Source organism: Ambystoma mexicanum, chromosome 1q, assembly GCF_040938575.1.
Source record: "Ambystoma mexicanum isolate Mex_15411 chromosome 1q, UKY_AmexF1_1, whole genome shotgun sequence".
Lineage (NCBI taxonomy): Eukaryota > Metazoa > Chordata > Amphibia > Caudata > Ambystomatidae > Ambystoma > Ambystoma mexicanum.
The window spans coordinates 1,437,340,316-1,437,412,404 of NC_090922.1; positions in this window are offsets into that span (position 1 = coordinate 1,437,340,316).

The window sequence follows — 72,089 nt, forward strand, 5'->3', positions numbered from 1 at the left end:
TCAGTCAGACATCCTGGAACTGCTCCACAGCAGCCTAAAATCAGACCGGGTCGCATCCCAGGTCACCACACACCAAGCAAAGCTGGCGCAAGCAACGCTTCAGCAGAGGTGAGCCCAATGAGGGAAGCAGTTGGGAAGTGAAGCGGGCTGTGGCTCTCCGCAATACAGTGTGCAGCTAGAGGGGTCAGCAAGCAGCTTACATGACAGTAGTCGCTGGTGGAGGAAAGGCTGAAGCCTATGTCATTTGAAGGGCTATTTATTGCTATATGTGGGTGAATCTGGAAAGCAGATTGCAGGAGGGGGCACACAGCAGGAGTAAACCAGAAGAGTGAGGGGCGGAAAGACTTCTATCCTGCGTAACGCCCATTGTGGGAGGTGCCACCATATCTTCCACTTTCAACTCCCCTGGTGGTGGATAAAATAATACACTCATCTCAGGAGTCATCATATATGAAACTCACAGCTCCCCCTGTGGAGGATAAGAAAAATACATTTATTTTTCTCTTTTTTTCCTCTTTATTTTTCTCTTGGTTTCAGTTTGATTCCTGGGCAGTCTATATAAGCTATCAGGCAGGATAGTGATGTCTGGGTGGAATTAATTGGTGAAATCAAGGAGATGATCATCATCATTTACTTATTTACTTCATGGATGGCAATACAATCAGAATCTAAGGTTAAGTAGGAGTTGGAATTTCGTTTCTATCACAAAAACTGAGGGAGTTATGGAGGTTTTAGTCAAGGATGTTTTTGTAAAATGGGCGCAAGAATGAAAAACAGAAATTCACTTTTAAAAATGACAAATGAGTTTGCTTACACTAGGGGATGACTATGAAGAAGCGAATACCACACATGAATATTACAGTCACTGGATCAGGGTGACCCACCTGATAAGGAAACCCGACTTCTTCAGATGAGAAAAGGGGCAGCGCAAAGATAGTTATCTCAATACAGGTTCTGAAGGAAAGATAGGATGGGTTTGTTTGTTTGTTTGTTTGTTTGTTTATTTAATATAGCGCAAAACCAAACCCGCAGGTAGCCGGGCGCAAACATTACAAGAATACTTGAGAACTTGGTTACAGTGACAAACACAGAAGTAAGCGGTAGGAGCAGATTCAGAAACATTATAGATTGCATGTGTTGGACAGTTAATGCCAGATGTTGGAAACGGAAAGAGAGTGGAAGGTGGTACAGTTCAGTGAGGTGTGCAGTAAGAGAGAACTAGTGCGGTTGATTGTCAAGTGTCGGAAGCAAGAAGGAGCTGAGTGGTGGTCAGCCGCAGTATGTAGCTGGGTACTGACAGTGGGGGTAGGGGTACCTAGGGACAAGTTAGCAGAGCATAGTCAAGAGGGTGTCTCTCAGGCGAATGGAAATGTTGCGGAGGGGGATCACCTTAGATGTCGTTAGGTCGTAGCCATAAGAGTGCCTTGCGTCTGAGACTTGGGTAAGGTTGGTCCTTTCTGAGTTCTAGGGGGAGTTTGTTCCAAGTTTGGGCCGCTGTGACTGGAAAGCTGGCGCCGCCAGCTGTGCTTTTTTTATATCTGGGCACCAGCAGGGTGAAGGCGTTAGATATTCTTGTGGGGCGATTAGAGGTTCTTTTGTTGATTCTGTTAACTAGGTAGGGGGGAGCTATATTGTTGAGGCATTTGGATGTGAGTGAGATAGTTTTGAGGGTGATCCTGTCATTAATTTTGAGCCAGTGGATGTTCCTTCTGGCGGTGGAGACATGGGCTCTGTTGGGTAAGTTTAATGCTACTCTAAGAGCGTTATTTTGGAGAGTTTGGAGTTTGTTGAGGATATACTTGTTAGATCCAGCATATAGGGCATTGCAATAGTCCAATCTAGATATGATAAGTGCATTAGCTAGGGTAATACAGCTGGCCTCCGTTAGGAATGGTCTACATGCTCGGATCAGTTTACAAGTATAGGCAGTGGAGGAGGCTAGGGAATTAGTTTGTTGCTTGAAGGTGAGTGCTGAGTCCAGATAGACCCCAAGGGTTTTGACTGCGGGCATCACTTTGATGACATTGTTGTCAATGTTAAATGAGGCGTAGTTGGGGTCTAGTTTTTTAATTGCTGTCTCTGTGCCGAGGATCAGAATCTCTGTTTTGTCGTCATTCAGACAGAGGCCGTGGGATGCCAACCATGCCTGAATGAGGAGGTATATCTTATTTACCAAAGCTGAGTCTTCCAAGAAGTTGCCCGAAAGGGGGATGAGGATCATCTGAGTGTCATCTGCATAGTTAGTGTAGATGACACCCAATCTATCCAACTTGTCAAACAAGGGTTTGGTAAAGATGTTATACATAGTAGGAGACACACATGATCCCTGGGGGACACCGCAGGAGACTTGTATGGGATCAGCAGCTGCAAGGGGGGAGAAGACTCTCATAGTCCGGTTAGCAAGGAAGGATTGAACCCAGGTTATGGCATCGCTTGAGAAATGGGCAGCAGAGCCGAGGTGATTGCATAAAACTGCATGATCTACCAGGTCGAAGGCTGCCGATAGGTCAAGGAGGAGTAGCATAGCTGATTTTCCATTATCCTTCAACTCGTCAATTTGAGTCTTGAGGTCAATCAGGGCTGTTTCAGTGCCGTGGAGGGGTCGGAAGCCAGATTGTCGTGAGCCAAGTAAGTTATTGGATTCAAGGTAGTCCTGGATTTGCAGGTAGGCTGCCCTGTCGATGATTTTAAGTAGAAATGGGACGGTGGTGATGGGTCTATAGTTTGTCGGGATGGAAGGGTCGAGAGTTTGTTTTTTTAGCAGGGGTAGGACCCAGGACTGTTTAAGGTTATTGGGCACTAGGTTAGTCTTGAAGGAGGCGTTGATCAGTTTTGAGATGAAGGGAGCTAGGTCTCTTGCTGCATCTTTTATAATTTGAGGAGGGCAGCTATCGCCTTTACAATTGGATGGTTTTAGGGAGAGTATGATTTTTTCTGTCTCTAGTATGGTTATTTGTTTGAAGCTGAAGGGGTGTGGAGTGTTAGCGGCCTGGTTAGGGGCGGGCTGTGCCTTGGGGGTGGGCTCAGGTGGCACTAGCAAGGCAGCTTTTTTAATTGCAATTTTAGTTTGGAGAGAGCTGATTTTTCCTGCTAGGGCGTTTTGTATGTTAGTGCACCAGAGTTTATTTTTGGGGATATTGTCTGTTTGAGGTATGGGCGATTCCATTTCCCGCAGGATGGAGAATAATTCCTTAGTATTCGATTTGGCTTTGGTTATCCTGTCGTTGTAAGTGGTTTTTTTTGTACTAATGATTTCCTTTTTATATTGTTTGGCAAGGGTGGCTAATTTGATTTTGTTCTCCTCAGAGGGCGAATGTCGCCATATAGATTGCAGTTTTCTTTTTTGAGTTCTGAGGTCTTTCAGTTGGGGTGTGAACCAGTTATTCAGGTGGGAGAGTTGTTTGCCTTTACGGATTTTGGTGGGGGCAATCAGATCTAATGCCATGGTCATGGTATTATTATAGGTTTCCACAAGTAAGGTCGGGTCTGTAATGTTGTCTATGTTATTGAGGGTGGGGAGGAGATGTGGAAGGAGTTGTTCTGCTGAAATTTCTTTTTTACTTCTAGTGGGGTGTGGCGGGGCCATTACTATAGGTTTAGGGTGGTTAAGGTCAAGTGCGGCGGAGAATGAAATTAGATGGTGGTCTGTCCATATTTGCGGGGTTATATTAGTGATGCTAGTGTTGCAGTTCAGGTCCGCAACCCAGTCAAGAGTTCTGCCTTTGGAGTGGGTGGGGGTGGTGACTTTTTGCGTTAGTCCGTAGTCATGCAGTAGTGCAGCGACAGATGTGGCATGTTTGTCGTTGCAGTCGTTAAAACCAAGGTTGAAATCTCCTAATAGTAGGATTTGCGTATGGTCTTTTGTATTATTCGTTAGGATGCTGGTTAGTTCGTCCTCGAAGGTGCCTAATGGTCCAGGTGGTCTGTAGATCACATGGATGGTAAGAGTGCGGTTGCATGAAAGTTGGAGTTTGGCAGTGAGGAGTTCACAAGACTGGAGTGGCGTGGTAGTGGCTAGACGGATAGGCAGGTTGGCTTTGTGGATAATGGCAAGGCCACCTCCTTTAGTGTTGGGTCTGTCAGCTCTTAGCAGTTGGTAGACGTCTGGTATTGCTAGCATAATGGCGGGGCCAGCAGCCTCATGGAGCCAGGTTTCAGTAATGCATAGTACATCTAGGTTCTCGTTTGTTAGAGTGTCTGAGATCTCGCTAGCGTGGGCAACCATTGATCTGGCATTAATGAGGGTGGCAGTTAGTGGCAGGGTGCTAGTTGGTAAGGTGGTAGCGGGTTGTATTTTTTTGGTTGAGGTTGTGGCTTGTGACAGTGGCTGCTTGGTGGGTAAGGCGCCTGGTGTCAGTGGAGCAGGCTTGGGGTGTTGAGATCGTTTGTTGGTTAGGTTGGTTTGGTTGGTATAGCCCCTAAAAGTGTGATAGGATGAAGGTTCATGTAGCTGGGATAGTCTAGCCCTTAGTCTCATGTTTCTGTCTTTGGGTGGGCACGTGGCAGAGGGTGCAGGAGTCATGATAGTAAGGAGGCTCAGTACTAATGTGGTAGTGGCAGGCTTTGAAGACGCTAGAAGCATGATTTTAAACTGCGGTACGCTACTGGCACAGTCGGGTTAGGTGGGGTGGTCCAGGAGGGCAGGAACGGTTAGGTTCTGGGAAAGCTAGGGAGCAACCTAGGGTACCAGGGAATGTCAATGTGGCTGGCGAGCAGCGGGAGGCAAGAGCTCAGATGAGCGACCAGGAGGTGCAACACATTACAGTGAGGTCTAGGAGCGACCTTAGGGCACAACACAATCAGTGGTTATTAGGACCCTGAGAGCATATGCGGACAGGGCATACCTCGATTCGAAGTTCAAAAATATGGTTAGAATACAGGCGAATGCTAATATCACAGATGGGGAGTTGGAGGGACCAGGATAGAACAGCGTAGTCTGCGACTAGGTCAGCTATGCAACAACACACTAAGCAAATTACCTAGGGTCAAAGCACAGTTAGGTATCTGCGTGTTAGCGCACTGAGAGCAGTTAACGTTGGACCGTAGTTGGTGGAGGCTGAACCAATGGAAGAAGCATACAGTTACTAGGTATGCATGCAGGTTAAAATACCAGTATATGCGGAACAGTGGATAATAACACAGTTAGCGGGAATATGGTATGCGTTAAGAGCTGTTACAGGTGAAGCACATGGCGCGGCTGGGGTGTAAGTCTGGTAAGCGGGTGCACCTTAGAGTACCTTTAATTATCCTTTGTGCTGCCTCGGCGATCAGGGGTCCAGACAAGTGGCAAGTGAGCAGATGCCGGTTTGCGTCTGCCGGACGATGTTTGGCTGAAGTGTGGTGGGTGGCTGATTTTCGTGGAGCCTCCGGTGTGGATAGATCCGACTCCGATGGGGGCGAGGTGTGTTGCGAGAAGTTGGATAGCGGAGCAGAGTCACGCGCCGTGCTGCCGGCACGGACAGGTGCAGACAGGAAGTGTGCCTTGGGCTCGGAGTGCCTTAGGCGAGGTGGGCCGGCTTCTGCCTCTGGCTCACGTAGCTGCCTATGAGCAGGGAGCACGGAAGGTTGCTAGGCAACCAAAATAAACAAAAGAAGGCTCCGTACTGCGGCGGCCATCTTAGGGTTCTGGGACCACGGCGACGGCTCCTGGTGTCGAATGCTGGGGTGGATGGGTCGTGGGTTAGAGCTATGGATAAGACAAGGCAAAGATACCCCTAACAATCCTGGTTCCGAATGAAAGATAGGATGGGTCTGATAGGGATAAGACTATGCAAAGGACATATGCTATGAGACACAGTTCTTCCTATTTGTACTCACTGGATATGTTTTTAAATGGGACCGTAGCTCTGGTCAAGATTGGGTCTTGTCTAAGAAAAACAGCACATCAGGCACGGGACTGGATCCTCTAGTCTGGTCGCCCGATTGGCACAGGATCTGCTCTCCTAGTCTGTGGGTATTTGGATCAACTGGATGGCGAGTTCCTCAGGCAAGCCTATTGATGGCAAGCCAGAGAATTCCTAGATACTGGTTCAAAAGGCCTTCTCACACAACACAGCGCTTTACTGAGTGCAGAGAATACATTTGAGGATTGGGGTCTTGCTGGAAATCAATAGTCTCTATTGCTGGCAAGAGATTTGTCATCTGGATCTGGAAGAATATGTAAAGCTGGATGTAGGATGCTGGATCAGAGTGCTTCACCGGAATCAGGAAAGTGGCAGGATCTGTCAGTCTCTATGTGCTCTCAGCTGTCTCTATTTATGCCTTAAAAATGACATCACAAAGGGGTGTATGGGCCGGTTTAGCTAAGCTTTCCCCTGTGAAAGGTGATTGGGTCAGAGTCTACTCTCTGCCTTGATAGGAGGAGAGAAACAGGGTGTCATCTTTATGGTATAATTTTATGATGCAGAGAATCCACCCCTAGCCACTGGAACACAAAGTCTAATTTTGGCTAAATACATATTTACACATGTGCAACCGCTATAAAAAAAATCACATACACAGATTGCATATTTTACATAGCAGCTATTCCTCAAAACCCTGTAGCTGTGGGATCATGTCTCCCTTTTCTACGGAATTTTGCCCTTTTCGCTATGAACACACTTTTCAATTTTATGCAAGTTTCCACAAATGTGTGTGTTTAACATGGGAATGAGTGTATAAAGTTTCTCAATTCTAGCGGAAATACAGACCCTATAAACCCACATTTATTGCCATTCCTGTTCAGAATAAGCTACACGGTTGTACTAAGTTTTCAAAGGTAGTGCTAAAAATTAGGTTACTTAATCAGCCATTTTCAGATTTTGCACCCCTTTTGATAATAAATTATACACCTTCTAAAAATGTCCATTACATATCCTGTTAACACCAAATGGTCAGTCTGTGTCACTCCTTGAAGCATGTGGTGGCCCCCTCCTTTGGAATTTGCTTCTGTCAGCCAGGAGTTTCCGGTGCTGCAGCAGTTTTACGGCCTTTCACACCTCCGCTTCCTGGGCTGCAGCTTGGTCATTGTTCCTTTGCTCTCTGTAGACCAGATTCTGTACAAACCCCGCAATTAACACCTCCCCATGAGTTTCTGCTGAGAGGCAGGCCCTCCTTCTGGTAGAAAAACTTGCTTTTCAAGTTCTTGTAGCTCAGCCAAGCTAATCAACTTTTTTTTAAAAATCCAGCAAAACCCACATTTGTTGCATTACATTCAAATACATTTCTTTCTTGGCCTTAAAATCTGTGGAATCAAACACAACTAAGATATGTATTCCTTTTTGGCAACAATCCCTTTTCTGCTTGCTAATCCAGCAGACTTTATTTAGTTGTAGATTATTTTAAAGCTTTCTCAGTCTCCTCTGACAGCTGTCATTCAGGCAGCCCCGGGTCCAGCATCCAGATTTTGGCATAGAGGCTGTCAGTTTTCAAATGTTGTATGTTCACAATGTTTCATTAAATCCATGACTTTTAGCACCAGACAAGATTTTAATGATGAAAAGTGTTGTGTTATAGGCATTTTGGAGTTTTTGGGCAACAAAGCAAATGACAATTGTAGGCACATTTTGAGTTTCATTTGCCAAGTGCTGCTTTTCTCTGTGCACTCTGTTTGCAGGTCATGGAACCCACTGGCACCTTTCTGCAGGGTGTTCTCTATTCCCCCACACATGCACCATGGGTGGCAGGTTGTGCATCCCTCTTTTTGTGTGCTGAAGCACACAATTTCTGTAGGTTTTTGTAGGTTTTGGCGCGCACAAGGGTTTTACCGCCATTGTGGCTGTTTCTTTCCCCATAACTGGCAGGGTGATGCCACATAGCAGAGCGGAGTGGGTCAATACATCCCACAAAAATATAACGTGCAATCCAACAACGTTGTGCTGGAAAAAGAGGTTCAGACACAGGATCTGCTGCAAACAGGCTGGACATGTGGAGGGTGAGTCCCTGGAGAAAACAGTGACTTCAAGACAAAGCTGAGGGGCTACAAACATAGTGAATGCACAGAGGAAGCAGGGAGGCACAGGTGGAAACATTGAGTTCACACTACAGTAGGTCACTGGAGGAAACATGGCACTCAATAATAAGTATCAAGGTCACTGCAGATAAGCAAGTCAATTCATATGAGAATTCTAGAAAAGGGAAAGCAGATGAATATTCTGACAGAAGCAAGGAAAGCCTGTATGTCAGAGAACTACGCAGTAATCAAGCAATCGGATGCAAGGACAACATGGTAAGCAAGGAGCTACAGAGTCATCATGGTGAACAAGTACAGGATGTGACCAGAAAGCGGCAAGGGAAGCACAAGAAATAAGCAAGGGGCCATATAGTTTGCTGAGTAAGCAAGCAAGGGGCTGGCACAGCAACATGGTATACAAGCAAGACCCCACAGAGGCAGAACAGTAAAACACAAAAAGGCGGCAGTATTTGTATGGCAACCAGCAAGGACCTCTAGGGTCAGCAGAAGTGACAGGCAAGGGGCTGCTAGAACAGCATGGTAACAACAATACACTGCAGAGATAGCATACTAAACACAGAGGGGTTGCAGTATTTGCATGGTTGATAGCCTGTAGTGAATGAGTCGGACGCAAGCTGTGAGAGAAACGCCAGATAATTTGAAAACACTTCCATAGAAAATTGAAAAGAGGAAGAGAAAATAGATCCACTAAAGGAAAATTCAAATGTGAAGATTAATTAACAGACAAGGCTAAATAAGCAGGGCGCACTCAGTAATCTCTGTGAATAGGAATAAGAGATAAGGAATGAATGCGGGAAGAATAAGAAAGTGTCATTTTTATTCAAATAACGAAGTTCCAATCTGACCATTCTTGAGATGACAACCTAAGAGTCTATGTGATTTCCTATAGCAAAGCGTTTAGATAGAAGTGCACACCTATGGTAAGTTTAGTAAAGAAATTCAAGGATTATTTTAAATAACTTTTTAGGTGTGGGGGAGGAACTGGGGTCATGGCACAAGACCCCGACAATAAACAGTAAAAAGAGAGAGGATTCAATTTGGGAACCCTCCCGTCCCCTGCACGTTCCAATTGAGTAATAGGCATTGTACATATTTTTGTTTCTAACAAATATGGTCAGACACAGAAGTGTGAGATAAACAAATATATATTTATAGCCAAGCTATATTATTTTCAGCAAGAATTTTTTTTACAATGAATAGAAACAAAATGGAATCAATAGATAAAGCTCAAATTGAGGAAAAATTGAGTCCTAATTAAATAGCGACGCGTTTCGAGGAAGTTCTCCTCTTCTTCATAAGGCCAAACTTGGACTCTTAATGTAAAAGGAAAAACACAAATTCAGTAAAGAAAATATTGTAGGCACAATTCATAGATTGTTCATAACATATTCAATTTTACAATTTAGAAAATTTGGTGACGTTAGTTGTAACATGTCATAATATGCGTTGTAATACATGCAACATTATAAGGTGAATTATGTGGTCCATGTTTGAGAGAGAAACTGAAGGTCAATTAATACACCCCTTCCTGTAAAATAGACAGTGAAACGTACATCATATTATAGTTCAGTGGAATGATCCCTCTAATGGGACCTATCAAGTGGATGGTGAAACATAAGCTAAAGTGAATATATAGGGAAAAAAACTAGTAGTTCCTAAGCTCTATCGATCTAGTGGGGAAGAAATGCGAAAGTCGTTACCTTTGTGTGTAGAAAGTGTCGGAAACAAAGAATCCGATGAAGCAGGAAAAATAAGTAAACAGACTGTCTTCGTGTATCAGTTAGTTCCTAGAGACATGGCCAATTCCCAAAAAGATACTAGAAATCTGTAAATAACAGAGCCTGATCAATGTCAAGCTCATTGTTTAAAAGTAACGGACATTAGTATGAAATATATAAAAATCGAATAACATACCTAGCCACAATGTGGATGGCGGTAACTAATCAATAGAAAAGCCCACGTGAAGTGTCGACCTCAAATATCCCGCTGTCGCTGCAGGAGTGCCTCAGAATGTAGGAGTTCTGTCACGCCAATAAACAAGCTGAACAGGAATGGAGTCCTGATTAGTATAAAAAACTCAGCAATTTAAAACGGAGTAGTGAAAACGTAACGTGATGTTTAATAAAGGCAAACTGAAATGTTAAAAATTACCATGATTAGGATGTGCACAAGGCACAATTCTTGAAGCTGATGTGAAACTGATGTCAAGATTGTGCGGCCGGTCTACAGCTGAAGAAACCGGCAGTTATGGATTAGGTAGAGTATCAACTAAAGAAAGTGTAAGGAAAAAAGAATAATGAGACTAAGGAACTTTATCCCTGGTCCCTAGATAGACAAATGCTAATGCATTCGCGCTTACCTGGAGCGTAGGGGGACAATCCTGAACAGGGTCTGTTCAGCCGAGCAGCTTGTTGTTCACAAACCATGGAAACAGCATGTGACCATGGAGATAAATAGAGGACTAGAGTTATAGATAAAGAAGAAGGACTAAGGAGTAATCAGGCCAAAAGATCGGCCATCTTGAAACAAGGTTATATGTTGTGATAGAGTATGGACCTCTAGATATTCATTAAACTATAAGTCATTTGAATCAAGAAGCGCAAAAGTGCGAAATAAGATCGATTGATATGAAAAATTCATGCGGTGAAGATATCTAGTGTAAAATGTAAATCGGTCATAACAAATACTAGTCCGCACATAGTAGAACGGGGAGAGGAAAGCTAAGAAAAATAGTTTACCGTGTGAAATAGAATTGAAATAAGCAATGAGAAAAATGTCGTAAATTGGACAGAACGCTCTGATCTAAGTGGGGGAAAAATAAATATAATTATCAAATCATTAGGGCAAAGTCACTGAATGACTGTGTGTAACCTCTCAGTCTATAATAGGTGGAGAAACTAACCCTAGATCTCTCTTTTTCACATGGAAGACATAGTACAATTTGACAGTCTCAGTTGGGAAATCACATTTAATTTTACAAATTCAAAACACAAAAAACAGTTCAATGTTGACAATTTGAATTTGTCAATAAGGAATGCTTGATCTTCAACAACATAAACATGAAAGTTACATTACTATTCCAGTGTCTTACTGTGATCTACGGCACTACTTTGTTAAGACTTATAGATGGTTGCCATAAAAATCATTGCCTGTAAATTCAATGTAGAAATTGTTCTTATTGTTTACTCTTATTTATGTCATTTTTGTTAAACTTATTACATTTAATTTTGATCTTCTGTAAATTAAATGCCTTTTACCCAACTGAGACTGTCACATTGTACTATGTCTTCCATGTGAAAAAGAGAGATCTAGGGTTAGTTCCTCCACCTACTTACTCTCTATGTGATTTCCTCTCTACTACAAAAGAAATACCATTTGTCCTGAAGATGGCCAAAATATCAAACAAAGATGCTAGGGTTAGCATTCCATGTATTTTCTGAAAAGGCCGAAACATAGGACAATAAGACAACCACCATAAACCAAGACCCTAATAAGGTTTTGTTTGAAAAAAAGAAAGAAAAGGAAAAATAACGTGACCAACAAAGACAAGAAAGTTCTTGTCCAAAAAAGTGTTGTGTAATAAATTACGTATAGATAACAGACCTGTCACATACTAATCTCACTGACTGCACAATGTGTTTATACGAAGACAATAGTACCCATTCAAAATGAAAGTGTGCAGATGTAAAGGCACACAAGTGTTCTTAATTGTTTTTATGTTTTTTTAATGAATAAAATGTATTATATGTGAAATAATTGGTGAACCTATGCATTCTATTTCAAGCTGCTGATAATAGAGAAAGTGCCATACCTGTCTGCCTCAAATTGAGCGGATTGAGAAAGGGGTAGTTGTTTTGATCTGTTCTTTGTGCACAGGTATTTGCATGGTTACAAGCAAGGAACTCTAGGGTCAGCAGAGGTAACAGGGCAGGGACTGCAATGGCAGCATGGTACCAAACAATACCCTGCAGAGAAAGCACACTAAACAAAGGGGATGCAATATCTGCATGGAAACACGCAAGGAACTCCAGGGTCAGTAGAGTTATCAGACAAGGGGCTGCAAGGGCAGCACGGTAACAAACAATACACTGCAGAGAAAGCACACTAAACACAAAGGGGGTGCAATATGTGCATCGAAACACGCAAGGAACTCCAGGGTCAGTAGAGTTATCAGACAAGGGGCTGCAAGGGCAGCACGGTAACAAACAATACACTGCAGAGAAAGCACACTAAACACAAAGGGGATGCAATATGTGCATGGAAACACGCAAGGAACTCTAGGCTCAGTAGAGTTATCAGGCCAAGAGGCTGCTAGGGCAGCATGGTAACAAGCATTACCCTGCAGAGATAGCACACTAATCACAGAGGGGCTGCAATTTTTGCATGGTAAAATGAAAGGAACTCTGGGTCAGCAGAGTTATCAGGCTAATGGGCTGCCAGGGCAGCATGGTAGCAGACAACGTGCTGTAAATCAGCTCAGTAAACTAGCAAGAACAAAAAGAGCAAGGCATGGCAAGAACATCACAGAAAACATGCAAGGAGCTGCCAACTCTGCAGGATTTCAAAATGACTCAATCAACAGGGAACTGGAGACTGGAGCACAAGGCCAACACTGCCAGTAATAGTCATTAGCCAACATCCTCAGCAGGTGGAGGTAAAGTTATCTGGGCTCTTCGGGCACCAACACAAACACAGTGAGCTGAAACCGAAAACCACTAAGAACACTTCAAATACTGCTTGCATACCTTAGACACATACATTCAAAATGGGGAACTTCACTTGAAATCCTGGTAGGGAAGCTTTGAAATGAGGAGAGCGGCATTTATATGTATGAGATTGCATCTAATACCTATATGTAGGGTGGCATTAGCACCCCGTGGTTGGGAGCGGGACAATCTGGAGGTTAGAGACCTGGACGATTACTCCCCATCTAGCCCATTTTCAAATCTTCTTGATCGCTGGCTCCCCAGCCCTCCATCTTCCCCCACTGCCACCGCAATCATTTTGACCCCCAATTACCTGTTTGCTGCTGCGCTGGCAAACGCTGCTGCAGCTCCTTCAGCTTCTCTCCTTGCTCCGTTTGGATGCCATGGAAAGGGAAAAGGGGCTCCGTATGGTGCCCCGTCTTCCTCAACCATGGCGGCCATCTTTGCACAGTATTTTCATTCAATGAATGGGAGCCTGCGCGTGTCCCATTCTTCGAATGAAAATACTTTTTTTTTATAATACCCTGGGTTACTGCTTTGGTAACCCGGGGTGCTAATAGCGTTAGTAACCCTCGTTAAATAACCTTGCTTCGCTTGGGCCTTTAACTCGGGCTGCCGTACCGTAACCCCCCGGGATATAACCCATGGAACGGTTTACTAACACTGTAGAGTAGATGATGAAATGTACAAATATATCTTTGCTAAGGGGTGGTGGTAGTGACATGAAAGCAAATATATGTTATTGTTGTTATTATACGTTTCCTGAAAGCAAGATCACAGGACTTGACTGCAATGGCCACATGATAAGACAATCCTCACTGCAAGAACGGGTACTGATTTCACGTTGAAGTTTAGGAATGCACTGAAGTTGTGCAGGGAAAGAAAGAGAAAACATTTCTGAAAGACAGGTCCCTACAGTGACAAGTGTTGAGATGGAACATAGCAGCTGCAAGGACTTCACACCCTGCAAAGGATGGCTTTCATTATGTGGAACGGTGACCATAAAGGCATCATAATACACTATTTTGGATGTTTAGCTTAAATGTTCATTTAAAGGTTACGAGTGCATCCCCACCTGTTAGTGGCAACCCCAGTAAACTCAACATGGAAGATGACAGTGATCACCCCCTTGGTGAAAATTACCTGTGCACTGTAAGGATTCCTGTCACAGAAGCCGTGAGGTGTTTGGATGTCCTTTTAATGATATCCTTCTTTGGCCTACAGTTCTTGATCAGTTTTGACTGGATTGTTAACTACTGGAGTAACACGACCTGTCCTTTTCAGGTTCAATTGAAGTGAGGAAAGGTTGTTAGTCTTGGCATTTTTCAATGAAAGAAAGGCTATATTTTCATAATTTCCTCTATAAAACTCTATTCCTTTACTAAGATTGAATTTATGTGCTATTCTGTAATTTGAGCCCAATCATCCATCTTTTACAGAATACAGCCTGAACATTCAGCATCGCTACCAAGAGGTGGACCATATGTTTATATAACATCCCTTCTCTGACCTTAGGCTAATGGCTACACATTCATGGATACCGGTAAGATTATGAATTCCTTTCGAGCTGTCCCACACATCGTCTTACAAATAAGCAGTAGAACCTTTCTGAGCACCACTTTAAAAAATGGCAAACTTGTCAAGCAATTCCACAAAGTGAACACTCTCTATTACGCACTGTATAGATGTGGTCATCGGCAGCACTATGCCTTCTACAGTGATCTATTACAACACTGCTGCAATCATTATTCTTTTCTCATGGTTTTTTTTGTCTTTTCAGGTGTTACTGTTCTATAAAGGCTCATTTTATTGGACTGGATGAGGATGAAGTAATGAAATTACAAGCTAGACCAGTCTGCGGAAAGCTCATAATTCTTGCATTCTTCTCATGAACTTCAATGGGAAAGCGGCAGCAATATTTGTGTAAAGTGCACATCTTAAAAGACTCATGAAACCAGGAAGCGACACAAAGTGACTCCAAGGGCTCGGTAGTTTTATTTGCAATAAAAACGTTTATATTAAAAACTAGACATTCCCAGCATAACATATGCTGTTCTAGCATATCCTAAAGTTCAATATCGGCCAGTAATGCATAGGGTCACTTCTCTCCACCTTCTTAAATATCGGAATTACCACTGATCACTTCCAGGAAGCGGGCGTAGGTCCCTGTGACTTCTTAATGGTCATTGAAATGGCTAAATGTATAGGAAAGTGTCTTCCTTTGAATTCGAAAGGCATATTTGTATCAGATGCAATGAGAGGTATGCGAACAGTATACATCAATTACACTGGCCTCTGATGTGCCTTTGTAGACGCGTAATTTTCAACCTTATTCCAAAGCAGAGTCCCCGTAATGGCATAAGATTGCATAGTAGCATAATTAGAGCACCTACGTTCTGTTATAACGTGTTTGGAGGTATTCGTCCTACATCGTTTCAGTCTTAAGAGACTGAAGCGTTGAGCCAGTAATTAACTGTTCATTGACACTGGAACCGCTGTGCCCTGTGTGAAGAGAAGTGGGGCTGGAAAGAAGTAACTTGAAATTATTCCAAATGTTTGCGATAGTGGAAGGTGAAGGTGACCTAGTGGAATCATACTCATTCTGTTTGTGAAAATGATAGCTGTTGTTGAAGTGGAAGACAGAGGTGTACTTTGCATTTGGACAGCAGAGGGCAACCTAACACTGATAAATTGCATCACCTGAGCACAGAAACATACCTAATAATTTTATATTTTTAAACAAAGTTAGTGCTGAACAGGTTCCTATTTTTACTTTGATATGAAAGAGGCGACACTGGGCTTCATCATGAGTTTGGCGGTGCAGTAAAAATGGAAGTAAAGAAGTGGTAATTCTGTTATACACTGTCGAATTATAAGTTTCTAGGTCAAGATGGATTCAGCTCCAGTAAATAGCTGGAGGTTGATTCTACACTTTAGCTCCAACTATTGGCTGCTTTACCATGTGAAAATACCGCTCGTTGTAAATGTTCCAATGGAGTCCTAAAATTGGGATTTACACTTCAGTGCCAATATTTATAATCTTGTGGTAATGCCAGGGGACCGTGTGGTAGTAACGGTAAACAGTTTCTCCAGTAAATCAGCAGTTTTACCTCTAAACCCATAATGAAGCACACTATGTGCAACAAATTCACTGAAAACGTAGACAAATTAAGTTAAAAACAAGTATGTTTCTTTCAATTGCCTTATTTCAAATCAGTGTATCTGTTGGCAGATAGACTGACTTTAAATGTACTGAATGTGCAGAGCCCCCAGTTGGCATTCGAGTCAGGTTCTCAAAATGATTAGTGGAGCCACTGCCACATCTGGTGGGGTATGTTGTAGGTCAGAAGAAGGAGGCGGCAAAGAGGTGGCATTTCTACCTGACATTTTATTCAAATAATAAAAAAAGGCCTATCTATCCCTGCCAATAAAGATTGCCAAAGTGCATAGCGCAGGAAGTCTTGAATCTATTAAAGACACAGAGGCGATCATTATGCTTACACTTCTTTAATACTGCTTCAACACAGCTCTTCAAATCATGTTCATTACATTTTTTATTTTTTTTAACAATAAATGTAAGAAAACAAAACTCGAACTTTATCCAACATGGATCTTTCAAACCAGACAAAACCATGTCTCTACTACATTTCCCATGAGGCTCCCTTTAACTCGTAGTTCCAGCCTCCATGTGAATTACCAATAGGACTCCCTCTCTTAGTATAAGTCCTCCTCTGGCTAGGTCCATTCCTCTTCTTTTCTGTTGCTCTGCTTGTATGCACGTGAAAGTCTCTCTCTGAACCACTGATATTCTCCTTCCTGCTCAATAGTATCAAGGACTGCCTCTCTCGGATAGAACATTGCATCACTCTCTTGCAGGGGAGTTGCTAGGTCTGGAAAAGACCCGGGGCTAAGCTGATGTCGGAACTGCTGGGACTGGGGGCTAGCTAGTCTTTTGGCGGTAGCTCCTGAGATTCTATCCGGGGCTACAACCAAAAGATCTGGGGCTATAGCCCCCTTAGCCCCCCCTAGCAACGCCCCTGCTCTTTTGAGTTTATCTGATCTTCCCCTTGAAAAAAAAACAAAATAGATATGTTAGGGAGGGAAATTCGCTGCCTATTCTTCAAGGAAAAAACATCATATTAATATTAAAGCTGTCAAGCGCTTACATATATAGCGACATTCACTCAGGGAGAGATAATGATCGCCTCCGTGTCTTTAATAGAATCAAGACTTCCTGCGCTATGCGCGTTGGTAATCATTATTCTATGACAAGACCGGAGACGATCATTATGCTTGTTCAAAGCTTTCAATTACTGCAGATGCAATGTTTGCTAGTGGTTTAAAATAGAAGGTCCTGAACACTGAATCGCTAGACCAATCTGCTGCTTTCACGATCTCTTGCAGCGGAACCCCAGCTGCGAAAGCTCCCGAAGCCATGGATCCCCTGGTTGAATGAGCCCCAAAAACAGAGGTGTCTATGACTGCTAGCTCCATAATCTCTTTTACCCATCTAGCAATGGTAGCCGGGGCTACTGCTCTATATGGCTTTCTTCACGCAATAAGAAGCTGAGTGACATCCTGGGGCCGAACGGCTGTGGTTGCTGCCTCATAACATTTAATGCATCGCGCTACACAGAGCTTGCTGTTATATGGGAAATATATCACTTTAGAATTGGTCTTAGTGCGCTGCGCCAGGTTAAACACTATGCCCTCTGGATAAAAGATCTTCCTGTCAATCTCTAATGCTTTAACATCTGTTACTCTCCTACAGGAGACCAAACAGAGCAAAGTGGCTAGTTTTCCAGATAGTTGCCTGCTAGATAAAAGGTCATTCCTAGGCCACTGTTCGAACAATTGTAAGACTTTGTTAATATCCCAAAGAGATGAATATTTAGGCAAAGGAGGTTTAGTAAACTTTACTCATTTAAGGAGTCTAGTCACTGCTGGATGTTCTCCTATAGGCTTTCCGTCTATGTGCTCGGGACCTGCTAAAATGGCTGACCTATAGATTCATATTGTCCTAAAGGCTTTTCCACTAGCTGTCAAAGCTGCTAGGAAATTTAGTATATATTCCATAGGAGCTGAAATGGGGGAAACACTCCTCCCCCTGCACCATCTGACCCAGGCTTGCCAAGCGGAATCATAGCTCCGGATTGTGGATGGAGCCCACGATACTTTGATAAGATCTGTTTCTTGCTCTGAAAGCCCTGGCAGGCACCATCTGCGCCTGAAATTTTGCACGCTCTGAGGTGCAGTGTCTTGTTATGAATCAGCGGATGTGGATCGCCCCTCGGATTGAGTAGGAGATCTGACCTGTGGGGAATCCTCTGCAGCAAATCTGTAGAAAGTTCCATCAGAACTGGAAACCATGCCTGCGGCTTCCATTCTGGTGTCACTATCACTAGTTCTGCTCCTTCTCTGCGTGTCTTTGCTAGTACCCTCGCCAGCATCACGAAGGGGGAAAGGCATAGTGAATGGGTCCCTTCCAGTTGTGCATGAACGCATCTGTCCCGGTCGCTTCCGGGTCCAACCTCCAGCTGTGATATATCGGCAGTTGGGAATTCAGTCTTGATGCAAACAGATCTATACTGAAAGGACCCCATCTGTGTTGCAATCTCTTGTAGTGGTTGTAGTGGTTGTACACCTTGAGCTACTGCTCTGACCAGTGAGTCACCCAACACTCTTTTAAAGCTGAGAAAGAGGTCTCTCTCCTCCTCCTGCATTTCCTCCTCCTGCTCCTCAAATTCCTCCCAATATTCTTCTCCTTTGTCACTTGCCATAATCCTGTGCAAAGCTGAACAATTCCTGTGGTTAAGAAGCGATAGGGAGCTATGGAGTCTCAGCTAATTCTATGAGAGCCTCTGCTGAAGCGTCCTCTTGCAGCAGAGAAAAATATATAGCCACTAAAAGAAAGGGTTCTCTCTTTTTTTTTCTTTTTTTCTTATGGTTGCCTCTGGATGTGGCTGTTAGATGTAGTGGTGCGGGGTTCGCACGAATTCCGAGACTCCAAGGCGGAGGGAAAGCTTCTGTCGCTGCTGACTAAATCCGACCGTTAAATCGATCGAAATTCCTTCGAGCGCATGCGCAATGGGAAGCGCTTGACAGATTACGGCGCCACTGCCGTGTTAAGGGGTCGGGCTCCTGCGGCCTGAGGTGGTTCGTAATACTTCTCATTCAAGGCGGGCAGGCCCCTAGTGCGAGCGGTAATGCTTGCAGGGCTCCGCCTTCCTTAAAACACTCCCGAGTGAAGAGCGGTCGAAGAAATACACCTACGCGCCTTATGTTGAACAAATTATATTTCACGAGTGAAAATATCAGTGCTTTAAGCGCGCGGCTGTTATCAAGACATTAAACAACAGACGCGTGTGGCTTTGCTAAGACTGCAATATTCATAAATGAAACATTACATGACCAGAAAATTATACTATGTAAATTAAAGGCTCTGAGGGCCGAATAATGTACTTAGCTGTGCGAGCTGCAAAAAGAAGAGAAAGGACCTAGCCAGAGGAGGACTTATACTAAGAGAGGGAGTCCTATTGGTAGTTCACATGGAGGCTGGGACTACGAGTTACAGGGAGCCACATGGGAAATGTAGTAGAGACATGGTTTTGTCTGGTTTGAAAGATCCATGTTGGATAAAGTTTGAGTTTTGTTTTCTTACATTTAATGATTAAAAAAAAAAAAAAATGAATGAACATGATTTGAAGAGCTGTGTTGAAGCAGTATTAAAGAAGTGTAAGCATAATGATCGCCTCCGGTCTTGTCATAGAATCAGCAGTTTTCCCTACCTAATAGAATATAGCCATGGTGCTCTTCGTCATTGAGGTAATCCAGATCAAAATAGACTTTCCCCATGCAAAAACGACCCTACTCTGACCCTACCACTAATTATCAACTAAAAAAACAAAAAGGGCTTCCACAGGCGTTGCTCCCTTCTCCTGGATAGGCCTTCTCAGATTGAATAGTTTATCTTGATATAGTTCCTTGTAGCATAGTTAATCAGTTCCTTTAATTCCTCAAGGGGACTCTTCCACTTCTCTCAGGTGTGGCCTGTCTTGATTTATTTACAGTTCCTTGTTGCTCTACTCGAGGGTCATGGCCTCTATTCCTTTGGGTTTCTTTTGCCTCAATATCTTTCTTACTTGTGCTTGTTTCACAGTCCCTCATTTCACAGAGACCAGTGTCCCTGATCCCTTGTACCACTTTGTTATCTTCCACACACTTCCACTCAGAAGAACCACCATATAGGTTATTTGATTCCTCTTTGCTATTGTCTTGGTCCTCCCAACCACTGAGATAATTGTTGCCAGTCTTTTGACTTTCCTCTGTGCCCTTTCTACTTTTATAATCACTGGGACAAGTGTGAGGAGTCCCTCGGTCTTTGCTATATACTCTACTGCCTTCAAAATAATTGGGACGAGTATGACGAGTCCCTTGATATTCATTATTTGTTCTGTGACACAGTTACTGGGATGAAATTGATGAGTCCCTCTCTGTACTCGTTATACTCTTAGCTGATTTTCCTGTTACTGAGATGAGTATGATGAAACTTTTAGCATTTGTTATAGTCTTTACAGCTTTTCCCGTTACTGAGACGAGTATGAGGAGCCTCTCGGTATTCGTTTCACTCTTTACTGCTTTTCCTGTTACTAAGACATGTATGATGAATCTCTCTGCATTTGTTACAGTCTTTACTGCTTTTACTGTTACTGACACAAGTATGGTGAGTCTCTTGTATTTGTTATATTCATTACTATCGTTACAGTTACTGGGACGAGTATGATCAATTTCTTGGTATTTGTGATACTCTGTTGTTCAGTGCCTGCCGTGGCCCAACCCAGTGTCTCCCACCTTTCCCGTTACTTCTAGCTTGTCGTGTTGTCATAACTTGTTCTTCCTGTATGGTCAGTATCATGTTGTATCAATAGGGACTTCTAGTGCCATCTATTTAATCTCTGTTTCGATCTCTGGGGCTCTGCAGAGTATTCCTCTGGATGTTCTGGGCATCGTCAGACCACATGGTCCACCTCCCCGAGGTCACGCCACCACCTAGCAATAGAACAAAAGTCGTCTCCCTGCCGGCTCCTGTACTGCTTAGGTTCCTCTTTTTTCTCCACATCCTCTTGACTGAGGACTTCACAGAATGCTTCAGCCTCTCTCTCCCAAGTTTGAACTTCCCAGGCTTCACCTGTTCAGTGAACACGACTCTCTAATGCAAGTCCTTCCTTGGTTCTCATACATCTTAGCTGGGTCCTGCCAGCAGAGGATTGTTGTCCTTCTCTTTCTTTGGAGTATTATTTCTTTTTCTATAGTTCCATCTCTTTACATTATTCCCTATTTGCCATAGAGGAGCGATCAGCATTACTCATCCATTCTTCTTGTTCTCAGTGTTTGTGATATGGCCTCTGACATTGGAAGTGTCATTACAATATCACACAGGGGTCTGTTCAGTTTTGTGTCTTCTGAGGCAGTGATGGTCTGAGGGCTTCATGGGAACGTGGGGCAGGGAGTTCCTTCACGGAACGGGAGTCTTTGTCCCCAAGAGGGACGTCTTTCCCTGTGAGGTCCAGCTGATCTCCACCCCTAGGGGGAAGGCTACGTAGTGGGCTCGCATCCCAAGCCTCAACGGTAAGGGCTCCCCGCTGGGAAGAAGTGACAAGATCCTGTGAATCATCACAGGTGCGTTAGACAGAAAAAGAGACAAATGCATTTGAAGGCATGAAAATGGTCTTTTAACATTAAGTATTCATTTATTAATGAATAAGGACGAACGAAACAAACATTCTCGGTTTGTACGACATGACCGCGGCACATATATCCTGTCAGCATCATACTTGCCCTCACCATCATGCAATTTGGAAAATAAATAAAAACCCTCCTCTCCAAGGAGCACTGTCTTCACACCTCATAGGATGCGTCCTCCCCTGCACCCACCAGACCACCCCTCCTGATGACCACCCTTTACTGCCTACCCTCCTGCTCCACCACTACCCTCGCTTTCAGCACTGTTGTGAGGTCCCACTAACTGGAAAGGTTAGCTAGTCCCTGCTAACCTAAATTGCAGGTCAGCAATAAATGGGGCTCTTCCCACCACCTGTAACCACCTCTTGCACGCCTGTAGCCCATACCAAGGTACAGCGCCCCTTTGATTCCCACAGCTTGGTATACACTTACATGCACACACATTAAAATAATGCATATTTCCAATAAGCCAACTAATGTATTCATATAAACCACAAGTGTGGAGTCCTTGTTTAGTCTCTATACCCCTTCTCCTCGCTCCATTGGCAGCAAAGGCAGTGGTCGAAGTGTACGAAAAGAAGTAGTGAAACTATGTTCATTGCTGGTCTGTCCCACTCCCTACATTCCCCATCGCCACGCCCCCTCCCACGGGCCATACAAACCCCTAAACAAATGCACCTGCTGTTTAAGGGAGCAATCAGTGCAGCAAAGTTTCAACGTCTTCCCACACCTTTATTTTAAAACGAAACCATTCGTGAATGGTTTCTTTTTAAAATAAAAGCATAGGAACAGTAAACCTTAATTTAAAAAAGCAGAGGAAGGCCACACCCTGCTGCCTCCTGGGTGTTGCTGCTCTCATGGGAGGTCCTCAAGTAGGACAAGGGAGAGGGAGTAACACTGGGGAGACGTCTTAAAAATGTTTCAGTAGCTCCTACTCGACTTCAAAGATTGTTCTGGAAAGCATCCTGCTACTTAGCGGCCCTGTAAACGTCTAATCACTGGCTGCATATTAGCCCATAAAACCTCCTGGCTATAAACAGCAGCTTGAAGGACAAATAAAGCAAGCAATAAAAAGTGTGGCAATCCTGCTAACCTCCCTGGGGTTCCTGCTGGAGTCCATCCCATGTGCTTACAGTCAGGCCGGCCTGCTCCTGATGGCGCACGGGCTTGTGGGTAAGACCTACGGTGGTGTCATTCTCAGTCTCAAATGGCTTCCATGATTGTCGCCATATATTACCCCACCGCCCCCCTTATCTCTGATACCAACGAGTCGGATAAGTCTCTAAACCCCCCTCATGCTTAAAACATGCATGCAGATTGCCATAGGAGTGCATGTAAGAAGATTCCTTCTTCTTCCTTATAAAAGTGTAGCAATACGCATTCAAGCTTCTTTTTTCAGTAATTATTTTCAATGATAATTGTAAAATGAACCTTTGTGGCGGGTGGGTCTGGCTTGCTCACCCTTCATCTCTATATCTGGAACTCACAAACTGGCCCAAGGGGAAGATGCGTCACAGCCTCCCAGGCAGCGTGTGCCTGGGTTGTCCGGTTCTTCACTGTGGACTCATCCCTCACTGTCGCTGGGTCGGCCTCTCCCTTCCTGTGGGCTCATTCCCGGGTGTCGCTGGATTGCTCTGGTCCTTGCTGTGGACTCATCCCTCACCGTCGCTGGGACGGCCTCTCCCTTGCTGTGGGCTCGTCGCTGAGCTTCGCTAGGTTGGTCTGTTGGTCATTTTGGACATGCTCATCGGTGACATTGGGCTATTCTGTTCCTTGCTTTCGGCTCATTCCCGGGTGTCGCTGGATTGCTCTGGTCCTTGCTGTGGACTCATCCCTCACCGTCGCTGGGACGGCCTCTCCCTTGCTGTGGGCTTGTCGCTGAGCTTCGCTAGGTTGGTCTGTTGGTCATTTTGGACATGCTCATCGGTGACATTGGGCTATTCTGTTCCTTGCTTTCGGCTCATTCCCTGGTGTCACTGGATTGGTCTGGTCCTTGCTGTGGACTCATCCCTCACCGTCGTTGGGTCAGCCTCTCCCTTGCTGCGGGCTCGTCGCTGAGCTTTGCTAGGTTGGTCTTTTGGTCATTTTGGACATGTTCATCAGCGACACTGGGCTATTCTGTTCCTTGGTGTGGGCTTATTCCGAGGTGTCGCTGGATTGGTCTGGTCCTTGCTGTAGACTCATCCCTCACCCTCTCTGGGTCGGCCTCTCCCTTGCTGTGGGATCGTCACTGAGCTTTGCTAGGTTGGTCTGTTGGTGATTTTGGACATGCTCATCGGCGTCATTGGGCCATTCTGTTCCTTGCTTTCGGCTCATTCCCTGGTGTCACTGGATTGGTCTGGTCCTTGCTGTGGACTCATCCCTCACTGTCGTTGGGTCAGCCTCTCCCTTGCTGCGAGCTCATCGCTGAGCTTTGCTAGGTTGGTCTGTTGGTCATTTTGGACATGTTCATCGGCGACACTGGGCTATTCTGTTCCTTGGTGTGGGCTTATTCCCTGGTGTCGCTGGATTGGTCTGGTCCTTGCTGTAGACTCATCCCCCACCGTCGCTGGGTTGGCCTCTCCCTTGCTGCGGGATCGTCGCTGAGCTTTGCTAGGTTGGTCTGTTGGTCATTTTGGACATGTTCATCAGCGACATTGGGCTATTCTGTTCCTTGCTGTGGGCTCATTCCCTGGTAATGCTGAATTGGTCTGGTCCTTGCTGTGGACTCATCCCTCACCGTCGCTCGGTCGGCCTCTCCCTTGCTGTGGGCTCATCGCTGAGCTTTGCTAGGTTGGTCTGTTGGTCATTTTGGACTTGTTCATCAGCGACATTTGGCTATTCTGTTCCTTGCTGTGGCCTCATTCCCCGGTGTCGCTGGATTGGTCTGTTCCTTGCTGTGGGCTCATCCCTCTGCGTCGCTGAGTTGGTCCCTTCCTTGCTTGGGCTCATCGATTGGCATTGCTAGATTGGTCTGTTGCTCATTGTGGGTATGTTCCTCAGCGACATTGGACTAGTCTCTTCCTTGCTGTGGGCTCATCCCTCTGTGTCGCTGAGTTGGTCTCTTCTTTGCTGTGGGCTCATCGATTTGCATTGCTAGGTTGATCGGTTGCTCATTGTGGGTATGTTCCCTGGCGACATTAGGCTCGTCTGGTCCTTGCTTTGTGCTCATTCCCTGGTGTAGCTGGATCTGTCTGTTCCTTGCTGTGGGCTCATCACTCTGCGTCGCTGAGTTGGTCTCTTTTTCTTGTCTTGGACTCATCGATTTGCATTGCTAGGTTGATCGGTTGCTCATTGTGGGTATGTTCCCTGGCGACATTGGGCTAGTCTGTTCCTTGCTTTCGGATCATATCCCGGTGTCGCTGGATCAGTCTGTTTCTTGCTGTGGGCTCATCCCTCTGCGTCTCTGAGTTGGTCTCTTCCTTGCTCTGAGCTCGTCACTTAGCATTTCTAGGTTGGTGTGTTGCTCATTCTGCTCATGTTCCTCAGCGACATTGGGCTGGCATGTTCCTTGCTTTGGGCTCATATCCCGGTGTCGCTGGATCAGTCTGTTTCTTGCTGTGGGCTCATCCCTCTGCATCGCTGAGTTGGTCTCTTCCTTGCTCTGAGCTCGTCACTTAGCATTTCTAGGTTGGTGTGTTGCTCATTCTGCTCATGTTCCTCAGCGACATTGTGCTGGCATGTTCCTTGCTTTGGGCTCATATCCCGGTGTCGCTGGATCAGTCTGTTTCTTGCTGTGGGCTCATCCCTCTGCGTCGCTGAGTTGGTCTCTTCCTTGCTCTGAGCTCGTCACTTAGCATTTCTAGGTTGGTGTGTTGCTCATTCTGCTCATGTTCCTCAGCGACATTGGGCTGGCATGTTCCTTGCTTTGGGCTCATATCCCGGTGTCGCTGGATCAGTCTGTTTCTTGCTGTGGGCTCATCCCTCTGCGTCGCTGAGTTGGTCTCTTCCTTGCTCTGAGCTCGTCACTTAGCATTTCTAGGTTGGTGTGATGCTCATTCAGCTCATGTTCCTCAGCGACATTGGGCTAGTCTGTTCCTTGCTTTGGGCTCATATCCCGGTGTCGCTGGATCAGTCTGTTTCTTGCTGTGGGCTCATCCCTCTGCGTCGCTGAGTTGGTCTCTTCCTTGCTCTGAGCTCGTCACTTAGCATTTCTAGGTTGGTGTGTTGCTCATTCTGCTCATGTTCCTCAGCGACATTGGGCTGGCATGTTCCCTGCTTTGGGCTCATATCCCGGTGTCGCTGGATCAGTCTGTTTCTTGCTGTGGGCTCATCCCTCTGCGTCGCTGAGTTGGTCTCTTCCTTGCTCTGAGCTCGTCACTTAGCATTTCTAGGTTGGTGTGTTGCTCATTCTGCTCATGTTCCTCAGCGACATTGGGCTGGCATGTTCCCTGCTTTGGGCTCATATCCCGGTGTCGCTGGATCAGTCTGTTTCTTGCTGTGGGCTCATCCCTCTGCGTCGCTGAGTTGGTCTCTTCCTTGCTCTGAGCTCGTCACTTAGCATTTCTAGGTTGGTGTGTTGCTCATTCTGCTCATGTTCCTCAGCGACATTGGGCTGGCATGTTCCCTGCTTTGGGCTCATATCCCGGTGTCGCTGGATCAGTCTGTTTCTTGCTGTGGGCTCATCCCTCTGCGTCGCTGAGTTGGTCTCTTCCTTGCTCTGAGCTCGTCACTTAGCATTTCTAGGTTGGTGTGTTGCTCATTCTGCTCATGTTCCTCAGCGACATTGGGCTGGCATGCTCCTTGCTTTCGGATCATATCCCGGTGTCGCTGGATCAGTCTGTTTCTTGCTGTGGGCTCATCCCTCTGCGTCGCTGAGTTGGTCTCTTCCTTGCTCTGAGCTCGTCACTTAGCATTTCTAGGTTGGTGTGTTGCTCATTCTGCTCATGTTCCTCAGCGACATTGGGCTGGCATGCTCCTTGCTTTCGGATCATATCCCGGTGTCGCTGGATCAGTCTGTTTCTTGCTGTGGGCTCATCCCTCTGCGTCGCTGAGTTGGTCTCTTCCTTGCTCTGAGCTCGTCACTTAGCATTTCTAGGTTGGTGTGTTGCTCATTCTGCTCATGTTCCTCAGCGACATTGGGCTGGCATGCTCCTTTCTTTGGGCACATTCCCTAGTGTGGTTTGATCGGTCCGTTCCTTGCTGTGGATTTGGTTCTCTGCATCACGGCTGTATTCCATAGCTTGTTCCATGGCTCCTGCACCCAGTCTTGCAACTGAGAAAAGTGCCCAGAGAGAAAGGCCTGATTCGGAGGCTGATGGGGAAAAAGGTCAGGGATCAGGCCTGGAAAAGAGGGCTACTAGGGTTTTCCCATCATACTTTACAACATTTTTAAACCCCCCTAAAGATAATGATGCCACCGAACTACTGCCTACTTTCCTCTCACAGACAAACTATTGCAGACACTCGTACTCCCCAGAAATATGCACACAACGGGCTCTTCAGTTATATTCTGACTACATAGCCCCAGCTTCCCCAGTGCATGTCATGTTGCATACCAGTAGATTGTCCTGCGCTTTATACGTTATTTTAACATAACATAATATAGCCAGGGGTACAGGGCATTTTCAAATACATTATGTTCTTGTATTTGGGGCTCATTAGTATCGATCTAGGAATTTGCCATCTAACTGGGCGTCTGTGTGCTTTGGGCACCAGGCCGGTGTCAAGTCGGAGAGTGGCACCAGCGGTCCACTGATGCAGCACTTTTTCTGCAGCAGTTAAGGCTTGTGGGTAGGAGATGCTGGGGATGGCAGATGATGTTGGGGTGGCAGCACTGTAACACTCAGCCGCCTCATGTGTGGAGAACTGGAGAGTGGCTGTTGGTGGTCAGAAGGCTCGGCTGGCCCAACAAGGCATCGAGGTACCACAGTGGAAAAGGCTTGAAGCTCGAAGAAGCTGGTGACCAGATGGCGATGTTGAGTTGGGGATGCTAGAAGACTCAGCTGGTCTCAGATGTGGAGATGTTGGCGCTTCGTCATCAGTGTTGAGCGAAAACTTAGAAATGCAAAGTTGGTTGAGCACAGAGGTTGGAGTTGGCTCTGGCGGTTCCTGTGCAGTGGCTTGAATGGTTTCCAAGGTTGCAAACCTAGCATTGGGGTTCTTGGGAGATGGATGGAGGGCCAGCAGTCGCTTCATTCGTTTTGTGGTTGCTGTACATTCTTTGCTGCGCTTCCAGGCCAGGAAGGGCTGTTGAGCAAACCTGCAGGGCTCTGCCACCACCAGAAAACAGTTACCTGAGTATCAGAGTCTGCGTTTCAGAAAATATGTCCACAGCAGTGTGACCTCTAATGTTCCCTAGTGATGGAAAAGCCTTCCGCCTTAACCTCTATGGCAGCGTATTACCCACCTTAAAAAGGCAAAATGATACAGCACTTTGCTGAAAACAAGTCTGTTCTTAGGATTCAATCCAGTCTGCTGTAACAAGTGTAGTTTGACGTCTAATGCCATACCTAGAGCGCTATGTATGCAGGAAGAGGGGAGAGGGCAGGAAATTTAGGGAGCCCGAGCAGCATCAAAGATATTGGAACACCACTATTAGGCTAAACTTTTCTTTCACCCCTTCCTCTGTCTGTCTACTTCAAAAGGACTCAAGTGGTCATTGCCCTGGTGTGAATAGCCCATTCTTGTATCAGGACTGTCTTTAAAGTATTAGTTTCCAGGGGACCCCCAAGGGACGGTCCCTGTGCCCTGTAGAAGGATAATGGCCTTCCTCAGGCAGGTGGAAGAGGCAGCATCCAGGACAGGGTGGTCCGAGATGCGTGTTGAGGGTACACCCAGGCCAGGTGGCTAGCACATTCCCAGCCCTGTCTTGAGTGAATCGCATCACCAAGCTGACAGGACCATTACAGCCACATGCTGTGACGGTATGATTGGGTAGCATCAGAAATAACTGTGTCAAAATGAGACATAGCTTATATTTACAGTGTACTATGCCACCAGGTAGCTGGGGTACACAGTTATTATTTTTTGAAGGAAGACAATTAAAAGCCACCTCTGTCTGTTGGAACTTTGTGTTTCAGCAGCTGGCAGGATTGTATGTGTGACCTTTGACCCTTTCCAGCTGCCACTGCAGGGTAGGTGCTGAGGTGCCAGGGGATGATCTCAATAAAGGCACATGAGTGCACTATGATGTTGACATGGATTATTATGAATGGAGGGACTGAATATCAGGCCTCTCTTTCAGAAACAGAATTAACTGCAACATTTTATTTCTAAAAATCAAAAAGGTTCAGGCTATGGCCCCATGCCTATCCCCTACATTCTTGACTTGACACGCACTCTTGTGTGCGCAGCCACCCATCTGTCAACATTGTCATTCAACAGCTCTGCCAATGCACCTCGTTCTTCGATTGCTTAGACCAGGATTTCTAAAAGTTGTAATTCATATTGATTTTAAATTAAACATGTTATTGTTGGACATAGCACTTTTTTTTATCTCCAGAGAGACACCTTGGCACCAGCAGGAAGTTGTGCAAAAGTTGTGCAAAAGTATGTGAAATTCCCCTTGACTCCCCTCAGCACGGCTTTCAGAATGCTCATAGCGAGTCGGCTGCAGCTTGGCACTGACCCTGCTAGCAGCATTCCAAGTGATTCTTCCACTCCGAGGATCCCAAAAACCAGAGCAATGGAACACACTTCGGCTGAATAATCCTCACCAGGTATCTGTATCCACACGTCCATCAAAAGGAGCTGGAGATTTGTACCCAACGCACTTTCTCCTATACGGTTGCGGATATACAAGAAATACCAGACAACACTTTGGCAAGAATCTCCTAGATTTAACATAGATTTTTAGGCCAATCCACACTGTGGCAATTGAACAACACACGAGAACAGTAGGACACCGCCTGTTCAACTTGTTTCCCGTTCTGATGAAGGCCAACCACTTGCCAGCCTTATGGAGTAGCTCAATATTGGCCGAAACACAGTAGTGTCGACTACCTCTTTGTCCTCAGTTTGTAGTGCCAACACTGTCAATTGTGCACTGTTTTGTACTTTATTTCACATGTTATCTGTTCACTAAAAACCCTAGATTCTGTAAGGGATGATACATGTCCATCTGCATTCAATTCAAGCCAATTCAACTGGATCGAATATCTATGTATTATGTACAGAAACGAATTTGAAAATGACATTTTACGCATTAAAATAGTTGGGCAAACTGGTAAATTGCTCACACTTCGACTAAGAGCAATGTTTTTCCTTTGTAGTTTGTTAATATGAAGAGTGTACATAAGATCAGTTACCCTGATCATTTTGAAAAATAACTTCAAACCTACCTGGGTAGATCAGGGCCAAGCCAATAGCCCTTTGTTTTTTCTACTCCCCTCAGCTTCCTCCATTCCTTGTGCTGGAGCATCTCTACATTTATCCTGACACCAAAGGCTGCTCGGCCACCATGAAGCCATTCACCAACAAGCTCATGTCTCGCAGAACTCCCTGTCTGGTGCCATGTCATTCCCTCAGTGGTCTTTGCATCAGTGCACTGTTCCTAGTGCAATGGTAACATGTTCCTTTATATGCTGTGGTGAACCCGCCACCTCCATTTTCCTCTTAATAAAGTTGGTCATAACTCCTAATCGCTTGATGTGGTTTACTAGGCCACACACCACAGAAAAAAAACAAATGAGTGAAATCACTACATTTTTACATTATGCTCTACAGGGCCTAGTTTCAAATTAAAGCTTTCTTTAACCACAAGGTAGCACAAAATCAATGTATATTTCTGCTCAATTTAAAGGTTTCCAGTCTGGGCGTATTGCAGGTGTATCCAGCATTTTCCAAGTGTTGCTGTCATCATGTTATGTTATGCTTTCATACTGTGCCAAATCACCACCGTAATAGTTTCAGAGCACCTGATCCTTGTCAGTGGCTGCCGGGGGCCCTCCTAACATTAGTCTGCTTGAGAAATAGTGATCAAAACGGTGCAATGCTTTCGTTATATGAAGGACCAGATATTATTAAGATCGGGCGGAAATGCAGGCATTAGTATCTTTAAATACATACCAGGTCTAAAGCAAATGAAGCTAGCGAATGAGGGAAGCAGGACCATTATGATGTAGCCAGTTAGAACACTGGTTCTGCTTTGGATGGATTTTAGCATTCCAATACTTACAGCAGAAAAGGGCACATTAACACCCTGGGGGGGGGGGGGGGAGTTAGCCAATCAGGTGGCTAGGAACGCAGACTTGAACCACTGCTATCTTCCACCCACTCTCCATTCCCTAATTTTTTTAATGTTTTGCCCTTTTCCCACCCCCACTTACCTGTTTGTTGTGGCAGAGCAGCCCACCGCCACAGCTGATTCCCCGCTTCTCCAGCTTCCATGGAACGGGATGAGGGGCTCCGAAGAGCCCAGCTGTCCCTTTCCATGGTGGACATCTTGGAAAAGGATTTCATTCATTGAACGGGACGCCTCACGCATCCCGATCAATTAATGAAATCCTTTCTTTTTTTTTAGCACCATGGTTTACCGCTTTGGTAACCCGGGGTGCTATTTACGTCAAGCAGCAGTTGCAGGGGCTAAATAGGTGTTAAAGTCCCATGTCCTTCGTTAAAAGCCCTTGATTCGGTCAGGCTTTTAACTTGGGCCACCAGGCCGGTAACATCCGTTCCAGACCCTGTAACAGGTGCTATATTTGTTTTGAACTCGGTTTACATATCACAATTGCTGTGAATTCATGTAAATGTAGCTTCTAGGTTAGTGCGAGCTTATTGTTGTAAACATGCCAGTTGTCCTTTTTCCTTGTCACAAGTTGTTGGTAAGTAGGGATTGCAACGCGTGCAAATGAAGTCTGCTTTTACTGGAATTAGTGTTTTTGCACTAAATCAAAATTGAATGCGATGTAATTTTACATTTGGATGGTTTCTCGATGTGCTGGAGGAATAGACGTTCTGAATCGATGAACCCTCTTTCACATACTATGGGGGATTGGGCAGGTGATCTCTCAGAGTAGTTTTTCCCAACAGCTTGTGGAACGTCTGCGGGGCAGCAGTCTTCCAATGTGAATAGGGGAGTATTATCATCATACATGCTTATTTCTCAGCCGTAGTCCATAAAAGAAATGCATCATAATAATTACAATAGAAAAAAATCGGTTTTATGTGATTTTAACGAAAAATGGGTTATCGAGGTAATTTTTACCGAAACCAAAAATACTGAAAAAATAATGTTTTTTTTAATTTAATTTCTCCAAAAATCTCAAAATAGTTTTCCAGGCCAGTCGGGTCCACTATTGTTTTTTTTATTTTTTATTTATTGTATTTGGTTTAATCAAACCTTTACAAATTTACATTTAAATCTCATTAAATAAAAAATAAAAACACAGAAATTAAAATAACAAGTACAAGGAGAAATAAAAGCATAGATCAAATATTTCCTCTTACTTATTCACATTACTAACCATGATAAAAGAAAAAAAGAAGAAAAGATGACAAGCAGAACCCAGAAAATAGAAACAATCTCCCACCCAACAGGCAATAGTTCTTTGTTCTCCTACAGTCCAGAGCAGTTCATAGCATATATAAATTGTTAATCCTGCGAATTCAGGCAGAGTTGTAGTTCTTTCAATTACCCAAGATGACCACATTAATCATTGCATTATTACATTCTACTCCATCTTAATAGAGCTAAGAAAACCTGAGAGTGCTAGTCCTTCCCGGACACTTTAAATGTTAAGACACCGTTCCCACAGTATATCAGAAGAGCAAGACAAATGATAGTCATTCAAAGATCTTAAATAAACATTCCTTAGATCTTTCAGTGTTTCACATTCCAAAACAAGATGCACTCCGATTCCTCGGGAGGTATTTGTTTCCTTCTTAACAATATATCTTTCGTTGACAGGATATTCTATCTCAACCTCAGAAATAGCCCCCGATAGCCTCGGTTTGGAAATTGGAACAATATTTTAGGGAGGGATCCTCAGCACTTTTGTGAATGGGCCAAATGACTCATTGAGGAATATCAGTGGGAAGATTAAGTGGTTATGATCCAATCCTGCTCAAACAGCAGTTTGTTGATTAGCAATGGATTACTAACCAGTACATCCAAATTGGTACCTAGTTTTTGAAGGATTGTTTCACATGTATTCTTAAGTTCTAATAAGTTCAGTGATCCATTTACATTATTTCCCATAAGCTCATAAAGAGTTTGCGAAGTAGGAGATTCAATTTTCGAATATAATGTTAATAGCCTCCACTGTACTCAAGCCCAAAGTGAAACATATCCTAGCTCAGCTCAAATCTAATCGCAGTAAGCGGCATTGCTTTAGGTATAACAAGGATCCGTCTCCGAATTTTCCCCTCATTTTTCCTCAGTTTTTCCTCAATCATACCGGTAAAGGCAAGTTCCAAACCGTATACCAGTTTAGGGACAATCTTGCCCTCAAAAAACATTAGTGCCGGTTTTAAAGAGAACCTACCGAATTTCCGATCAATCTTAACAATCTGAGATTCCAAAAGCTTAGACTTATTTGAGAGGATCTCCCTATGGGATTTACTCCCCCCCCTGTGGGAACAGAAATGGAATCCCAGATTTGTCCACTATTGTTTTCTAAAGGTGCAATGTGTCTTAGAGCTCTGAATATTGTGCAATTTTACTAACGGCCTTAGATAGTGCCATACAGAGGACAAATAAACATAAGGTTGCAGACATCTTCCTTCCAGGTTCCTTTTTATTTATTTATTTATTTATTTATTTAATTTAAACCGCTCGCAAGTCAGAGCACGAAAGGCATGGGGGCGCCAACAAAGACAACACAACAAAAAACATGAATCAGAAAGAATCATGGGAGATAGATCCTTAGTCCAATGGCCAGTGAAAGGGCACAGCGGTAAGAAGGCCAGTCTCACTTTTGCCATAAGCCTCTGTCATAAGGTCTCCAGACCTAATGTCAGTTTGATTCGCAAGTACTCCCTAGTTGATTTGTTGGGCATGCGCATTGTGCAACTCTTTCGGGTACCATTCTTCGTATGCACCACAATCCGCAGATTGATGGTGCAATCATCACAGGCAGGGATTGGACCAGAGAGTAGACGGCAAGAGCTGGCAAATGCCAATGCAATGCTTAGATAAAAGCTCAATCTATTGATTTGGTCACTGTTTCTTGGAATTGCTTTGGCTTCCACTGCTCACCGGTCGCCCCTGCCCATTTGCCCATCTGATTCTCTAATTCATGCTCTCCACCCTGTTGGTCCTCCTTTCTTTGTTTTTGGGTACGTCTCCCCCCACTCCTGTCTTTCGACCAGTTAACCCACTGAGCCTACACCCTTAACGTCTCTAATGTACCTTGGGCCACAAATTCCAATAAATAAATAAATAAAGCAAGGACTGCCCAATCCCACCAGCATGCCCTGCCACCCACCTTTTCATCCTGCCAATCATGCCCTGCCACCCACCTTTTCATCCTGCCAATCAGTTAGCCCTAAGTACACTTTTTTTCTCTCGTATTTTCGACTTTTGATTGGAACCTTCACTTTTATTGCTTTATTTTTTCGAACTATTGCCAGAGACTTCTTTTAGAAATTCCACCAGCCCCGGCGGCATAGACAGGGTAGGGCTTGAGCGGGCAAGGCCCCCCACTGAATCTGTAAATGCCCACTCAGCATTGCTGTCTTTGCATGTATAGATGCCAATGGGCAGGCTTCCCTTGTGGTGGGTGCTGCGAAATGAGCTCCAGGCCCCACTTGTTAGACAATCCCGGCTACGCCTGTGACCCGCCGAGCTAGGCTTTCTACCCCCAGGTTTTAGATTCCCTGGCACAGGTGACTTCTCCAGTTTTAGCCGCGTCAAATAGTGCCATCTTTGGCCAAAGACTTTTCGACAAGTTTGCTCATAAAACGTCGATCTGAAGCACATAAAATAAGCCACCAATTTCAAAAGGTCAATGGAAGCTCCAAAAGCACTTAAGTGTTTGCATTCCGACAAGGGCTCGTGTAAAACGCTTCGCGGATGGGGTACGAGCCCGGCGCGCTTCCTTATCGCTGTGTAAAGGTTACGAGGGCCTTATCCAACCTCTATTGATTTGCAAACTGTTCCTCTCCTTGCAGGGCACTCGTCACCAGCTGTAGTGCAAGGTTAATAAGTGGCCCCAGAGCACACAAGTGCAGGGCCATTAAACAGCACTGCCACACACAGGGACTGTCGCTGCCCGCAGTCCACAAGGCAGCCTTCCTCTGATTCACGCTGTTTGCTCTGCTCCAATATTGACAATCGCCAGCACTGAGGGAATGTTTGCCCAGAGAGAGAGAGAGAGAGGGGGAGAGGAGAGAGAGCGAGGTCCCAGGTAGAGCTTTCCTTTGCAGCGGCGGCTGCCATGCAGAACGGCGCAGCTATCATTACTGAGCATTTCAGGAGCGGGTCCGCCATCCCATAATGAGAAATTAGGCGATGTCCAGCTAGATAGGAGCCTGCAATGGGGGCAGGTTGACCCAGTGCACTTGGCTTCAATGTACTCTACAGCGGACTGGATTTGTGAATGAGTTGACGTGTGGGTGGGGCCTGACTTGAGGCGGTTGGCGGGTGATATATTTCCAAGTTAGGTGGGTTTTTGCAGACATGTGTTAGTCTATCAGTGCTTCACAGTGGAGTACCTTTGCTGAAAATGTTGGTAGTGGGGGTGCACGACATCTAAATTAAAGGGGCCCCTGTCAAGTGAGTGGGACAAAATGGTGTGCATAAAAGTTGGGGGGGGGGCGAAACACCATTATCCCCCCTTAAATTAGGCCCATAGTGACAACAGCCAGGCAAACATATATTTCCTAGAGAGGCATGCCATGTTTGCTTGCTGTGGTGTTTATTGTAGCAATAACATGCTGCCTTCTGGCTGCTTCTTAGCGCTTTGAGACACTAGCAAGCCCTGGCTCAGACAGCCGTGGAAGAAACGAGTGGGCCTCTGTGAAACTCGGGTTGTGCCGGGGCTCTTCCGCCCCTGAGAGGCCCTGAAGCCAACACACCTCCCTTTCTCTAGGCAGGATAACCAATTAGCCATAAGCACACGCCCAAGTGTGGATGGGCTTCAATTTGTCAATTTCCAGAGCACACAAGCGCAACTCTGGAAGCATTAAGCTCTCATTTCAGACAAAAACGGTGAATACATGAGCTAGTGATGGCCAAATGTGTACATTTGTGTACATCTTGCTCTGGCCTTCTGAGGGAGAAGGGAGCAGCAGTGTTTAGCCAAAGTGTCCACAGAGTTGGAGAACATGATCCAAACGATGTACACACTTTTTTATGTTATGGAATGCTATTTTCATATGTTGTTATGTTATGCCTACAGCCTATGCCTAACTCATCTTGACATTTTAGGCTCAGCAGCAAATACGCGAGTGGTCAAATTATTTAGGGAAAGGAATGGTCTTCATCAATTTCCAAAAATGGGAACAGGAAGATGCCAAGAACGCAAGACCTCGGACTCTCTTGCGATGGTGCCTTGAAAATCAGAGTAGATCCAAGGGATCTGCTTGACATCCAGAAGGAAGCACCTTATCTCAAGAGTGAGGAATCATCCTGCCCATGAAGCCCTGGAGCAAGGGTGCCAACAGACCTGTAAGCACAACACTTAATGCTTGACTGCAAAGGTAACCAGCGGGCAACCATTCACCTGGGTAACATTAACAGTTTCTCAACAAGTAGGACATGGATTGGATTCTATGTCATGTCATCGAGGGTCGTTTTTTCGATGAGTCGTTTTACGAAAATATTTTACTGAAAAAAGTAATCGAAATTTGTTTATTTATTTTGCGGGGGTTCCGCCCAAGTACCCTGTCCACTGCCTATTTTGTACTGTTTTCGATCCCCCAACCCTTTATCTGCCCTTTCCCACCTCCTCCAAAACATTTTGATGAGTTTTTTCAGAAAAGTGTTTTTGTAAAAACACCCATCGAAAAAACGTCTGTCGATGAAACTATGTCGTACCATAGATAGGACAGGTGCCAATGTCTTCTGCCCTGAATCTACAGTTGGACCCTACTGATTGTCTCTGTCACCCACTATCTTTACATCAGTAGTACTGGCTGTCAGCTGATGGCCATCCATCCTGCCCAGCTTGAGTCTAGTCCCAATGGCAGTCGGATCCCACTCAAACTTGACACTGGTGTCGGTTCCAACGATTTCTAGGTAAAACAGGAAACCATGGCACTGGATGAGCGTTCCGGGGTAGCCATAGATTCTAAAGACAGTGATTGGCTGTACCAAACGGGGATTCATTTGGAAATAGGGGAAGTTATCTGATATGAGCCCCAGAAGAGGGATGGGAAAAGACCCCCGAGCAGCTAGTGCACACCCGGCTGGACAAGGGTCCTGGAGCTGATCAAAGAGGATGTCATGTTCAAAGGAAACCAAGTTTACTGCGAGATCCTCAATACAGCCTGGGCAGTGGCACTGCCAACACTGGCCTCCATTTGGTAGCCATCCAGCTGGAAGACCATTACTGGCTCGGCCCACGGATGAGGTCGAAACTTGGCTCAATGACCATCCAGGAAGTTTAAATGCTTAAACAACATTTATGCACAACTGTGAAGGGTTGCAACTGGTACTTACCTGTATTTCCCTGATCTTTCCTCTGGGCTGAACCTTCTTTCAATTGATCACATCAACCCTTTCAAAGTAAATTGCAAGCTAATCATCACCATATTGGATACTTACACTTATATGGTCTGCTCTTAAATTAGCCCTCCTGTGACACTAAATCACACCCTTTGCTAGTAAACAGGCATTGATCACCTTGGCTTTACTGGGAGCAATGTGGGTGCTGGACGAGATGGTCGTGGAGGCAGCAAAGAAACCCGTGATCCCCGATGGTGTGGGTCTGAGAGCAACAGTCCCCCTTCGTCTTCGAGGGTCGCTTTGGTAGAGGCCCCATGAGTGCTTTTGCAGCGTGAAGTTGTAGACAGGCCATCGAGTCGCGGGCGGGTGTGCATCTTGGGGATGCTCCTGCCAGGGCTGCTATTCAGCCTAAGGTCTTGACCATTGCTCCGGCAGAGGCACCATGTGGCACGGCATTCTTCTTCCTCCCAGGCCAGCCTGTGCTGTGCAGGCATCATGACCCTGGAAGGATGCTGTGGGGGTCATACTGCACGGCATGCATCAGGAGTGCATGTGTTCCCTTGATGACTGAGGACACTGTCACCCTCAAGGCAAGCTGCCCACCTGCTCTGACTTTAGAGTCAATGTCTGAGCCTTTTTTCCTAATCATCTGGAGCTGTCTCTTGATTTTTGGGTATTCGTGCCTGTGGATTAGGGTTCCTTTTGATCTTTGGGAACTTTTAGAACATTTTAGAATTGGCCCCTTTCCACGTTGTCATGTATGCTTGTGTGAGTGTTGGCCTGATTGTGTCTTGCACATTTGCATTAGGCTGCTTGACTTTCATTACATTTCTATAGACCATCAAATTCTTTGACTTATGTATAGGTCTTCCGTTTACTCTGTTTTCTTTCTGTTTTTTCTCCAGGCTTGCCAATATATCATTATTTTCTACCAATTCATTAATTTCTAAAACGCTTTGGCGTAAAGCGCTATAAAAGTACAATAAACAAACACAACAAACATACTTCTTTGGCAAATCATGAGCCTTAAAAACTGTTCTTTTAAACAATTACTCTTCTACTAAACCATGTTTAACATTCTCTTTTAGGATATTTGCTATTAAACTGCACTCCGCCCCCCTCTTAAATCATAGGATTATGGCACACGTGATGCATCCTATGGATCCCTCACCAAACCCCTGCCTAAAATCTACTCCAATATGGCCTGGGAAAGGCAGATGCTTCCTGATCCTGACCTATGGGGGCAGTGCTCTGCAAGAAGATCACTGGAGAGGAGAACAGTCTCAGGGAGGTGAGAGGCCTCTGTGGGCTGACACACAGTATTTTCCTTCCTCTAAGGGAGAGATGTTACAATGACCAAAATACGTAACCGCTTGCTGACACAATAATCTAACTGTCACACCTGTTCAACATCTAATGGTGTGTGAAATCAGACACAACTCCTCTGGTATAAAAGAGAATAAAACCCCTTCTCAGAGCTAAAGGCTTCTCTAACTCCAAAGGGGGAATTGGAAAGAAGTCTGTGAATAATAGCCAAAAGCTCAGGAACCCTTATTCCTCTTTTCAAACAACACTGGTAAATGATTTGTATGAAATTCCTTCAGTGAATGTTGTAGCAAATAGAAGGCACGTCTGTATGGCAGAAGGAGTTAGGAAAACTAACTTTGTTGACAGGGGCTTCAAGTCTCATCATTCCCTCAGTACTGGGACGAGACAGAGGAATGCAGAGGAATACCACTGTGGGAGCAGTCAACCAATTAGTGTAGATGATATACAACTGAAGAGGACTGAGAGGCTTAAAAAGCCATCCTAGGTGCAGTTGGCAGAAGTAGTAGAGCAGCAGAAGAGGAAGAAACAGCACAGCCGGAGGCTGGAGAAGACGCTGGGACCACTGTGACACCTGAAGCTGTGGCGGGTCCTGAGAGAGTCTGTGCCTCGAACTCATCCTGTTGCAGAGTTTGTGCAGTGGCAAGCATAAGGAAGAGATGCTTACCATATAAAGATCAGTTGTGCAGAGTTTGCACAGCGGAAAGCAGCAGTAGCGAGGGAAGTGTGCCTTATTAGAGGATCCAGGTGGCTGGGTTGTACCTGAAACGCTTTGGAGCAGAAGAGGCTCCAATTGCCCATGGCACGAGTGGAGAAGGACCAGAGGAGGCTGTCTGCCCAACCACGAGGATCCACAAGCACAAAAGACCTGCAAACACCAAGTGGAGCATAATCGAGCCACTTACTCGGTAAGTGCACAGCTTGCAAGTGACTACGGAGTGCACCGTTGCTGTTTGCATGTTCACGGCAGGCAGTTTCACTCACATATGAGTGAAAGCAACAGTAACTTTAATTCTGAATACCGAACTGTAAAAAATCAACAAAAGTTATATCTGTTGCAGCAAAGTAACTGTGTAAATAAGCGTATGAGATTGTGGAAAGTCCGATAACCTTGTGGGGGAGCATGGACTAATTTTAGGGGGGAACGGGGGTGTTTGTCCCCCCCAACTTTAATAGCACACGATTTTGTCCCCATTCATTTGAATGGGGCATTTTTTTCAGATGACATGTCCCCCCAACATTTTCAGCAACGTTACTCCACTGTGGGGGAACTTTAGAAGACCCAAAAGCTTACAAGGAATACCAAGGCCAAGAGTGTGTTAACAACCACCAATTCCAATATAATAAACAGTGCTCAAGGCAAGAGGGGAACATTGGGAGGTGTAATGGTTGTACGATTTGCTGCTTATGTGCTATAAAACACAGACCAACAGATAGCAAAATCCTACATTACCAAAGCTAAGTTAAAAGACAAGTGAGACTAAATTTTGATCAATATTTGGTTGTTGATGCAGAGGGGAAGAAAGGGAGCAAACAGGCTGTCCTTCTGTAGAAGGTTATCCAGAAGGAGAGGAGCATATTTGCCAAGGAGTCATAAAGAACACTCAGGTGGTTTCTTGTTTACCCAACACTTGTTTAAAGTTTGATACCAAAGAAGTTGTTATTATGCTAAGGTGGAAGTTACCACTGAAGCACTATTCTGTTATGTTTGGTGAAGAAATACAGGGCAGGCGAGTATACCTGTATGGCAAGAAGTTGTTACCTAAAAGGGTCTGGTAAAATAATCAACCAGGTAGTAGTTGATACAAGTGCTGAATTGTGCTCCTAACAGAGACAATTTACGTTACATTGTGACATTTGAAAAAATAAATGGTGAAAACATGTTTAGGAACAGCTACAGTTCTTTTGGAACCAAAATTGTGGCAATCAGTCCTGACAAAGACAGTTGTTATTCACACTGTTCCTACCATAGGAAGAGTTGTAACAGACTATTTCCTTTTGAAATCAAAGTTCTGGCAAATCATCCTGAAAAGGACAATTGTTGATGTTTACTTGGAGGAGACAAATATGAGACAGTTCTTACTCCAGGCGGAGTTGAAATCAATTATTATTTTGATACTTTAATGAAGCAACAAAACTATATGTGATCAAGTACAACTCTTTTAAGAACTGTATTGGAACTTTGTGTCAAACCAGAATTTCCTTGTTTCTTTTGAATTGTGGAGAAAACAATTGTGGGTCAGGTCTGGGGAAGGGAAACTCATCCAGGTTATGAGAAATGACATTGATTTTGTTGTGAATTCAACCTTATGTTATATATCGTGGTTGAATTGATCTGTCATATATTTCCTTATTGCTTTATTGAATTTACAAGTGTGAGGGACAGATATCCTTTTGATAGAGTGTGTCCTTGAGTTTATTTTAGGCAGGGAAATCCTCATCAGGGTATGGATAGCGAAGTGAGGTGTGTATCCATCCTTTTAATTTAGTAAAATGGCACAAGTTGAAAACTCTTTACAAAGTTGTGCTGTGGGGTGCATTTAAGGCCCTAAGCAGAAATCCCCTTCACCTAAAACCACATTTAAACAGTGCCACCAAATCGACACTGCTTTTGTCATCCTGTGACATGTGTGGCAAGCCGTTGAACACTGCATTGAAGAACGGCCCTGTGTTTGCTTCATTTTCATCTGCATAACTAGAAGTTATGCCCTGCATCCAGAAAGGAGCTGCGTCTGTTTTTTTTACATCTGGAGAACAAAAAGTATGCACAACATCCAAAACAGCCTTGTTCTCTGATAAATCAATGAGGGGCAGGGGTTTCTACATTACAACCTGGCACAGCTTTTGTTTCCTTTTAATGTGACCCATCGCGCTCAAAGTACTGCAAACTAAAGAAATAGTGTGTATTTTTCTCTTTTCTGTGTCAAAATCAAAAAAATTCAGTATCAGTGTGCAGTATCCCTCTGTGTCCATGAACCAACAGTACATGCAAAAACCCTCCAAAGGACTAATTGAAAGACAATCCCGTGACCGGCAGAACTGCATTTTGAAACATTAAATGAAAGACCTGCACACGTGTGAATCTGTTCTTGGAAAATAAGGAAAAATGTTGTTTAAATGTCAACGTCAAATGACAGCTTTTGCTTGCACAGAAATGTCTGTGAATATGTGTGTGGGGGGCGGTTGGCTACACAATGTACATTATGCTTGTCCCCACGAGATTTAGTTACACTGGAAAAGGCTCAGAAAACAGTAAAAGAGTGTGAGGAGTCTCTGCTCTACCAGACTAGAAGGCAGTACTGGAAAACGGGACAAAGGAAGCCAGTGTGGCTAGTGCGTGACCAGGAAGTACGATTTCCTCCAGCCCCTACTCTGAAGAAGGAACTGTCAAACTTCAAAGGGCATCATAAAAATCCTTTGTTGCAAGCTGAGCCCATACGTGACAAATCCTCCCAACTGACATTAAAGGACTTCTTCATTTTAAGACATTTTTCCCAGTACCCTGAATAAGTAGTTATTTTGTATTATGCTAGTTTTCCATGTGATTTATAGATTAATGTAAAGAGACCAAGTGCATGTTTCTAGCACTTTGTGAACTGAGATGGCCAGGAAAGAGGCGTTTCTGGCTGATTTATAAATGGGACAAATAGTAAACTTGGGGCAAAGATGCTAAATGTAATTATGAACATGTGTAATCATTGGCAGAATCTTAACTACTATGCATTTCATGAAAAGGGCCAAAATGTGCCTAAGGGTGATGCTACCTCACACAGAGTCAGCAATCGGTTTGTCCAATTCCCTGTGACCCATTGAATCTGCATGTTTACTTCTTATGGCGGTGGTGAGTATGAGTCTGAAGTTTTGATCCATAACTCATTTTTATTTTTTTAAAGTAGACTTGAGAGACAAATAAAGGTCATAAATGCAAACCAAAAAATGATGCTCTTTCCCCTACAACAATAGGTTATAGTTTAACCCAATTTATATAAATATTATAAGAATCCAGTAAAAAAAAACACTTTCTTAAAATAATTTCAAATAGTAACAGGTATCATTATCAAACACAAATATATATCATGTAAATATCCACAATCATGAGACATAGCTTAAAAATGTGGATTTATATATATAAAGAAATTAATACAGTCTATCTAAAGTATAAGATAGGCTTACATTATACCACAAATAATGCTGTTAATCTTATTTTTAAATTCACTCTGTTACCATGTAACATTTGGTGCCATAATAGATCCCTATTCATAAAATGTATTGTCTCAACAAAAGAAGAGAAATAAAGAATCCTCTGGGGAAGAAGAACCGGACATACAAGCAGCAAATGTTGGAGTGATTCTTCTATACCATCTCTTTTACAAAACCGACACCATTTGTCAGTACAGGTGTCTTTTTTTCAGATTTGTAAGATCTCATTGGTACTAAGTACGTTCATTCTAAATCTAATGGTTTGATTACGTATAGTTTTAGTAGGATATTTAGATAGGTATTCTTCAGTCACTGGATGAAGCTTACAAAATGAGCATACCTGATTATAAATTCTAGAATTATTAATGGTTGCTGTGTTGGTTCACCAATCAACACTTTTTACTAATTGTTTTACTTTGTTTCGCATTATTTAGCAGAGTGGTCAAAGGTAAACCTAGGGTAGATATATCAACATTTCCACTTCGATTTTTAAATTTTCCATAAAGATGCCCACAATGTCAGCACCTACTATAGAATAGAGATCATTCTGTTTGGAAATCAAGAATTTCCTCAATAAAGAGGCTCTTTTCCAAGAGACAAGAGACTTCAACCACTGTAGCGTGACATCGTACTTTATAACTTCCATTGGAACACTCTATGGCAAGAAGAATGACAGCCCTTTCCAGAAAATGCGTTCAATAACTTTTAAGTAGTCCATAAATTCATAGGCACTAAACTCAAGTCTGTATAATAATCTCAGAATTACTTTCATTTTATAAAATGCTCTAACTGGACCCAAGGAGAATTTGCTGTATTGTATTTCTCTCAATTGTGCAAATTTGTCGAAGCGCCGATTGAGCTTTGTTCTTTAGGGCATTTTTGGCCGTGATTAATGAACAGGTTCCTGTAAAGGTATAACCCAAAAAGCACAAACTGTTTCGTAACTTGACCTGTTTGCTTTCACAAAGCCAAGTAAACTTGGCTTGTAACTTGTTTTTCTTCCCCAGACGCACAATGACCATCTTTGACGGATTGATTAAGAGTTTGAAATCACCTATAAAAATACCAAATTATTTAATCAAACGTTGAAGGCCTACTTTGGTACTATCCATTAATAGGAAATCATCTGCATAGGAGATCCACTCTAATGCATAGCCTCCCAAGTTGGGTGAAATCAATTGTTTTCCTCTGAGCGCGATACCAGCTCCTGAAGTGTACAGATTAGAATGGGTCGGAGCCAACATGTAACCCTGTCTCAGACCATTAAAAATGTAAAATTGCTATATAAGAGCCCTTCTGAATTTAAGCATACATGCATTCTTGTGTTGGACTATAAAGTTATGATGATTTCAAGTAGGTCTCTTGTCATTCTCAATTTAGATAGCTTTCGCCAGAGGGTGGGCCTATCAACTAAAGCAAAAGCCATACTAAGATCGATAGATGCGAAAAATACTGGCAGTGCATCTTTCTTCATGGCAGTGCTTTGTAGTGAACTGATAATTAAACCCCACAATCTGTTCCTATACCCTTTTCGAACCCTATCTGATTGGCATATATGATGTTGTTCTCATTTATCCATTTCTGTATGTGGGTCAACACCAATGCGGCAAAGATTTTAGAATCAGCATCACTAATGGCAATAGGTCTATAGCTAGTCGGTTGCACTTGAAGTCCTTTTTTGTATATAAGAAGAACAATTGAGATGTTCCAAGAAAAACCGGAATGGTGTCCTGGTTTTGTGTATATCCTCAAAGAGAATATAGAGAACTCTCTCCCAAAAGTAGATATTGGTTTTCAAAATTCACTTTGAAAGATTATTAGGGCCTGCACATCTAGAACCTTTACAGTGTTTGATTAGATTGTAAATTGTGACCAAAGTATTGTCAAGTGACCAAAATAGTGGTGTGGGACTGCTTCTAACCAAGCCATTCTTATGTCCTTTGTACAGATTACTAAAGTGATCTACCCAAGATTGTTCACTTATGGGATTCATGGTTTTTACCTGTTGGGAGGATTCGAGATTGTTCAAAGTTTCCCAAAAGGAAGCTGAGTTGTTGGCCTTAACGGCGTGGAGTAGCTTTTCGCTATACCTTTGGTAGAGAAATCCCCTGCACCATTTGACCCAATTTTTGTAAGTTTATTTCAGTAGTTTAATTGTAGAAGGTCTTTCCATAGGGTTTACTATATCCTTTTTAATGTTACTTATTGCTTTCCTCAACAATACCTTACTGTCGTGAATTCTAATGTCTGTTCTATGAAGATGACTACGTTCGGTAGCAGAAGAAAATACTGTAGTGTCTTTCATATTTCCCATAGTAGATTTTAGATATGGCATAAAGTTGGCTACAGAATATCTTAGTACTTTAAATTTGAGAATGGAGAATTCAAAATCGTGTAACATTGTTGACATAAATATATCACGTTTATGATCCATCCAGTTCACTCTATTATTGCTTGTGTTTACAATCAGGTTTTTTGCACAATAGGCGTTGTGGTTACCTGATATAAAACAATGAATGTAAATTTGAAGCATCGCGTGGTCACTGTGAGGGGAATCATTCACTTCGAATTTCAACATTCTCGTACTCAATTGACCAGATACAAACATAAAGTCTATTATTGAGGAGCTACATCTTGCCTTCCAGGTGGGTTGTTTGTTTTCCACTATTTCTAGGCCCCATAGATTTGTAAATGGGAGCCATGAAGCCCCCCTGTAATTTGGAATTCCCTTTTTTAGGAGTTTGTGTAGCTGCGTCAGACCTCAATTCGTCAATCAATGTAGGTTTGATGTTGCAGTAGGCATTTAAGTCTCCTGCAGCAACTATTTAACCTCCGTTAGTAATTTCCATCCAGTGATCTATAACTTCACCCGACAAGGAGAGGTCTTTTTCTAATTGTACATCCGAATGATCCATCGGATTCCAATATACACTGACAATCATTAAGTGAAGATGGCCTTGATGTTCTTTTATCATAAAGGTGGCTATACAACCTGATATATTCTTCATATCTTTTTTACTAGGTCTCTACCTTGACGATAGCCTAACAGAAGCCCATCTTTGGGTCTGCCGTTGTGTCCTCTGGTTGCATGAATACTTATGATATCAAAGCCATCCCATATTATCTCTTCTCTTGCCCATATCTCTTGAAGAAGAATGAAATCAAAGTTTGATAATTCATCCACTAAATTTGAAGAGTTGACTAGACGAGAATGTCCCCAAGAATTCCAGCTACACAAACTTAGAGTTTCTGTCACGCTAAAGTTGCCTATGTAGTTCTTTCAATTTGGTAATAGAATCCCGTAGAGATACAGCGAGCCATCTACAATCCTGAGTATCAGCTCCAGTTGTAACCTCTGCCATTTGACAGGATACAATAGCGGGTTGAGATTTTTTGATATCTTCCCTTATAAGGGTCGATCATCTATCATTCGATGTAGCAGGTGGCGTATAATTAATGATATCAAAAGCTCTTCTCTGCACTTCAAAGACAATATGTCTTTTAGGCGCAGTGCCCTTACCAGAGGAGAAGGTATCACCAGTCGTACATAGTCAAATCTTAGATTATGAATATAGTCTACCAACATAATATCTGTTGCAGTTATGAGACTTAATTTGGGGATCTCAGCAAATAGTGACAAAATGTAAGGACGGTTTAAGGACGAGGACACCGACATCAAAAATATAGCTCATAATCAAACCGGGCTGTTCTTGAAACACCGGTTTGCGTCGATCCAAGTCAATGTTGGAGCAGGTTCTGTTCCCGGGTTACATTTCGCTGATGAGTAATCGTGCATGGATTTACATTCATTTTGCCAGTAATGTCATTATTTCCAAAAGTTTTAGTACCTCCATTTAATTCATGTAACATGTTAGCAACTAGATGTTTCATTGCCTCTTCATCAAAATTAGTATATTTGGGCATATTGTCGGAAGACTCGTTCCCCACATTCCAATTTTGAGCATCATTTCTATGCAAATTGGTTGTTTGAGGTCTCAATTATGTAGTTACTGCCTTAATGGCTTTCGGTTGTAGGTCACACTTGGGTTCTAATTCTTTCAATTTGGGCCTGTTCCTCACCAAGTCTACAATGGGTTTTTGAGTAGTTGGAATTAAATCCTCCGGCACAACGGATGTCTGCCGAAGAGAGTCACAGATTTGTATACTTTCGTTATCCAATAACTTATCGACAGGCCAGTTGATTGCATTAGCCGAAAGGGGGTAACAGTCCTAGATAGTAGATTGGGATTTTTAAAGATCTCGAATATGTTATTGATCCCATGTTCAATAGTCTTCAGTTGCATCTCCAGACGAGTTGAGTCCTTTTTATTTTTCATGGCCTCAGATAGACTGTTATTTCTGTCCTGATAGTCACTCTGAGTAAATTGGCCTGTACTTGTTTGTTTAACAGTGGTAAGAGTCAAATGATTATCTTTCTCTGGTATAAATTTAGCTAATTCAATAGTTGGTTGTTTCCGAATTACCGTCCCTTATCTCTAAGGAACTTACGTGAGGATTTATTTAGGATTCTCAAATCACACGCTTTTTTTTGTTACTTTTTTTTCTTGTTTTTTGGTTAATTTTACTTTTGGCTGTATATCTTCAATCTGCGCTGAAGCATATACTTCAGTGATCAGTGACTTAGAGTGACTATCAGGGACAAGCACACAATCTTTGTTCCTTAAGTTGCTTGGTCACAGTGGGATTGAGATTGCGTAAGTCATTTAACATTGTGTAGACACAACCTTTCATGTTTTCATTAAATTTGTACAAATGATAATTTTCCACCATTCTAGGTATGCACAATGGTCTAATTATTCAGGAGCTTTTGCAAACAGACGAAAGTGCTACATGGCATTACATCCAAAACCGACAGGGACGAGTACAAGGTTAGAAGATATCTGCAGACATCTCAATGTCTCCTGGCTGGCAGGCCAGTTTTGTCCTGAAGTGGAGTCATGGTGATATCACAACCTGGGCCACTCTCCACAAAACCTATCGCATTACTGGATTGTTTACTGAGTAATATTCCACCTATAGTGGACACTATACATATTAGTCTATTGGCTCTATCATGTCAGGTGGCTGGGCTGGTTCATCCCCAAAATTGCTACCTCTAACAATGTTGCAGTTTGAGGGTCTTACCATTGGTTCTTACCCATTGCTACCCACCCCTAGGAGTCTGAACCATGATTGGTTAGAGCTGACCTCCCCAGGCCTTTGATCTGCAATAGTTCTCAGCTCTTGGTGTACCTTCTCAAGGTAATAAGAATGACTATGTGTCTGCATTATAATATGTGTGCACCACCTTAGACTATGAGAGTGCTTGTTCATCTGGTGCAACACTTGTCTGACATTGTAACATCTTTGTTGCAAGCCTCTGTCTGGCGGCGTGAGATCGACTCTCTTTCCCAGCTCTGGTTTCTGTCCATTGTCTGAGTCGGCTGTGCCACGTGTTCAGAGACCATGACTTGGAGCTTCTGCAGCTCTGAAATATGAGGCATTATTAGCATTTTTTGCAGCTGGTGTTACTGTCGTTCAGGGAATGGAATGTCCTTCCTATCTGGTGGCCTTGGCAGCGGGTCTTGTCTCACACGTTTGCTCTCGTCCAGCCTGAATTCACCTCAGCTCAGCTCTTGCTGAGAGGCTTGTGGCCTATTGTAATTTTGCTAAACTATTATGCGGTTCCTACAGTGTCAATGCTATTCTATATTCTCCATATGTTAGTCACACTTAGCTCTATCAGGTCCCATAGGTACTCCTGAAGTTCCATAAAGTTAATTGCATATGTGCATCTGCAATCTGGACTCAGGATCTCTTGCATCTGGCAGTTGGCGATATTATTTACCGCGACCATATATATGGGGATAATATTACCTGATACCATTTATGTGTGGCTGCATGAAGCAAATGACAAAATAATAAAGCAATGACAGTGTGTATATGTATCTGTCCTCTAACTATAGAACTGTATGCTTCTGTTCTTCATGTATTTGAGTCTATGTCTGTGTCCCGATGTGCGGATGGCACATGTGCTTCCTGTCTAATGCTGCTAAGTCGAGGTGTCTCTAACATGACTTTCCAGCGTTTTACTCAATGCTGTCAATTGAGGTCTCTTTAGTTGCAGTCTGAGACTCCTCGTTTACTGTGGGGTAGACTTGTACCGCACCTGGTCTGTAGGGCTGGCTTAGTGTGTACCTCTCAACATACTTGTCTATCATTGGAGCACTGGGAATTGGATCCGAAATAGTATGGGTGTTCTCGGTATCTTCTTACCCTCTTCCATGTCATGTATCTTATAGGAGGGGCAGGAGGAGGCAAATTTGCCCATCCCTCTTCAACGTGCTGCTAAGTGAACCGAATGTTCCAGACATGGCACAAGTGTGCCAACCAATTATATCAGTCCATATAACGAAGGAGCTTATAGTTTGAAGACCAATGAGAAACTGTGTATCTATTTTTCTGAAATTACATGTTTTTTTAGAGGTAGGCATAAGTTATCCACTTGATAATGGACAGCCAAAAACAATCCTAGCTCCTGTATAAATGTACCTTTAGATGTCTCCCTTAACCAATCCCGATCCTTATTAAGGTTTTTCACTATTGCCACTTAGTATGAAATCACTCTGACACATTTTGTGTGTAGGAACCATATTTTGTGTGAAGATCATTGAAAGACTGAGCGTCCGTCCGTTGAAGTTCCATGTAACCTCTCTGTTTTAGGTAATCGTTAATAAAACAGCACTTGCCATCCTTCTGAATTGGTTCGGTTATTTTGACTCAGAATTACTCTAGTGTGATCCCATCCATTCCATATGCACGTTCCTAATGTTGGAGTCCATTTTAGGAACTCCACCCACTTTGAGGTCCTTTTGTGGTACTACCAGTGCTGGTGTGTTGATGTGCACCAGTGAGCACACTCCTCCCCATTTGGGTGGTAAATTCTCATACGCCACAGGCCCAATAATGATCTATTAATACTGCTGTTCCAACTTTCATGCCTGGAACTTTTATTGTCTGCTTGCATTCTTTGTTTTCTCCAAGTTTCACTGGACCGTCGTTCCGGAAATATAATGCGGGTCCTTTGATTGGTACTATGGGCATGGGCCCAGTTTCATTGTCTACCCATGTTAAAGGCTTTGAACTTCCTTCCCATTCCTTTAAGCATTTGTCATTTGTCATTTTCTTCTTGTACTATACAAATTGGAACTCTTAGGAGAGTATGTGCTTTGCTCCCCACCACCCCATCCTTCTATCCATTTGCTGTGTATACTGGAACATTCACCAACATCTGTGGTCTCTTCCAGTATCCTGGTACTCTCCCTATTTCTGCTGGTCCTCTCTTGGGACAGGGTAACTCTTGTTACGGCTCTTGTTTCTCCCTCCTTTTGTGGCCCTTTGGTTATGTATTCTTTGGCGTGATCTTTTTTCCAGTAATCATCCATCGTGTCCAGGGTCCTTATGTAGTTGGCTTTATATGGAAAGATCTTCTTAGACATCCACCTCAAGGTTTCTCTTTCCATTAGGAATCTTCTCCTTGTGGTGCACATTGACAGGTACATGAGACATTGTGCTCTTGCTGCTGGGATTTCAGTTGCCACAAATGTTCTGGAGGCACTCATGACATAAGGGATCAGGGAGCAGACATAGCATTTCTCTCCATTGGTTTGTTTGCCTACTTTGGTCATGTGCTTGTACCACACGTTATTAGAGACCCAGGCTGTATCAGTTAGATAGGAATCAACTGTTCCTATATCCATATCAACACTGCGCCTACTTCTCTTTACTGGTTTGCCAGTGCTTATTGCCTGACCTGACATGGTAGCCATACCTGCCAGAACTGGGGTCAAGTTAGTAGTGTATGCAAACACAACCTGTTGTTGCCAACTAGTAACACAATTGTACACTCCTGGGGGCATAGCGTCCCAAGTCTATTTAAGGCCTTAATTAGCAATCAACCTGGACTAGTTATTATGCAATGTGCCTGTTCTGTAGAAGGTTTCAACAAAAGAATTTCGACAAAACAGTCTTGACTGCAGTTTTTCAATTTGTAAATATCAACTAGAATCTGAAAGCATAAGTTTCGAACAATATTCATTCATCAACAATGAGTGTTAGTATGATATCCTGTGAAGAATACCATCAGTCATAATTGTATTCCAAAATTATAATCCAATTAAAATAGTGTTGATACATATGAATGTTCATGTAAAGAAAAATCCAAAGGTAATCGCACCTGTATCATGTATACAAAACAATTCAAAAACACTTATCGAGTAGAATTGTGTTATATCAGTCACACAATTTTAGTTTTGAAACATATAACAATTAGATCATGGTAATTGTCCAATATGCTCCACTTAAAAACACAATTGCCAATGCGTTTTGGATTTAAACAATCCATCTTCAGGGCTTGGGAGCTCTTAGTTCCATAAGATTCCAAATGTTGCTTTCTATTCTTGTATTCACCTAAAGGGTAATAAGTAGACCCACTTAGTCCATTTGTATCTAAATTATTAAACTTATGGATATGGAAATCCAATATACTGACGCACTGACCTTGAATCCCTTTCTACTTGGGACAGAAGTTGCTGTAGTGCCCAGCGTGTCAAAGACATGAGTGTCGAAAACCATGTAAAAACTACATAAGCCAAGGGCTCTTATTGTAGTATGAGTTATACCATAAGGTCAAAAAGCTACTCACCCGGCTGCTACATTAGCTGCACCAGCCGGGTCAGATGAATGTAGTTCGGCCACTACGTTGGTAGCTGTACTCATCACTGAGGAGTCGAAGGGAGAGTAGAAAAAGAGATAAGGTGGCATCCTAAAGTTGTCAGTGATACAGTGAATTGGGTCTGCCTCTAGCCCCACCCCCACCACCCACCACCCTACAACAGGTACGGTGCCTGCGCGCACGTGCGCGCACCCAAGTGGACTAAGTGGCTGGTTGTTTGGCTGGAGGTGCTGGGAGCTGTTGTGCTGTGCGAAGGAGCTGTCGGCAAGAAGAAGCCGCTACGGTTATATTTCGAGTGGAAACGCTGCTTAGACTCAAGTAACTGCAACCTTATGCGTTTACCTTTGGAACTTATTGCTGGATTGGTGTTTGTGGACTTCTCTCTCCAGCTCGTTATTCACTCAGGTTTTTCCTTGTTCTCCTGCAATGAATCGGGTCTGCCTCTAGCCCCGCCCCCACTACCCAGCAGCCTACAACAGGTCTGGTGCCTGCGCACCCACGCGAGGACCCAAGTGGTCCACGTGGATGGCTGTTTGGCTGTTCGAGTGTGGGGTGCGAGGTGGAGGCCCCAGATGCTTAATCCCTTTTGTGTTTGAAGCAAGTTAATGCGCAGTTATTGTGATTTTTTTTTCATTGTAAGTATTTGGAGGTGCGTAATTGGCACACTTTACTAAAGCCTATTTTGAGCTAATCGAGTTATTTATTACAGGTAAATCATATTAGACAACTGATAAGCCACGTTTTGGTTATTTACTATGGGCAAAGGTATAAAAATACTAATTATGAGGAAGAACCCTGGTGCAGATTTTTTTACAGCCGTTACCACGCGCAGGGCAAGTTTGGCTCGTGCAGTAGCACTACCTCTACCTCCACCACGCACTGAGGAGGAAAAGCTCCTGCAGTGTGCGCAGGTTTGCTCTAATATTCTTAAAACACATGATGATCTAAATACAAAACCCACAGAGCTTATAGATGCCTCTCAATCACTGTATGCAGAAGAACACTCCATTTATATGGAGAAAGATGCATTAAAGCAACAGTGTGGGGAAGCAGCTACAAAGTTGAATACTGCCCCCAATTTAAATGACTCATTTTGTGATACACCCAGTGTTTTTCGCACTGCTCATTTTGAATTTATGGGTCTATCGACTAACTGTGATGTTCCTTCTAATGAGGGTGGGGGTGCTACGAAAAATCCTGATATTTGTACTATGATGGGGATCTTGAATAGACTAATTCTGTATTAACTGAGGCGACAGACGGAAGTGTTAGTTAAAATCAACACTTGTGTAGGACAGATTCCCTTAAGAGTTTCTGAGTGACTGCAAAACTCGCTCACTACTCTGAACACAACCATGGAAGCTAAAATGAGAATAAAGAATCTTGAGCCGATATTAATACAACCTGTATCTCAACCCCATACAATTGAGGAAATAATTACAATACCAGACTTACAACCATCAAAGAAGGGGAATGATACTGACGAAACCGGAATAAAGGCTAGTTCAGCATACTTTAAGATCTCTGTAAATGAAGGGGACCTGGAAACGGTACTAAAACAATAAATATTCTAAATAAAAACCAAGAAATAAAAAGATTACGACAAATGAAATTAGATAGAGGAAATGCCATGGCTAAATACTCATGAACATTTTTAAGAGATCCTAAGTTTAAAAATTCTATCTTGGAGGCCAGAGTTGACATGGAATGCTTGAATTTGCAACCTACAACTATTGAGGTGGGAGCAAAGCAGAGACTCCCTAAGCAATATATGTCGAGTATTCAGGCCCCCGAAGAGGAATATCGTGAGGCTGGTGACTCGATTTCAGATGTTATGAAAAAAAAAGAGTCTGTTGATATAGCCTCTCAACTATCAACCCTAAGAACTGGTTTAGATGACATTTTTGAAATATTTAAGACAAATTCGATAGGAAGTGTAAGATCTCTTAAACCAATTCCTGTCTGTGCAAATACCGTCAAAGATTCAACAGAATATACTGGCATGCTAAACAATGGGCTTCATTGCGAGGAGGGCGGTAAGGCATTAACGGCACCGGTAAAGGTACCGGAGCCGTTAACCCCTTACCACGAGGTCGGCTCGCGGGATCCGCTCAGGACGCCTTGTAAAAACAGGCGTCCAGAGCGGGTCCCGCGAGTGGTCTAGCATGCTAACAACGGGCCCGTCATTAACAGGCCGGTTGTTAGCATGCTCCCCATTCCCATTGAGCCCTATGGGGGCTCATAGGGGAATAGGGATGGTCCAGGTCCGGGTTCCCTGAATGTGGAAATACCGGGCCCTCCAAGGTCGGAATGGCCCGGTATTTCCCCATTCTGGGAACCCGGACCCGGGTTTGGGGGCAGCCAAGCCCTTAGTAAGGGCATGGCTACCTCCAAACCCGTAATGAGGCCCAATATAAAAGATAAGATTACTAGTGAACAGATACCAACCATCCAAAAATCGAGTGTTCGGAATAGAGCCGCCGTGCATTCGGTCAATACTGGCTTGGGCAAGAGAGAATGGCATAACGAAGACGATACTTCTGATACTGCCTTGACTTATGCCGGATATTTTACTACGGCTGTCTCTTCTATCAAACCCTCTATTTAAAAAAATAAGGAGTTGCCTACTGATGAAACTACAACTAATCCAATTCTAAATACTGCCACTAAAGAAGAGGAAGTAGCTAATATTGTTAAGAAAATATTAGCTGATAAATTATCCCTCAAAGATAATGGGTGGCAAATTCCTTATAAGAGCAAGCAAGATTTAACAAGTACTAATATGACAGAACAAAAAACACAAGACTATTCAGGAAAGGTAAATATGGAATATGATTTGAGAAAACCGGCATTGCTCGATCAACCTAGCCTAATACTGACAACATTGTTTGAGGGTGGTAATCAAATATCCCTAAACCGGCCATATATTCTCTCACTATTTTCTGGTATCCCTGAACTGTCATTGATCTCATTTGCTGAAATAACTAGTGGATTTTATACACAAGCAGAGGCAGAGGCTTCACTTTGTGCGTTTAGTGATTCCATCTCCATTGGTAAGAAGTTTGCTGCTAAAGGAGGTTGAATCACTGCAGTGTAGAGGCTTTGACCTCTTTCAGTATAACCTGTCACTACAAGCGGGCAATGAGAGGGGCTCATCCAGGAATGTCTGGGAAGGTAGGGGCTCCTAATACAGAGTTAAACAATACAACAAATGACAATGTCGATAAGCAAGAATGGAGATGGCTTGCACTTTCCCTTATGGAGTATATCAACTCCCTAAGGCAATTGTGGAAGCCTCTCTAGCCAGGTTGGTAAAATTGTGTTGGCATGCTGGAACTCGAGAGGTCACCTACATTTCACTCAAAATAATAAAGTGACGGAGGTCTTGCAATCCTATGACCTGATACTACTGCAGGAAACTTGGGCAACCTGCGGATTTCTATGGGAAGGTTTCCAATTAACACAATTATTTGCTAGAAAGGGTGCTAAAGGTGGACCTATGGGTGGTCTGCTAATAGCAGGTAAACAGACCCTACAGGCTGTAAAAACCAGTGAATGGTGAAGCCTGAACTCGCTATTGTCTGTGACATACAAGCTTAAAATTGATGACAAATATATGCATCTTTGTATTATAAATGTTTATTGGAAGCCATTGAAATACTCAGATCCGCAATAAGAAAAAGAAATGAACAACATGACAAAGATAATTGATGCGTGGCGTGCAGTAAATGTGAATGGGTTAGTAATTATAGCAGGCGACCTGAATGCTGATTGCAATATTGATCAAATCGAGGGTGATGTCCTAATGTCTCATGTTTATACAATCACCACTAGGGCAAGCACTAAGGCAGGCAATTCCAAATTACGAGGAGCTATATGGTTAAATTTGATTGAAATCATGGCACTAGTAATGATTGAAAACAACTGTCATACATGGAATGCAAGAGGCTGCAGCTCTATTTTAGACTATATTTTTGTGTCTGCAGGTTTAGATAAATACACCTCAAATCTTGCTGAGTTTAAGATGCCTACCAGTGATCATAGATTGTTACATGTTGATTTAGTTAATACATTTGTAATAGGAGAAACGTCCTGCTATACTGAGGGATTGCTGGTGAATGCTAGAGGTAATAGAATGAGATGGACTTTCAACAGAACAATAAGATTCACATCAGTTTTGGTACAGGATTTTGATGAAATGACCTTAGAACAACGCATGTTTAACCTCTCTACAAATACTTTTACAACTCATGTCAAATGACATTATATTTAAATCTGTAGTTTGTGATAAACCTATCGCGAAAAGAGGGTTTAATCAAGAACACTGTTTTGATATAGAGATGCAAGTTCAGAAGCTGTTAATGAGGAGGGACATTCGCTCAATTTTGAAAAAAGGGAATACAGATGCACATACACCTATACAGATCAAAACAATCAAACAAAATTACAAAAATTGGCTAATAAGCCATAGGGGAATACGAAGACCAATTGGATGGCGAACAAATGCTGAATGCAATAAGATGTAACAATATCTCCAACTTTTGGCAAATTAATAATATTAGTACCCGGCGAGAGTCAAGCAGAAAGCAACACGCATTCTGATTGGCTCTCGCCGGATCCTTATCCGGCCGAGAATCCTTCGGCCGGGACTCCAGCTGCCTTGTCCTCGGTGGGGGGGCGTGGCAGCCCCTCAGCCAATGAGGAGGCTTGAAGCGGGGCCATCCCCACCTTGAGCCTCCCCAGGGCTGAGAGGCTACCTCCGCCCCCCGTTGGGGACTCGGGTAAGCTTTTTTTCTTTCTTTTTTTTTCCTTCCCTCCCTGCCCCACCCCACTTACCTTCTTGCTCCTGCGTCCCTGGTGGGGGACGATGGCAGCCTCCAGCAGTGTGGAGACTCAGTGCCTCCACACAGCTGGAGGCTTCCATCGTCCCCTGGCAGGGACGAAGGACCGTTTTTTTTTTTCTCCCCCCTTACCCTCCCTCCCTCACTCCCAACCCCACTTACCTTCTGCTTCTTTTTTTTTGGGAGCGGACGCGCTGGGAACACTTGTGTTCCCAGCGCGTCCGCTCCCGAAGGCTGCCATGGAAAGAGAAAACAGACTCCCGTTTTCCCTTTCCCGGTGGCCATTTTCATGGTCGTTTTTTTTTTATGTCCCAAAACACTGCGGCTTTTCGGGACAGAAAAAATGCTTTTAGTGCCCCGGTCACGCATATAATGCGGGCCGGGGTACTAATAGCAATATGACCCTCGCAGTGGGGGCATTACCGACTCAGGTAATGCCCTGGGGCCTTTGTTAAGGCCCTTGCTTCGCTCGGGCCTATAACTATGGGCCCCGGGGTGTTACCTGAGTCGGTAATGCCCCCGCCGCTCGGGTTATATTGCTTAAGTATGGAATTTTCCCAAAAAGAACTGTTACTTACTCAAATTAGTGAAAGAAGGTGGCATGAACATTTTACTAAGATGTACAGCTGTAGCATGGTGACCTTTATGGGAGATAACAGTAAAGCCAGTGAATGGTTCTTGAATATCTCCATTTCAAATATATCCTGCTTAATTGGGAAATCAAAAAATTCTGCTGCCCCTGGGCCGAATTACCTTTCTAATAAGATCCTAAAAACTAATATTGATCTCTGGGCAAAAATGTTACACATACTATATAGAGATATACTAGACTCTAAAACTATACCTAAGTCATGGAGACTTGCTCTTGTACTTCCAGTCTTTAAAAAGGGTTCCAGATTCTCTCTTGAAACGTACAGGCCAATAGCTATATCTGATTCAGAATCAAAGATTTTCACTTCAATTGTGTTAGAAGAAATGCAAGATTGGATCTCATGTAACAACATACTTGATCTCAAGCAAATTGGTTTATAAAAAGACATGGGCACTGACTGCAGGGGGTTAATTTGAGGAGTCTTCAATCAAAGACCTTAATGAAAGATGGGAATTCCATTTTCGTTGTGTCTATGGACTTAAGTAAAGCTTTTGATTTGGTGGATCGCCCAACCCTTTGGTGCTTACTGAGAGACTTGAATATGCCTAAACATCTACTAGAGATAATCATTGAATTATACTCTGAGATTAAGATAAAAGTTAGGTTAAACTCGGAAGGAACACCAAAATCTGAGTTTGACATTAATAATGGGCTCAGACAACGGTGCATGTTAGAGCCTACTTTGTTCAATTTATATGTCTGTAAGGCCAACAAGACATTAACGAATAAAGGTATGGGTGCGCCTAAACTTGGTAATAAATCTTTTGAATTGTTGGCATATGCTGATGACTTCTTGCTGTTGGATTGCACCAAAGTTGGCCTACAAAGAATGATAAATGCGTTTGTGAAATTTGTGACTGAACTATATCTAAAAATCAACGCATCAAAAACGACTATTGTATGTTTGGGTAAATCCCCCAGATAATCAGCTTGGATACACATGGCACTGTGAGGGCAAACGCATAAAATGTCAGAATGCATTCAAATATTTGGGGTACTATGTTTTAGGATCTGGCTCACTAACCATAATAAAAAATCAATTGAGAGCAAAGGGAGACATGGCCCTCCGACAAATGCATACATTGGAAATTAAATATTGTAAATACACACTGGTACCTCTGAGAACCTTCTATACTATGAAAGGAATTCAAAGGTTATCGTATGGTATGGAATTTTATGGTCTGGACATATTTTTTAAAATCTCTGGAAAGTCTTATATGGAAAGGAAAAAAAGAAATGAATTTTGTATTGTCTACCAAAATGTGTACCTATGGAGGTCATGAGATAGGAGTTAGGCCTCCAATCCTTGAAATCGATTATTGTAAGGAAAGAAATATTGCTATGGAGAAAATGTTTAACAAACTCAGCAGATGATTTAAATGCAGTAGTGGAAATGGACCACACAAATGTTTTTCGAAACCAAATGAAGGGCAATATTGAAGAGATTCTTGCGAATGTGGGTGTCTCTATTGAATTTCTATTGACTAACCCTCTGAAAATAAAAAAGATTTTGAAAAGCTATGACTGGCAACAAACTATAAGAACAGTAATGCAGTCTAAAACGTTTAACCAGACATGTTCCGTTTGGAAATTTTTCCCAGCAATTGATGTTTATTTGGATAAATACCACTGTAGAAATTTTCGTAATCTATTCATGAGATTTAGGACAAACGTGTTGAGGACAAATTTTATACTGAAAAATTGGAAATTGTTGACTGATACATGGAAATGGTGTAGATTCTGCAAAAATGACGGAACGGAGGAAACTCTGCAGCACATTCTACTTATTTGCCCTGCCCTTCTTAATCAACAAATCTTATATTTTGGTCAGTTTGTCGAGCATTTATACTGTGTGAATAGAGAGTTATTGTGGCATCAAATGAGACATGGTAACTCGACCGTGTTAAGGATACGTGTTACTGCTTTCTTGAAAAACTTTTGTGATCTATGCTAAGAAATTCCCTTGGAGTACTGTATGACTCGATTGAATTGACTTTTTACACTAATGTTTTCCAATTTCGTTTTAAGCCCTACTATTGATATATACTTTTTAATGATGAGGCATGCAATTTTTGGATTTGTTTTAGATGATCTAATTTTATTTTAAATTAATGTGCCTCTTTAATCAAACATTTACCTATAGTTAAAGGTTTGTGATATCAAGGGAGACAAGATAACTTGTTTAAGTTAAGGCTACATGCTACTACATCTTTGAAAAATTATCTGTTGCTTTGTCAAAATGATTTTCTTTAGGGTATTTGTTGACTTTACTGAATCGACCCTTTGTGTTAAATGGCTTCTTAGTTGTCCTATATTTTTTTACGGATTTTTAGTAAAGTCGAATGTTATGTTATGATTATGTCTTGTTTATATACAATGTTTAGTAATGTTTGTAATTCATTTTCTTGCTGATGAAATGTTTAAATAAACCAAAATAAATAAATAAATAAATAAATAGGATACACCACGCTTATGTTCTCGTTCAACGTATACACAATATTGTATATTAATAAGGACTGTGACACTCAGAATTCTTATATACTGGTTGTCTAACATTCTTCATTAATATGTTTGTATGTTTCGCGCCACACACTTACCTACAGAAACTGTGTGTTGGGTCGGAACCGACCGTCTACATGACGCACAGCCTCCATACTATACATGGTTTCCATGGCACGGTCCGGATACAGCTGGATGCCCCAATATTGCTGAGGTCAGATAGAACCGTGTTCAATTGTACACTTGGTAGGAAATAGTGCAATACGTATAACTAGATGGTCTATCTTTCAAGGCTATACAAATTAGGGTAATGTAGGCAGGACGTAGGGCATAACAGCCAACTTGTTCAAGCTGGGTGCCCTACTCCTACCACACCAACAGTTTCACTCTTGAAGGTGCAACATAAATAAGATCTGATCAAATGGTGAGGGATAGTAGGTATGGCTAAGCGGCCGAAAAAATTCTGACTGGGTGCCCCTAATATGCTGTGATAGACTTGAGTCACGCTCATTATGCAATAGTTCAGTACTTATATCTAGATGTACTCTCTTTCAACACTATGGGAAAGAGTTAATGTTAGCAGGACGTAGGGTGTATCAGCAGAAACAAATCCTGCTGGGTGCCCTACTTCTGCTGTGGGTAAATAGAAACATAATGGTGAAATAGGGCCATGAGATAGTATTAGCCTTCAGCTTGACACAGGCCCAATCTGGCTCAGCACTCAGACTAACCTGCGTACCAAGCATAATTAGTGAAAGTGCCTATGCAAGGGCTCACTGTCATCATATATCAGGGGTTCGAATAGACTGATTCTGTCGATATCACATGGATGGATCAACATACTGTCTCGGGTATACGCCCCCTCACTATCTGCTCTGCTCATGTTTAATCTGAAGCATTGAATCAATCCAATACATAGTTCAGCCTCATAGGTAACAACCTACTCACAATCTAGTGTTTCCATTTGTCATCCCAACGATGGCTAGGTCTTACTGGGCCTATACAAAACACATTAAATCAAATTCACAGTTCATACCTTGCCGATATAATGAGTCAAGGTTGATCCATAACATTTCCCTTTGTAGCAGTCTCTTATGCAGATCCCCCCTCGATTACCTAAATTGATCTGTTCTCGAATCACACATTTCAGTTGCGCTACTGTGTGTCTCGCTTCAATAAAATGCATGGCAACAGGAGATTTCAAGTTCTTTGTGTGAATGTTCGACTTGTGTTCAGTGAACCATGTTTTAGCTTTCCTCATAGTAAAAACTACAAGGACATTTGAGTGCATAGACTATGTTTGATGAATCACACGTACATGAATGTTTAAGCCAGATGGCCTTCCCTGAATGGGGATGTGTAATGCTATTGCCCAGTATTATAGTGCTACAATGTTGACAGTTGGGGTAGGGCTGTGTCCCCTTGAATTGAAAGTTACGTGTTTGGACAGTGAGTATCCCTGCTCTCACAAGACTGTTACATAGCGCCTTACTGTTTCTGTAGGCAAAAGTTGGTAACTGTTGAAACAATGGCTGTAATTGAGGATCCATTTGAAGCATAGGTCAATTCCTTTGTATGATTTTCTTAATCTTGTGCCTTTGAATAGAATGTGTCATCACGTAAACAAGTGGTTCACTCTTCTTGGGAGGTTTAGGGGTTATGAGAGTCTCCCAGTCAATTGTTTCGACCTTTTATGCAATATTAGAAATGAGGGTGGGGCTGTATCCCCTCTTCAGGAATCTCTTTTGCAGGGAAGTGTATTGTCTCTTGTAATCCTCCGTCTTAGGGATATTCCATCTATATCTGAGGAATTGACTCAGGGGCACACTATCAATGGTGCGTTACAGATAGAAGCTAGTGGCTAGAAAAAGGCTGTTCCTATCAGTGGGTTTCGTGAAAATCCCTGTCGCCAAACTGTGGCACTCACTGTATATCTGTTTATGCCTGACTTGCTGGTTTGATTCGTAAATTTGATTCTCGGGTGCATCCTATTCATCATCCCAAAGAATTCCTGTGACTCCTCCGGGGACCTGTCCAAATACCAAAAACGTCATCAATGTAGCGTACAAAGATGGAAAGATGTTGCATCCATCTTGGTGAGGTAAGCACGTATTTGGTCTCCAAGTAGAACATGTATGTGTTAGCATACGTCGGTGCCATGGCGGTTCCCATGCTTGTGTCAGAGAGTTATAAGAGGTGTCTATCTTGCAATTTAAGAAGTTGTTCATCAGGACTAGTTTTAGAAATGTAAGGACAAAAAGTCTGTCTCCTTGAAAATTTTCTGATCATAACAGTAACCATTCAACCGCTTCTGGACTTGCTTCATGCACTATATTGGTATAGAGAGAGGTCATATCCATGGTAAACAATGTATCTCTAACATCCGCAAATTGTGTCTCCTTGAGTCTTCGCAGGAAATGCATGGTGTCCTTTATGTATGCAGCAGTGCCCTGGATCAGTAGCTGTAAGATCCTGTCCAGGTATTTGGCCAGTGGTTCCAGTAGGCTCTCTTTAGCAGCATGGTGGGGTGTCCTGCAGGTTTTATGAGTCTCTTGTGGATCTTGGGGAGGATGTAGAACACCAGGATTATAGGGTGCGTGTTTTCAAGAAATTTACGAGTTTTGTCTGAGATAACACCTCTGTTTTCTGCTATATCCAGTACCTCTTGGGTTAGCGTCTGCACTTTCCCAGTGGGATTACATTTTATTTCCTTGTATGTCTCTACATCCATAAATTGTTGCTCTACCTCCTTGTGATAGCCGAGTTTATCCATGAGGACTAAGGCTCCTCCCTTATCCGCAGGTTTGAAGATGATATCAGTATTGTTAAGCATGTTCTTCAGAGTCTGTCGTTCCCTGCAGTTGAAATTACTGTGTCTCTTTGAATTAAAAGAGACTTTCTTAAAGTCTTCCAACACAGTTTTCGCAAAGACAGTAAGTATGTGATTTTGAACAGGCGGATTAAATTTACTTTTTTAATTCAGCTCCAGATATTCAGAGGGTTCCTCTAGAGTAAAGTCTTCCTCAAGGGAATCAAAGAGGATTTTCAGCTTGAGTTTCTTCATGAGCTTGAAGAAGTCGGTCTTCTCTCTCAACAGATTGCTACTATGTTGGGGAACAAATGATAATCCTTTCCTAAATTGTGCCCCTCATCCCCACTATTGTCATGTTAGTAGGGGTTACAGCTTGCCCTTCTACAGAAAGTAATCTTCAACAAAAAATGAGGATAAAGATGCACAAAGAAACAAAAACACAAACCACCACTTTTATACTTTTAATAATGGTACCCATAACTTACTCTGCTTCAGACTTGTGTGTAGTTCCAAGTGTGATGATGTACCCACCTGAGATTCCCCGGAAATGCTTGATTACGTGGTTAGTACGTATCAGCTCAGGCTCTGTGGGTGTAATATTGGGCGAGTCTGATAATAAATAACTGTTCCCACACAATACCTATTCTAGGGTCACAAAGTATTTCAACTGCTGAGGGTCTATCTCAGCAAAGTTGTGGATATGTTTAGGCCAAGTGGATCAAAAAAGCATGAAAGAATAAACTGGAAGATGATCTTCTTTCTTGTTCGGATCTACTAACGAAATGAAAAAATTAACCCTGATAGGTCATGGGTTGAGGATCCTGGGGAATCATGGATAACAAAGAATCACAGTCGCCATTTTAACAAGGAATTGCTATGTGTAGAGAAAAGGACAGTGAGCCTTTGCTCTGGATGTGTAGGAAGTCCTTTCTCTATCTCTCTTGCTCTACAGCGTGTGATCCTTGGTTGAACTTTATCGGGTTGTGACTTTCTTTGCTGAGCGTTTTGTTCTTTTTCTTGCACAATGTGGGCTCCCTCCTTGTTGCTGCTAGGGGAGGTCTCTGCTTGACAGGGTTTCACATCCTCAAGGAAATTCCAACCTCTCTTTCCACATTTCTTCACAGCTCTGTCAGTGACTTCCTCTATAGTGTGGAGATCCGTAATCCCGGGCTGAATGACATTTTGAAGTACGACTGTGTTCCCTGGTTAGAGCTGTGGTGGCTTAGGGCTATTCTCACTGATCTCTGTACTGTTATCTTCTTCGTTCTTCTTGGACCTCTCCCATTGTGCCTGCAGTTGGCGAGAAATAAAAGATGCACTAGCCATCAAGGCAACATTGAAATCATACATTTCCTTCCCCAATACATTAGACACAGACTCTGCATCAGTGAATGCACTACTGGGAGGAGCCAGGGGAAGGCACATGCTCCATCCTGTTACAACCTCATGTGGGGTTACATGGTGGTCAGACTCTGGTTTATTGTGCAATGCAAACAAAGCTGAAGGCAAACAATAGAGCCAACTTTTGTTCAGAGTTGCTTTTATTTTTGTGATCGTCTCCTTAAGCAGCCCGTTGAGGCGCTTGCACACCTAGTTCACTTGATGGTGATACACACAGGAGAACTTGTGTTGAATCCCTAATAGGGTTGCGATATGTTGAAACATTTCATTGGTGGATTGAGGGCAGTTGTCAGACCGCAGGAACTCAGACACACCCCCTCCTGGGAAAATATCCCTAACCAGCAAGTTTGCTGCTCTAAGGGTATCAGGATCAGAACAAGGACCTTTGTTTATCCATCGGGAAAATGTGTACATAAGCACTATCCTGTAGTGGTAGTCCTGGCATACTTGAAGCCTGTCAACATAGTCAACATGAAAGTGTTGGAATGGACCCAGTGGCGAGGTATGGCTCCTCTCACTGTATGGCCTGCTGTGTAACTCTTACAGACAATGCAATTGGTCATACATTCTGTCACATATTCTGCCAAATTGGGACAAAACCAGTCTTCTCCAATGTGAGCAGCAAGTACATTCTTCCCCATGTGGGTAGGATGGTTTCGTTGTGTCAGTGAAGTGTGTAATAAAGACAATGGCGTCACTAGTTTGCCCGTGCTTTCATGTCACCACAGGGCATCTGAGGGGGATATAGAACACCCCCTTTCCATCCATAACTCCTTCTCTTGCCCTTGGCGCATTCCCTTGCAACTCCATTATTTGTGTCACTGGTAATGCATTGTGCCCTTCCTATAGTACCACAGTCCATGCATTATTACATGCTCGGGATGGGGTATCCATGTCTAGGTCATCTTTGAAATATGCTCCATGCTTTGCTTCTGCATCTGCTGCTTCTTTGCCCCTGGATGCGGGATCCTTTCCCCTTGTGTGGGCCTGGCACTACGGGACCACTATGCCTATTGGGAATCAGACCGCCTCTATCAGTCTACCCAACAAGAGTGTGTGTTGCACCGGCAAGCCATCAGCACGTCGGAAAGCCCATCTCAGCCAGCGTGACAGCCCAGAGTGGATAGTAGACATCACAGAGGCCAACTCCGAATACACTGTCATTTCATGGTTTTTACTCCCTTCCAATGCCAATATGAGAGCCACTAACTCTGCAGCATGTGATGAGAAATGTGATGGTAACTGTGCACTTACTACTACTTAACTTGTTCCATCCGCTTTTAGCCTTAGTACCGCCGTGCCAGTATGTCTTTCTCCCGTGGTCTGGCATATCGTTGATGACCCATCAATATAAAGTACCTCTCCCCCTCAAGTGGCTTCTCTCCCACTCTCTGAATGTTGTCACAACTTTCTACCTTTGTGGTGCATTTGTGTACATAGTCTCCTTCCTCTACGGGCTCGGTGATGAATGTAGCCGGGTTCACAGTCCTGCATCTCACTACTTTTCTAAATGGATTTGATAATATTACCTTGTCCCCTGAAGCCCTTTGTGTGGTCAGTGTGCTCTTGGGTCATTTGAGTAATGCGAAGAGGGCATGCTCCACAAAGAGAGTGGTGCTGCATCCCATGGTAATACATGCTGACATGTCTACTGCAAATGCAGCAGCAGCCAGTTCCTGTTCGCAAGAGTAGTGCCCTCTCATTACTGGATCTAATTTCCTGCTATAGTACACTAATGGTTTGTGACCCATTGTTGTTTTCTGTGTGAGCACCATGGTCATTACCACTCCATGGGAGTGCGAGAACAAATACATTACCTCTTCATATTCTAGGATCCATAACACTGGAGATGTGCATATCGCTGTCTTCAACACCTCAAATGCACTGTTCGTTTATTCTGTCCATTGTAGTGTGCCTTCCCCTCTTTGTGCTTCTTTCAGTGTGCTTAGCAAAGGCCTTATGTATGTGCTATAATCAAATACCCACGCTCTGCAATAATTGCAGAGACCTAAAAAGTGCTGCATTTGTCTAACTGTCATGGGTTTTGGTGTTTTGCGGATTGCCTCTGCCCTTTCTGGTGTCACGTTTCGTCCTTCTTGCAATATCAACTGTTGCACCTTTTTCCGGCAATATTGTAATTTGGCTTTGTAAACTTTGTATCACTTTTCTGCTAGCACAATCAACATGGGCACTGTGTCATTTCTACACTGCATTTCTGATTTGCTGCAGATCAAAATGTTGTCCCTGTATTGTATAATGGTGTTATCCTATTGTACATTGCATAAATTCATTTGAAGGACCCTATTGAATACAGAAAGGGACTCACAGTACCCTTGTGAGAGCCAATTATGTTTACACTATTTATTTCTATGTAGAAATGAAGTTAAGTCCTGTCACTCTGGGTGAAGTGGTTTGGAGAACAATGCATTCTTTAGCCTCCGTAGGAATGCTACACAAAATTGTTGCAGGATTTGGAACTAACAAAATTTCTGCCTCTGCAATGTGGATCAAAGGGCGCAAATCCTATATAAAACACCACGATCTGCCTGTTGCCTTTTTCACAGGGTTCACTGCGGTATTGCACTGTGCTTCTGATGGTGCCAGAATGCCTTGGTTAACTAATGCTGCAGTTGTCTAATAAATTCCCTCATCTGCCTCCCTCAACAGGGGATATGCCTTGCCCTCAGTAAAATTGCTCCTGCTTTGAGCTTTATCTTCACTGCTGCTATGCCTTTCTAGAGCCCATGTCATAGGGACTCATGGTCCATTAGGCACTGGGTAGCTTTGCCAAATCTTCCTTAAAAAATGGTGGCGTGTTTGCAGCATCATCGCTATTCTCGGTGGTGCTTTCCTGTAGTGTATTCTTACCGAATATGTGATGCTAATGTCACACACCATTTCGTGATCTGAATGATTGTCCTGGAACAGTTCCTCGTTGGTCACGCGAGTCAACATCTAACCCTCCCCCACTGCAATTATTGTCCTCAAAGCTCGCCCTGTGTCATCTGTCCGATGCAATGTCATTCTGTCTTCTCCCACTATCACTGCCTCAAGTTCTAGTGAGATCACATTCCCCTCATTTTATGGTAGTTCTGGTCTGAATATGTACTTGTTGGGACAATGCCATAGTTTTCCCAGAATCCACAGGAGCCATGCTATAATTACTTCCATTCCATTTTGAAAGAGCTCTAAATCTGCTGGCAACCCCCCTCTGTATCGTGTGCATGCAATAGATCTGAATAATCTCCTTTACATTAAGGAAGTGAATCCGACATGTGGAACACACTATCCCTTGATCTTTAAATGAAATGGTCATGTAAAGTTTGCTGATCTTGTCTCTTGCCATTATGTTTACTGATGTCTGTTGGGAATATAATAGTGATAATGCCAAGTCGTGCTCCCCTATAGAAAGTGTAAGTTTGTCTGTACAACAAACAACATCTGTAGCCCCAGAGAATCCCTGTGCATTCATGGTGTTGCCTGACATTGGGTATCTTCCCTCCCCGATACAGGATCTAGTCGCCCTCGTGTCCATGAGAAAGTACAATGTCTTGTCACCTATAGTCACCCCTACATGCTTCCTCTGCCGGATTGAGTATAATCGATAGGATAGGACACATCAGGTCCATCTGTGGGCTGTCCTATTGTGGGTATAATGACATCCCATTCCCTGTGAATGGATTGCCCCCCACTACAGTCGCCTCCACCCAACTTCAGAAAGGGAGTTACTCTCATTGAATCCATCATTCTGCTGTGCCACTTGTGACTGCATGCGACTCTGCATCTATGGTGCAGGTGGTGTCAGTGGGTATGGCTGTGAGGGCCCTTGCACCTAAGGTGTATGCGCCATAGGCTGGTATGCTTGCGGGCGCACATCTTGAGTCTGTACTTGCTGCTGTGTTTAGTCTTGGGCATAATAGTAAGTCTTCTCTCACTGATATGTGGGCTGGTATTGCCTTCCCCCATTCTGTTGCATCCCCCCTCTTCTTCTAAACGAGGGATGTGCCCTATCTGTCCACACACCCAACACTGAGGTGGTTCTCCCGTTGGTCTCTGATAGCCCCCTGAAAACCTCTCTTGGCCCTGCTGCATCTGATGTCTGTACTCTTTTCCCCTAGGTGCACCTCATCTTCTGTGATGCATGTCGCCCCACCCTATGTAACCTCCTCCTGCAGATGGCTGTCTCTACTGCGCATGCGGTGCACCTATTCCTTCTGCACTTGTTAACATCGCCCCTTCCATAGTATATTTTTACAATTTCTTCAGCACTAACTTCGCCTTTTAATGCTTTTTTTCCTTGCACTTCTTTCTCGCATTCTCTTGCATTTGTCTACAATAGTGTACTATAGTGAGTTGAATTTCAGGGCAAGGTTTGTCCTCCATCCACACTAACTTCTTGAGCTGTCTTTGCGCCTGATAAGGTAACCTCTGACATAATACATGTTAGAATAATCTCACTGTTTTATCCCACGGTTCTCATGTCTCAAGTCTTCCGTTCTCTTGAATAACCTGAATATATTGATGAGGGTCTTCTTCTTCCCCCATTTTGCATGCCATAATCATGCTAATGCTCGACGTGTCTGGGTATTGTACCCTTAGAACATTTGTGCGCTGTATTCTGTGCAGTTACTCCTGGGTAGCCGGCCCTTTTCATTCTGCTAGGGAACACTATCTCACATCCACACACAGGGAAACCAATTATACTCAAACACTCTTGTACTTGTGATTCGACTAATGTGGTTTATGCTCTGAAATGCCCCTATGGGCTCTACTATGTGGGGATCACTATGAGGAAAGCAAAACTAAGATGGACTGAGCATCTTGCGATCACCAGTGTCCATGCATTTTGTAGAAGCAAGACATTCGATCGCACAACTGAGAAGCATCATTTTTGAACAAGAGCAAGTGGGTCCGAGAGGGGGGATGTGCATAAACGATTTTTACAAAGGGAAATTTTCTGGATCGACCTATTGGATTGTTTGAGCCCAAGAGGCATGAACTGCGAGTTTGATCTCATGTGCTTTGTATAAGTGTCAAATATGTTTTTCTATACTGCTATTTTCAAATTGTAATGTATTGATCGGACGAAGGAACTGTTTAGTGATTGAGGTTGATGTGCATTATGGTATCTTTCTGTCAAGGTGAAGTCACAGATTGGGACCCGAGTTATATATTTACTTGGTAATATGACTCGGGTTTAGGTGTACCACTGAGAATTTTGTAGGTCCAGTTGGGAAAGATGATAATGTAATATTGCACTAATGAGGCCAGTGACGGCCATGAGTTTGATTGAGCTGCTATGCTTTCATATAAGTATCTAATTGCCCATTATACTGCTGGGGTAATCATTCACAAACCCACTGACAGGGAGGACAAACATATCCACATTGTCAAACTCTTGTGGGCAATGTCTAAATCTATACGGTGGAATCACAACCTATTAGGTAACTGAGTCACAGGAGAATGTTTAATAATTTTTGATATACAAACTAATTCTATGTTACACTGTACCGGACAGGACACAGGGTTCCCCCTGTGTGTTTCCAGGCCCAGTTTCGGTGGACATACTGAATGACTAGTGTGAGGTGGGGAACCACGCAGTCCTTTTCCTGCTCTGGCCCCCGCCTAACACTTCACTACAAGTCGTTGTTTCTATGTCCTCTAGCATATGTCAGGGAGCGACGTGATATGATCACGTCTTTGCATTACATATTTTTGGGTTTGCTTGCCATATTTATTGAGCATTTATATCTCATTATCTGAGTATTATGCATAAACATGTAGTCCCTATGGCAACTTGCTCGACACACCAATATTAGTGTTCTACACCTGTACACTAGTTGACACAAACTGACATTGATGTGATGGGGGGCAAGACACGCACATTGCCCCTTGAACGCATTAAAATGCAGGTGTACCATCTTTTAGATGAATCCGTGCGAATAACATCTGTCCCTGTGGATGCCCACACTAATATGGCAGATAGGGAGGCAGTGCGCATGCGTGCCGCCACCATGACAACACAATAACATTTCGCAGTCTCGAGCCGCGCGTCTGACTGACGGGCGTTTCAAGGGCTGCGTTCTGCTAAAGATATTCAGGTACGTCTTCACAGCAGCTTAGGCGCGGTGATAAGCACTAGCGCACAGCATGTTATGGAATAGTTATTCGCGAGTGGCACCTTTGCACTTGGCTGCATGCTCGGCTTATACATATGATTAGCACATATTCTTCTCTTGATTTGCACACACGTTGAGAGGTTTACTCGCGGGTGGTGCCGCCATGCCAGCCTACATATTTATGCCCCCATTTGTATATGTACGGCTTTGTCTCAACAAATGACTGCCTCGGCACATATAATTTCACCGGTGAATTGATCCGTGTGCAATGGACACTACATTTTTCTCTGATCATGTTCAATCTCTTTTTGAACTCCAAACTAAGCACAGTAGCTTTGTTGTTGAACCCTACAGTACGCATCCTTCGTGATCGACTTCCTAACAGCTTACTCAGATCCGGGGCGATGCTTTTTGCCTCTGGACGGGTTGAGTGGTGTTGCATAGAATTAAATGTACCCATAAGCTGAGAAATGTTATTTTTGCTCTTAATGCAGGTTGAGGTGTTTTCATTATTGCTTCAACTATAAGGTCAGTGACTTAGATTTATATCTACCCTCCTTAATTACTGTCACACATCTTGGAGTTAATGCATTCTCTTGCATTTGTCTACAAGTGTGTACTATAGTGAGTTGAATTTCAGGCCAAGGTTTGTCCTCCATCCACACTAACTTCTTGAGCTGTCTTTGCGCCTGATCAGGTAACCCCTGACATAATACATGATAGAATAATCTCACTGTTTTATCCCACGTTTCTCATGTCTCAAGTCTTCCGTTCTCTTGAATAGCCTGAATATATTGATGGGGGTCTTCTTCTTCCCCCATTTTGCATGCCATAATCATGCTAATGCTCGACGTGTCTGGGTATTGTACCCTTAGAACATTTGTGCGCTGTATTCTGTGCAGTTACTCCTGGGTAGCCAGCCCTTTTCATTCTGCTAGGGAACACTATCTCACATCCACACACAGGGAAACCAATAATACTCAAACACTCTTGTACTTGTGATTCGACTAATGTGGTTTATGCTCTGAAATGCCCCTGTGGGCTCTACTATGTGAGGATCACTATGAGGAAAGCAAAGCTAAGATGGACTTGAGCACAAGTCGAAAATTCGGACTAAAAGCTTGCGATCACCAGTGCCCATGCATTTTGTGGAAACAAGACATTCGATCGCACAACTGAGAAGCATCATTTTAGAACAAGTGCAAGTGGGTCCGAGAGGGGGGGATGTGCATAAACGATTGTTACAAAAGGAAATTTTCTGAATCGACCTATTGGATTGTTTGAGCCCAAGAGGCATGAACTGCGAGTTTGATCTCATGTGCTTTGTATAAGTGTCAAATGTGTTTTTCTATACTGCTATTTTCAAATTGTAATGTATTGATCGAACGAACGAAGGAACTGTTTAGTGATTGAGGTTGATGTGCATTATGGTATCTTTCTGACAAGGTCAAGTCCCAGATTGGGACCCGAGTTATATATTTACTTGGTAATATGACTCGGGTTTAGGTGTACCACTGAGAATTTTGTAGGTCCAGTTGGGAAAGATGATAATGTAATATTTCACTAATGAGGCCAGTGACGGCCATGAGTTTGATTTAGCTGACGGCCATGAGTTTGATTTAGCTGCTATGCTTTCATATAAGTATCTAACTGCCCATTATACTGCTGGGGTAATCATTCACAAACCCACTGACAGGGAGGGCAAACCTATCCACATCGTCAAACTCTTGTAGGCAATGTCTAAATCTATACTGTGGAATCACGGCCTATTAGGTAACTGAGTCACAGGAGAATGTTTAATAATTTTTGATATACAAACTAATTCTATGTTACACTGTACCGGACAGGACACAGGGTTCCCCCTGTGTGTTTCCAGGCCCAGTTTCGTTGGACATACTGAATGACTAGTGTGAGGTGGGGCACCACGCAGTCCTTTTCCTGCTCTGGCCCCCGCCTAACACTTCACTACAAGTCGTTGTTTCTATGTCCTCTAGCATATGTCAGGGAGCGACGTGATATGATCACGTCTTCGCATTACATATTTTTGGGTTTGCTTGACAAATTTATTGAGCATTTATATCTCATTATCTGAGTATTATGCATAAACATGTAGTCCCTATGGCAACCGGCTCGATACACCAATATTAGTGTTCTACACCTGTACACTAGTTGACACAAACTGACATTGATGTGATGGGGGGCAAGACACGCACATTGCCCCTTGGACGCATTAAAATGCAGGTGTACCGTCTTTTAGATGAATCCGTGCGAATAACATCTGTCCGTGTGGATGCCCACACTAATATGGCAAATAGGGAGGCAGTGCGCATACGCGCCGCCACCATGACAACACAATAACATTTTGCAGTCTCGAGCCGCGCGTCTGACTGACGGGCATTTCGAGGGCTGCGTTCTGCTAAAGATATTCAGGTACGTCTTCACAGCAGCTTAGGCGCGGTGAGGAACACTAGAGCACGGCAAGTTAAGGAATAGTTATTCGCGAGCGGCACCTTTGCACTTGGCTGCATGCTCGGCTTATTCACATATGATTAGCACATATTCTTCTCTTGATTTGCA